The sequence below is a fragment of the Miscanthus floridulus genome, chromosome 1, assembly GCF_019320115.1.
Source record: "Miscanthus floridulus cultivar M001 chromosome 1, ASM1932011v1, whole genome shotgun sequence".
Taxonomy (NCBI): domain Eukaryota; kingdom Viridiplantae; phylum Streptophyta; class Magnoliopsida; order Poales; family Poaceae; genus Miscanthus; species Miscanthus floridulus.
The window spans coordinates 21,264,768-21,335,816 of NC_089580.1; the positions used below are offsets into that span (position 1 = coordinate 21,264,768).

Sequence of the window (71,049 nt, forward strand, 5' to 3'; positions counted from 1 at the left end):
ACCACTCACCACCACCTCCCTCGTCTCTTCGTCTCCACCACGGCACCGCCCGGCCAGTGACACGTGCTGCTGTCCATGCATGCAGCGTAGTCTCGGGCAGCAGTCAAACAATGACGCGCATTCCTTGCTTCGTTGAAATTCACAAGCGAATCTGCATCTTTCTGTGGAGTTGGTAAGCACCGAAGATTTCACCCAACCGACCGAGAAACATACTTGCATTGCAACGCGCATGCTGTGTACTTGTACGTCTCCATCTGTCAAACTTGGCGTACGTCTCACTGCAAGAGACAAGAATAACGCCTTCCAGGCGAGATTCACCGCTCTCCATGCGACCATACCATGCAGGCTGTGCAGCACACACTCGCACCCTACGAAAAGCCGGTCGCGTTCACCATGCGACGTCCGTCCGTACATAAACCACCGACAAGAAGCGCACGTGAAATTGCCTACAAGTACATCGTAGTCTACGTACCTACCATTTCTGACTCTATGTATAACGGCGACTGAGAGAGACGTGTGTTAACTGGGTCTGGGTGCAATCGTCATCGATCAGTGAGCCAGTCATCACTCACCGGCTCCAGCTTCTTCTTCTTTTTTATCTCTGCGAAGGCACAGTCCACGTGTGATGTGTTTTTAATTTTCATTCGAGCCAGCACATTTCGGCGTGCCAAAGTTACGCTGCACTTGCCGCGCGTTGCGGTATGAACTTCTCGCATTCAGTCGCCTCGATCGCTCGCCGCCTCTATAAAAACGCATGTAACACTTCTTCATCGATCTCAATTCAAGAGCTCGAGCTGCCAGGTGAAGCTTCATCACGTACACGGACTGCCTCGCCCACTGCTTCTCGCCGTCTGCTGCCTCCTCCCACTTCAGGTCTCCGAGTGCTCTAGACCATCATCGTCATCGCCGGCGGATCACCTCCACCACCAGCTGCCGCTGCTGCTCGATGCCGAGGCCCGCACCGCTCGGCCGCCGCCCACCTTCAGCACGGAGGTGGCGGGAGACGGGAGGACCGGCGCCGCCGCCGAAGCGGCACCCTCGTCCGCGTCGGCGACGACGCCTGCGCGGGCCGTGGGTGCCGTCGCTTCTTCGCGGCCGCGGCAGACGAGCGACCGAGCGCTGGTGCGAGCGGGGAGGACACCAGAGGTGCTGCTGCTGCGCTCCAAGCTAGCGCGGCGGTTTCTGGCAGGGCAGGCGACAGGCGTGGATGAGGCCGCCAGCGCCGCGGACGGAGCCGCGACGTCCTGTCATTCCAACAACCCGCATATAAACTGCCCACCGGCGTGGAAGCCCTAGCAACCAAGCCGGCTGCTGGCTGCGAATCGCAAGCGCGCGATCCTTTGGAAGAAGACGTCTCGCAATGCTGCACTACCTACAATTATTTCATTTCATTTCATATATGTTTATTAATTTAATTTGCTTATGCACCGAAATAATTAGCCGTAGGCAGCCGTTGGAAGGACAAGCACGTTCTAGACTTCTAGCTAGTGTGTCCGGTAACCATTGGGGCATGCTAAGATATATAGTAGTAAGATAAGATGTAAATATATTAGGATTTGAACAATTGAGTACATGGATATATGTGTATAGTGTACTCAATTGTATAACGTGTGAGAAAGCTTAGAATTTCAACAACGCTATATAGATGTTATGTGTGCACAACGACTTCAACTTCGTTTCTCAGGAACACTATCCATTGCATCACGCGCGACACCAGTCGGCAGTCGGCACGACTAGCTAGCCACTAGCCAGTGTGTGCCGCTGGACTTTTGACATTTCTTCTCCACAACTTCCTGCTTTTAGAATTATGTATAATTTTGGTCAAACCTAAAGATACTTTGACTCTCCAAAAAATTAGAATGACTTATAATTTGGAATGTAGGGAGTGTAGATACTCTCTTCGCTACGGTGAGAAATACTTGACAAGTTCGAGTTTGCAGTCTTATTAGGGGATGTAGACATGTAGTCGATCCACGCAAAACGCATCCATCTCCCACGTTCTAGTCCTTCTACGCTCACGATGCACGTACACTCACCCTTATGAGCACATTCGAAGATTGGCCCGATAAATCCTCGAGATTGACGAAGTCACCATAGGCGCCTCGCTGTCGACGGGAACGTCGTCTAACACTGAAAGAATAAAGCTGTTAAATTCTAAAAAAAACGCTCCCACAGTGCTACTGAGACTCTTATAACCACTAGTCTACAAAGCCTTTGTTGGTATCCTAAGGTTTGCCTAACAAAACCTTGTTAGCCATTCCACTTCTGTGAACATGTTCTACAAGTTTCTTTTAAAATTTTGTTTATATAAATTATATTCTAATAGGGCTTATAATTTTTATTTGCGTATGTTGTGTTTAATGAGCTTCCCCTATAACTGGACCTAAGGGAACTCCACGAAAATTTATCCTGAAAAAGTTTTCTCCATGCTACCAAATATTTAACCACCACCGTCATTGACCTTGTACACTTGCTCATCAATCACCATCTAAAGGTACTAAACTTATATCTTGGAGTAGTATATTCCCTCTATACTAAAAAATAAAGTCATTTTGGACAAGGCTTGGGTCAAACATTAGGAATATAAATCATGAATAACTTTTAAGTTGTTGAGTTTGGAAATGTGAAAACCATATGTATAGATTTGTCTTGAAAAGTACGTTCACAAAAATTTACATACGGAGTATCACTTTTTGATAAATATATTTATAAAAATAAGTAGTTAAAGTTATGCTTTGAAGACCGTGTCGCTATCCAAAACGACTTTATTTCTTTAGTATGGAGGGACCGAGGGAGTATATAACAGTAGTATATACAAAAAGACAACTCATGTACTAAATTACAATACGCATACCGCAAAGTCTTCTCTACCTGCAATAGATAAAAAAGATACTCTCTTTGTCAAGTCATTCTCGCTTCCCGAAAAATCAGCTTTTTTCTAACTTTGACCCATTATATATAAAAGAATATTAATATTTATAATACATAATTTATGTCATTAGATAGGTCGTTTAATAAACTATCATAATAAATTTATTTAGAGACATGTTGCACGTATTTTTTTACAAATATAGTTAAAGTTAAAAAAAAATTAACCTGCACGTATCTATAACGTCGTCTATCATGCGACCGAGGGAGTAGCTCACATGCACACTTTACGGCCACGCGGTTGCCCGGTTTGAACCGTCACATCATTTGCAAATGGGTATATTCAAGTGCGAATCTTCTGACCGTCACATCAGATGATACTTGATCTACCCTACTAATGCACCAAGTTTTCTTCGCTTGGTCCATCTAGAAAAGCGTCCCCCGCTGAGATAGCCATCCTAAATACACCCCAAAAATTATACACATAAAACCAACCACATCCGAATCAACCGTCCAGATCTGTCCTCAATATTCTCTCTCATTACTCACGCACGATCCAACGATCAGCTGATTTTGTATAGTATTCCTCCTCCCCCTCCATGCGTCGCGGGAAAAGGACTATTGACGCGAGAAAAATTGACGCACGAGAAATCCGCGGCTCTTTCCACGCGGAGTCCACCTCCGCTCGATCTCCTGCCTCCGCACCTGCACAAGTCCAGACGGGTCTTTACGACGGTGGCCGCGGCTTCCAAGATGCGGCACCAGTAACGCGAAATCCGCGGGAGCAAGCCGAGCAGGACGCGACCTGGAAGATTGATCTCTCAAGATCAGCGATCCCAGCGGGCTCTCTGAGGGACTCGCAAACAGGAATTGGATTCGCGTCATGCCAGGTCCCTCCTCAGGTCCTACCCCGTTCCCCGTCATGCCAGGTGCTCAGATCGGCGTGGCGCCGCCTCGACGACGCCAGACGCGCAGCCGGACCGCTCCCTGCTCCGTCACGCCAGGCGCTGAGGTCGCGGCTATTGCTCCACGCCAGGCGCTCGTCGATGCTGTCGACGCCGGACGCTGCCGACTCCGGACGCTGTTGACGCTGGACGCCGCAAACGCCAAGTCCATTGAGGTGTGTTGCTTGTGCTCCTAGCCTGATCACCAAAATGTTTCCTCTAGAGTCACCTTGGTAGGATGCAAGTATTATGCCCGCTAACTTCGATCCCTTTCAAAGATTATCATGCGTACATGTGCACTCCCATGACCTTTACTGGATCTGCACCTGCAGTTCTGTTTGCTTTGCACTCAAAGTTTCCCAATCAACAAAATTTGCTTACATCCTGATGTTGAAATTGAAGTTACCTTACCATGTGACAGCAGCCAGCAGCAGCATCCAAATAGGATAGGAATGATTTCCTTATTCTAATATTTAATTGGTTGTCAGTTGTCACTATCATGCATACTCAAAAAGTTATTGGACACAACTACAAAAGTGGTCTGAAATTGCAAAATGTCTTACGAAGGCGGCTTTTCTTACCTGATTACCATTTTCTGCAAGATGGTGTTTGTGTATCTTGGTGCTCTTGAGAATATTGCAAATTGACCTATACTTTTCAGGATATGGCTGCACATTTTGCCTATGACTTTAGAGGCGGGAGAGCTGAACACCTAGCTCTCGCTAAGTACAGGAAAGTTATATATATGGCCAGGGAGGGTATTAAACTCACAGCTAACTAGTGAGGAGCTTCGGAACACAGGACGTTGTGCGTTCACCCCAGAAGAGATTGGGCTGTTTCTGGTAGCCTTTGGCTTTGACAGCAGAACTCAACTCTGTCTTGCTCTCACAAGGTTTGACTCTTCTGTGCACTAACTTAATCTTGCTGGGTAAATCAGAAAGTTTTAACATGCCTCACATATTCAGGTATGTGGTGGAGAAGCCAGGATCTCTAGCTTGCGCAAAATATTTCCATTAATGGAGGATTAAAGGAGCCTTGCATCCAAAGAGGAACTTGCTAATGTTGAAGGGAAGGCTTCAGTTCTAGCAGCTCTTGACTATTATATCAGCATGCATAGCAATATTTCATCGCTGCATCTCCTGGAAAAATACATAATGCTTTGGTAAGTTTCCATGTCCTTTTTATTTTTAGTTTATTCTTTTAATTTGCAGTCGTTGCTAGAACATTTTTTTATCTCAGTTTGCCCATCGGACCTATGGGAACCTCAAGACCATAAGGACAAACATGGCATTACTTGGCTACATGTTTGTGAACAAGAGCATGGAGTGGCCAGTGGCAAGCGGGATCTATCACCTATTCAGGTAACTTGCTTGCTCACCTCCTTTTTTTTATCAACACCTCCTGTTTGATAATATACCAATGTGTGTCCTGTGCTTGTGTTTTAGGCAAAGGCAGACATTAGGTTGCTTTGGAAAAAATAGTTCAATTAGTTTATCAAGAATGATAGCACTGCAACTAGATAGACCTGTTGGAACGGGTAGAACATAGTGGTATAGTACTAGACTTAGCCTCAAATGCATAAAAGCTATGTCTATTTGTTTGTCGGGCTCATGGACAAGATCCCCACCTTCGTCGTCAACCTGTTCGCTGGCAAGGATCACGTAAACAACAACACCTCTTTCTATATCCTGTTTGTTTGTTTTTTCATCAATGTGGGATAATAAGGGGCTACAGAAGACATATGCATAAGAAATGGTACAATTTGTTTATTTGAGTTTAAAGGCAAACCATGCTGCAGAATTCCCTTCATGTGAAATACAGTTATGGCATTCAACTACTTCATTAGTCGAAATGCACACAAAAGGAATCTTTGACTGAAATTGAACAAGTATTTGCAGTGCATATGAATTGAAGGAGACAGACACATAAGTACATGCATGATGCGGGGTTGTAGACGTTGAGCTGAGCCAGAGTGCCAGCTTCTGGTGGTGATTCAGAGGCCGCAAGTCCACAATCCACATGCTGTAGTGCTCAGCTTGGTTAGCAGGGTCGAGGCTGAGAAGCCTGTGAGGCTGTGAGGTTGAAGGAGCTGGAGGTGAACCTGACGAGGTTCTTGTAAGGGCTGATGTCTCTGACACTGGCGTCCTGGCCGTAGTGTTCCTGCTACCCCCTCTCCTCCTTGGCCGCTGCCACTTGGTTAGGCCGGTGTCGATCCTGTAGCTGAAGCTCCCGGCCCCTTCGCCAGGTTGCCATACTTCTCCAGCTCAGTCACCCATCCACGACGACCTGGGTAGCCTGATGAAGATGCAGACGAAATTTCATTATCCTCTGACAGCTTGTTGGGCGGCGAGACCCTGTGGTTGTCCCTCTTTGTAGCGATGACTGTGGGGCTCTTGGTAATGGGCTAGAGGATCACGATCTTCAAACACTGTTTATCAGTTTAAATTATGTGTTTTGGTATTTGATTATTTGTGATGCCATGAGAATAAACTGAATATCAAGAGGGGTACATGATGTCGGGCATCCCAGCAAACAACAGGGGGAGGAATAGCATTGGATGCCTGTTGTGGCTTTTGTCCAGGATAGTTCTGCAGCAGATGAGGGGCACTATCCTCCCTGGGCACAAGTGGGAAGTCATGGTATGCTAGCTAATGACGCTGTTCAAAATAACATTGGAGATGTAATGAGTCCAGATTTTTTGGTAACCTTTGCATTCTTATATGAGAATGTTGTTTGCAGGTTGATCTATTCTTCTACGTAGACCTAGAGGAAGCAAAGGTGCAGGAGGAGGAAGCTGACGTGGCCCCTGAGTTTGCTGCAATCACTGATTATACTGTACTATGACTTCTTAGTTTCGCGGATTGTATACATGCTCAAAGATATTGTGTAAAAGTTGAACTATGGAAAAAAACATTGGTTGTTTTCATGTGCGTCTCTAAAATAAATCCGTTGCGTTAGCACGGACATTATACTAGTACACTGAAGTACTCCGTGGACTGTGGTTCAGGACAATTTCCCAGATGTCGTAGGAGTAGGGTATATTCAAGTGCGAATCTTCTGACTGAGGCCACGCACGAAAAGTTCACCAACCCACCGACGTTGCGCCGCCTATCAGTTTCATCTCTCCCCCAGTCAAACGAAATGTCTCTGCAAATTCGCTCTCGCTCCGGTACCAGTTGCTTTGGTCGTAAGTTTCGATGGAAATGTACTTCCATGCAGCGCTGGCTAGCTCGCACGGCGCGACAGACGTAGCAATATACCAGTGATGCGCCACGTGCAGCGTGTTCCATCGTCATCCATCGATAAAAGTAGCTACACTTGCAGCTATGGCCCTGGATCCATGGGTTATAGCTAGTTTGAGTTAGTTGGAGCTCAACTAGCTTTAAAGTAGCTAAACAGGAGGGTTAGAGTGGGTTATTTGTAATTAGCCCATCCTAAAAAACTATCCCCCAAAGAGGTGATTATTTAGGCTAGTTGAGGCTATTTGAGGTGGGGTCCACTGTTTTCTCTCTACTTTCACCGCACCAATGATTTGGAAAGCACATTTATTATCATTTTAACCCTTTATCCAAACATCTCTTAGGCTATAGTTAGTTCAGGGTTAGTTCTGAGATAGAAACTAACTCTAACCTCTAGCTGTGCTAGAGTATCAAACAGGGCCTATAGCACAAGCGTGGGTGTCTTCAACTTTTGTCTGGTTCTGAAAGCGTGTGATTGGGTCATGAGTAAAAATTTCACCAGGTTTTGTAGCAACTCCATAGACCACACTCTCTCTTTCCCAAATTATCTGTCGCTTTTTTTTTGTTTCCGTGACGCAAGTTTGACTCAATTTGTAAAAAATACGTATAATATTTGTATCTTCAAATAAAATTTATTAAAAAACTAGATTCAAAATTTTTTCCAATAATACCAATTATGTACCATAAATATTAATATTTTTTAATATATATTTTATCAAAGTTGTTTTTTTGGGAAACAAAAACGATATATATTTTGGGAGGGAGGGAGCAGGTACCTTGTGAATGAAGCCATGAAGGAACACCCCTCTAACTTTGGTACTTACCCACGCGTTGCTCTCTTAACCTTCGACGCAAGTCGCACGGCTCTCCGGTCTAGTCAGCTAGCCACGCACTAGTATAAAATGCACACGCCCCCATCGGCCAATGTATGTGCATGCAGTGCATGATTTTTCACTTATGCATATTAAGATCGAGCTCAGTTTAACGACTCTCCACTCTCCAGTAGTCATCGTCGCAGTCAACGGCGGAGCCACATATTAGCCATAGAGGGCTCCGGCCCCTCTTGCTCCGTAAAAAAAATGAGGATATATGCTGCGGATGTGCAAGCTCTGCCATGCTAGCTAATGCAAAGCTGCATGACTATCCGAGCAAATAAGTTAGCCATACAATAGTAGAGATACAATAGTAATAATATGAGTATATCCGTGCCAGTAATAAATAATCACTACTAGAAAACAGACATTTCACCCACTTCGATTTTAGCCTTTAGTCTCGATATTTTTTGCGTTCGGGACTAAAGGACTTTTAGTCCCGGTTCGTAATACCAACTGAGACTAAAAGTCATCTTTAGTCCCGGTTGGTGTCACCAACCCGGAGTAAAAGTTCACCAACTTTTAGTCCCGGTTGGTAACACCAACCGGGACTAAAGGGTGACCTTTTAGTCCCGGTTGGTGTCTTCAGCCGGGACTAAAGGTCTTTTACCCGGGACTAAAGGTCTCCCACGAGTCTATTCAAAAGGAGAGCGCACATGACTCTGTCACAAGTGGTGTGCAGTTGAGTTGGTAATGTACCTACGCGCGAGAAGAGAGGTGTTGGGTTCGAATCTCACGTAGAGCAAGCGAGGCCTTGAGGATTTCCTTTATTTTTTTCTTCCGTGGGTGACCTTTAGTCTCGGTTCCAGACCTGGGACTAAAGGACCTTCCCAACCGGGACTAAAACCAGTTTCTCTAGTAGTGAACAACCGGGACTAAAGGACCTTCCCAACCGGGACTAAAACCAGTTTCTCTAGTAGTGAATACACTTGCAGCAGAACAACTAGCTACTCTCAAGTGGTAGTTCAAAGATGCTACTGTATAATTGTTCCCTCCTTAATTTTGATTCACGCTCCGCCACTGGTCCTAGTGGCACGGAGGCAAGCCGTGCACAACGAACGACACACGGCACACGTCCAACGGTCCACAAGATGATGAAGCTGTCACGCCCCGTGCACGCGACGATGCTGATGCTGCTCCTGCTGCTCGCTTGCCACCGTTTCCAGCTCTCCGACTGCGCCAAACCATCGTCTCCGCGGGAGAAAGCCGCGGTGTTACCCTCTGCTCACCGCCATGACGCCGAGGACGACGCGCACCTGCCCAGCATGGAGACGACGGTCGGAGACGTCGTCGGGAGCTGTCGTGCCACTCGCACGATGTGCACGTAAACTGCCCGCCACCGTCGAAGCGTTAGCAAGGATGTGTTTTGGTTTAAGGACGGGATACAACCATTTATGAATTCTGGGATATTGTCCGTTTGGTTGGATGGATGAAATTACATGTGATGAGAATACCTGATTAATTATATCTACTATTTAAAAATAATAATAACTAATTATACCCTAATAAATATGCATTGACACTAATCTTGTCATTATAATCACTAATAAAAAATAAAATATGTTAATTAGCATTATACTACTCTAATTGTCACACGAAACATGCGCTAATCAACATGTGGATATCCTTATCCGCCAGATTTTTTAGAGCCAGAATATTAGCATCTACCTAGAATATTCCCTGTTGTGGATATCTAGATTCAGCTTGTCCATCCCACCAAACACCCTGTATCTATAGATATCCCATGTCCTATCCATTGATATCCATGAAACCATCCTTTAAGCATTAGACATCTTTTTAACCTTGCTCAGTGTGTAGGAACGTAGGAAGATACGTTTCACTTTTCTCATAGGAATTTGAGCTCTCGCTGGTTCAGGTTACAGTAGGAGGAAATAAGAAGTATGGTAAGATGAATGAAGGCAGAAATATAGGACATATGCTCTATTGCACAACATATATTTGCTTTCTATTCGACAAGAAAGACAAGGAAAAGATAATGGATATGGAACACAGGGCCTGTTCGCTTGAACTTATCAGCCAGCTTATCAGCTAGAATCTACAGTATTTTTCTCTTACGACAAAATAGCTTCTGCCGGCACCAGTCGAACAGGCCGGTCCTAGCACTATTGGAAATTGAAGCTCTCTCGGTTCAAACATATGACTATATTATGGAAGTCTTAAGCAAGATGTCTTTCAACCTAATTCGCATTTTAGGCCTATTCCACTTGACTCACGACTGCTCAGAAACTAGTTCGTAGGTTTTGCTTCAACAACTCGCTCTTTTAAGTCGCTACTCTCACACGGAATCCCAAGTTCGGGGCCTTCGTTCTTGTGAAGACATACCACTTTAGTCACTTTAGCTATTAAACTGCCAAATAAACTGACTAAAAAGAGTAGCTAAAAGTGGGCTAAAGCGCCCAACGGACAAGGGCTGCCCCTCATTATTATTGGTCCTCCACCCTGATTTAGGCATTTATTATGGGTAGTTTGGTCTTTGTTGAACTGCTTTAATGGCCTTTAGTCACTTTTAATCACTATAACCAAATAGGGGTGACTAAAGTTTTGTCATTGATTTTAGTAGCTAAATTTTAGTCATGGGAAATCGAACATGGCCGATGCCGAAATAGCAAGGCCTGGCTTCCTGTTGCTAGCGCCTACTAGCACCGAGTAGGGCTAGACAAAATAATCACGGCTCGCCAACTCGCTCGATTCGTGGTCAGTTCAGCTCTGCTCGACTCGGCTCGTTTTAACTTTTTCACGAGTTGAGTTGGAAGTCTAGCTCGCTATTTTAACGAGCCAGCTTGAGCCAGCTCGCGAGCTGAGGCCTATCAGCCCACGACCATGAATTCAGAAGATGATGATGCTGACCTAGAAGTGTACACCTATTCTATTAGTATGTAATCCTTATTTTCAACTGTTTCATATGAATTTTAATTTTATAATGGTTGTGGTACTTAAATGTTGATTTTATGGATTGTTTTGCAGAGAGAAGATGATGATGCTGACATTGAATCTGTGGATTTTTCTAAGTTTGTGGTGGTAAGCAATTAGTTAGTATGCTGGAACTGCATGATCATGGATGGACCAATTATGTTGCATGGTTGATATTTTTGATGAATATGATATATATTAATCATGTATGGTTGCATAATAGTGAACATCACCTTCTGAAATTAATGTAGCATAAATATTATAAACATGTGTGTCTTATTATTTTTTTGTAGTAGCTCGCGAGCTAAACGAGCCAGCTCGAGCTTGGTAACGAGCCGAGCCAAGCTCTGGTTCGTTAGCCTAACAAGCCAACTCGAGCTGAACCGAGCCGAGTCGAGCTGGCTCGATATCCAGCCCTACACGGAAGCGCTAGGGAGTACTCCCTCCACCCTAATTGTATAAAAAATAAAAATATTATTTCTTCAGGAGTAAAAAAATACAAATTTGACTAAATATATACAAAGAAGCACTAATACTTATAAATATGTAAGAAATATTACTAGATTAGTTATGAAATAGATTTTCATGATAAATTTATTTGTGTTAATACTGTTTTTTATAAACTTAGTCAAATTTAAAATTGTTAGATTTGTCTGATATTTTTTTTTAGGAATAGAGGGAGCAATGACCAAGCTATTTTCTTGCATGTAGACTCTTTAGGTCTCTTTTGGAAGCTAGGGAGAGCAAAACCTAGGGATGGAAAATTCCTATTAAGAACTAGAATGATAATTAGAATGATATCCTCATGGATTACCCACCTAAAAAAAAGTCCATGATCCTGGAGAGATTGGAGTTTTCAAATTAGGCCTTAATGTTCTGATCTTCTCAATCACTACTGCATTGTACGGTCATGCCTCACGCCACCTTGGGTTTCCTTTCAATCTTCATAAAAGTTCATTTCGTCCGACAATGTGGTTGTTTTGCATCGCGCCATCGCGGAGACGAGATGGCAGATTTCCATACCGAGCTGGAACGTGGACCGCCCGGCACACGGGCGACACAGCAAGCCAACGGCGATACGTCTCCACGGTCCACATCACGGCCACGCCCCCGACTCCAGAACCGACTCATCAACGAGGCTGCCGCAAAAAAAGCCCGAGCGGCCGCGTGAACCAAACCCAGACCATTTGAGCAAGTGCGTTTGAGGGCAGCAAGGGTAGTCCCAACGCGACGTCGATGGCCCTGTCCGCCCTAATCAGCACCCTCCTCGCCGCCGTCGTTTGGTGCGCCGCTTACCTCGCCGCCGCCATCTCCTCCGCCTTCTGATTCCCCGCTTCTCCACCCCCAACATCTCCTCCTGTAGCACGCCCCACCTCCAGCTCTTTTAGGTCCTACTACACTCGCAACCCCTCCGGCCGACTCGCTTCGATCCGCCGCCCTCGCGCCGCCATGGGATACGCGCAGCTCGTCATCGGCCCCTCTGGAAGCGGCAAGGTACCGGTCCCCTTCCACCCCGACTCCCGGACCTCTCCCCCTCGCGCTTACCTTTGGGAAACGGGATGCTTTGCTCGCCCGCTGGCGCTAGTCAGAGTTGGGAACGACTCAGTTCGATTAGGGTTCTGATGGTGTCCCCTCCGATATCATGTTTCTGTTCCTGCTTGTTTCGATCGGGTATACTTGGTTTCGTATTCGTAGTAACCTGGTAGGGTTTCTTGCCACACTGGGGGTTTAGGGTCTGATTAAGGAGGAGTTGATGATAGCTTGCTCTAATTGGTCACTTGTGGTGTGTTTGCAGTCAACTTATTGCTCCAGTTTGTACGACCATTGCCAGACTGTGGGCAGGACAATTCATATTGTCAATCTCGATCCAGCTGCTGAGCACTTCGACTATCCTGTAGATATGGGTAATTTTTCTGCTTATGTGTTACAATGTAAAGCTCTTACCTACAGTAAAGTATTGTTCTCACTTACTTTTTATTGCCTTGCATTTTGGCAGATATCAGAGAGCTGATTTCATTGGATGATGTTATGGAGGAGATTGGGCTGGGGCCAAATGGCGGTCTCATCTACTGCATGGAGTATCCTGCTATTTAAGCATTATTTTTGTTTATTTTATAGCCAAAGCTATTTAGTTGATTAGTTCTGAACTAATGGCCGTGTTGCTGGTGCATTTTTACACTTATTGCTTGTTAATGGGTTGGAGATGCAAAACCAGGCTGTTAGGTGCTGAAACTGGATTTGCGTTACCTTTTATTTGCACTTGGTTCACTAATACAGAAACGGGTTTTACTTTTGGTTGGGAAACCCCCTCAGTCCCGGTTTCCCAACCGGGAGCTCGAATCCGGAACTAAAGGGCACCTCTTTTAGTCCCGGTTTCTCGCCCGGGACGTAAGACCAACCGGGACTAAAGTGGCCTCCGGTTTGGCCACGTGGGGCGACCCTTTAGTCCTGGTTGGTATTACCAACTGGGACTAAATGTTTTCTTTTTTTTATTTTTTTTATTTTTATTTTCAATTGATGATTCGTTTTGATTTTCGAATACGCATTCTACGCTGCTAGTAATATACGTATTGTACACGTTTATAATGTTCGAACATTTTATAGAAACTAAAGTATGAAACTAACGTATATATTACATGCATATACATATATTGTACGTTATTTTATGTACATATAATATGTGTGTGTGTGTCTATATATATATATATATATATATATATATATATATATATATATATATATATATATATATATATTACAAATAAAGCTTGTATTGTATATTCTATCATATCCTTGGGATAACAAATTCACTCCATCTGGTTTGGCTTCCATGTTTCGTTGGCGTCATTGTAGAACTCGCCGGCGGGGTTGAGGATCTGGTCATTAAGAAATCCTACTATGGTCTCTTGAATTGCTTTCAGTTGGTCACGTCGTATGACTTTTTCCTTCAATCATAGAGTCTTCAATAAAAGTTAAAGGAAAAATATTAATATGTATATATATATATATATATATATATATATATAGAGAGAGAGAGAGAGGCTATTCAGTAGCCGGCTACAAAATAAGTTATTCTATAGCCACCTCCATTTACTATAATTTTATATACTAATTTACCATAATGTCAATACATATTTACGATAGTTGGGTTACTATAACACATGGAAATATTTACCATAACGTTATATTAAACCACTTAGTAAGGAGTTACTATAATCTCGTAAATTAACATAGTAATTATAGTAACTCAAAGTGGCTATAGAATAAGTTATTCTGTAGCCAGGGTAGTAGTTATATATATATATATATATATATATATATATATATATATATATATATATATATATATATATATATATATATATGTGTGTGTGTGTGTGTGTGTGTGTGTGTGTGTCTATGTGTGTGTACGATTACATCCAGTGGCGCTTTGCAATATTTCATGTGGTGTTCCTTAATGAAACTTTTCCAAACACTACGCCCAATAAAATAAAAAATTAATTTGGCCTTTAATAATTGTTGCATTTAAGAGATTGGGGTATATATAGTTGCTAGAGAGACTAAATTACCCTTGGATAATATCTATCATGTCTTGGTACTTTGTTTGCTCTTTTCTTAACGAGTCTAAGATGCTCAACCGACTATTAGCCATATCGATGACCATCAATATCCAGTGATTGTTGCATATGTTTTTATACACAAATATGATCGACATTAACTAGAGTCAACATATATATATGGGAGATAGCTTAGCTAGTAAGCAAATAATTGAACAAATGTCCATATGATTGACATTAATTATTTAACACTCACTTGAAGTTGTAGGGGAAGAGTATGTCCTTGCTTTGTTGGTTCACTAAGAACCTCATGAGATTTTTCTCGAGTTCAGCTTTCTATTGAGGCGGGGTTAGGGTGTTTGAATACGACATTTGGATCAACGAAACCAACATCATTATCCTTTCACTTTCTGAGTTTTGTCATCTCATATCTGTATATATAAAAATATAGTGTGAGGATATATAATTTATATATATACATGTAGCTTTATATATATACACTTTAATAGTAGAAAATAATCACACTTATAGACAATAGCAGCTAATGAGACTTTTGTCGAGAGAGTCCAGGTGGCATAGTTGGTGTAATTCTACAAACTCGACATATATAACGTCATCGCCATGGAAGTAATGTTGGTTTCTAACTCTGACAGGAACAAAGGCATCTCCTTGTTCACACGCCGCCATGTACCACTTGTTTAGCAGGTACATTTGTGTACCCAGTTCACCTAAGGGCTCAGGGTTGTATAGACTCTTTCCATGTTCAAATTTCTTACAAGGATCCACTTTTGGAGCAGATGGTCCTTCAACGAGCACTTGGGCAAGGTCCAAACCAATTTTCTCGTAAAACCGAGTCAGCTCCTCAAAATCGACGTCTAAGTCTAAGTTCGAACCATATTCATTACAAACGACAAGAGGGGGGACTGATTGTTGCGATTGTTGTCCGAGTTGTGCAACACCTTTTCCTGGTCTAGTCTTTTTCTACGCCGCCTCAAACGACTTGGTGAGAGAGCGGTCATAGTCCGATTTTGGCAGGGTGTTTTGAGATTCCCACTTTTTTTGGTCCACCTTCTTTCTTAGAAGATCTGGAGGTAGGTAGAAGTACGGTTTCTCCGGGTTCTCCCTCGCTTCTCGTTGCTTTTTCACTTTTTCAAAGAAACTGTCCACATCTTTTTGTACTGCAGCATTTAATTCCTTTTCACTTTTCTCGTAAGATAGTTTTTGGAGAATAACTAGATTAGATGAGGCTTTCTTCTTTGCTGGCTGGTGGGCCAACGGCTTCATTTGCGGGGCGGACCTCTTAGGAGCTGGCTTCTTCTTAGTCATCAAGAGAGGCGGGGAAGCCGTTGGAGACCTCCTTGGAGGCGTTGGAGACCTCCTTAGAGGTGGCGGCGGTGGCGGCGTTGCCACCTGATTGCCCGGAGCACTATGATGATCTGAAGATTAAATAATTGGACTTAGGTTGGCGGAGACCCTGCTGTGTGAGTAGAAAAAAGAATAATTAGGTATAAGAAATTATTATTTTTAATCATGCATGTCAATAGAAAATTAGTGAAAAAAAATTCGTTCACTTTTGTCCGCACCTATTGTCTGGCAATTAAGGAAGCGGCGGTGGACTAAAGACCCCGAGAATAATGATGTAGCGCAGTATGAATGTCTTCTCTGCTTCTCCTAGAGTCTTCTCTCTATCACCTCCTGGAATGTCAAGAGTCAGATCACTAAAACCTTTGTTAACTCTATCCACTAAGACACTAACATATCCAGGTGGCATTATTGCCCCATGGATTCTTGGTGTCTTGGTAGGATCTAGAGGAGAAAAAACACCGAGAGCCACCATGATTGTGGCATTCTCTTTTGAAATATGTAGCTCACATGATGTAAACGGTGCAGTGATGTCATCCACGGGAAAACGTAGCATTGCGTCATCTTGATTTGGCAACTCCGTGGAAGCGCGGCTGCTTTTCAACTGATCAGGGGGGCTAATATTAATGTTGATTCCTGGATCTGATGCCTATCTTTGAGCACTCATTGCTATTTGCACTTGCTTTATGATTTCGTCCTGCATTCTAGCTTGCATGTTTTTTTCGCGCTCCTATGCTTGAAGCAACGCCTCCCGTGACTCACGAACATATTCCTCCAACCTGTTGATCCGCGCTGCTTCCTTATCCTTCCTTCTCTGTCGGCTTCTATAGGTATCTCTGTCGTTAGGGAAACCATGCTCCCAAGAACTGTTCTGTCCTAAACCTCTCATTCGGCCACTGTGTTCAGTAGTCCCGATGGCATACGTCAGTTCATCCTTCTCTCTATTGGGTCTGAACGCATCAATAGCTTTAGCTTATAGAGCACAAGAAAAATCTTTGTGTTGCTCTTTCGAGTTTTGGGCCATGAACCAGTTTCCCAGTCTCTAGGTCCAGTCTTCCCCCCATGAGCGAAAAAACAATTCTTCGCGCGTTTGGGCCAATTGAGTAATTCTGGTGTGATACCCTTGGCAAGAATGTCCGCTTCCATTTTTTCCCATTTGGGAATGGCAGTCGCATAGCCACCAGATCCCATGCCATGGTGGTATACCTTCTATCGAGCATTCTCTTAGTTCCTTCTCACCCATTCCTCGCCCTCTTTCGATGTCTTATACTGTACAAAATCATTCCAGTAGAGCCTCAACTTCGCGAGTGGGCCCCTAGTGTTGAAATTGGGCGTTAGGTTCTTCTTGACGTATTTCATGTATAGGGATTTCTTCCAAGTCTAGAATTGTGTGGCCATCTTTTTCATAGCCCACTTTTGAACTAGCTCCTTCAATTCATCATCGTTGATATCATCATAATCATCCGCTTGCAACGTAAAATATTGAAGGATATCATCCCAAATTAAATTCTTATCAAGATCTGAAACAAAACTAACATGAGGCTCGTTGATCTTTTGCTTTCGTTCATGGGCACTGATCAGAAGTCTGTCCCTTATAAGGTACTCACAGTGTTGCACGAATTTCCTTGCATGTGGATCAAGTGGTTCGCCTGTCTCGATATTGAATTCTGATATTATGTAGCGCCCCTCTAATGGCTTTTTCGGGCCTCAAATATTTTTGCTTTTCGCCGTTGTGGTCGTCGATCCAGAGGGCTATGTATAAAAAAAGAATAAATAAATATCATGTGTACACATAATAGATGATAGATATTCAAATATATATACCTCGTCAGTATTTTCTTACACAATATTTTCTTGGTTATGTTCAAGAGCCAGGTATTGACTCCCGTCATCTACATTCTGCTGGTCACCATCGGCAAATTGAGTGCCGGTGTTGATAATATTCATCATTTCTTCATCCATGTTGTCTCTCGGGGCAGCCATCTAACTTTTACTCCACTAGATATATCTATAAAAAATAAAACATGTTTAAATAAATAAATATCCATACTAGTTGACCTTGCTTACGTGATCATCTCGACGAGCATTTCTCCACCGGACGGCACCGTACTTGGCCAAGGAAGAGCTCCGATTCTACGAGGAAGGGAACACGGTCTTCCACGATCGTTGCCGCTCTCCCTCATAGAATCAAAGCTCCTCCTTGACGTCCGCTACTGCTCGACAGAGAACATGCTAGCCGAGATGAACACGGTCTGCAAGTTCAACTAGTATGGATTTTCTACAATTTTCTAACTATTTTCTAAGTTTTTCATTTCATGGAAAAATTAATTCTAAAAAATAAAAGGCATGATTTCTAAGTATTTCATTTCATGGAAAAAATAATTCTAAGTGACCTGCTTGATATCGGCGAGCTCGTGGGAGTTTAGGTTGCCGAGGATAGTAACATTTGTAGATGACATTTGTAGATCTGAAGTTATCAAATATCCATCAAATTATAGCTCAAAAACATGTTTCAATAAATAACCATCCGTACTAGTTGATCTTGCTTACGTGATCATCTCGACGAGCATTTCTCCACCGGACGGCACCGTACTTAGCCAAGGAAGAGCTCCGATTCTACGAGAAAGGGAACACGGTCTTCCACGACCGTTGCCGCTCTCCCTCGTAGAATCAAAGCTCCTCCTTGACATCCGTTACCGCTTGGCAGAGAACATGCTAGCTGAGATGAACACGGTCCGCAAGTTCAACTAGTACGGATTTTCTATAATTTTCTAACTATTTTCTAAGTTTTTCATTTCATGAAAAAATTAATTCTAAGATCACGTAAGCCGTCGCTTGGTCGATCCGATCCGACGGGGTTTCACCAGCGCTGAGCATCGTTTAGGTTGCCTTATTTGATGGTTCATTCATGATCGATTCAAGCTACTGACAGGTGCATACAAGAGATCAAAAAATAGCATAATCATGTCCATTATTTTGGTTGACGTAACATGACACAAATGTAACATGACACAAATGCTATTGACAGGCACATACAAGAGAAAATAGCATAATCTTTTCCTTGGTTTCCAAAACATATCAGCAGCCAAAACTTGTGAACAAACAACATCTTTCCTTGGTTTCCATTTATACCTAGCTGCAGTGAGGCAGCGCGGGGAAAGCTCGGGCGTGCTCCGGTTGTCCAGCGAAGAAAAAAAGATTGACACTTACTAAACAAACACAATTACATGAGCTTAATTTCTTGTCACTTCCTAAGGTATGTAAAATCTCAACATGAACTGATCTTTATCCTTTATGTTTTGAGGGGATGTATGCTGATTTTTTTTTTCAAAACCTTACTGTCAGGACATTGTATCACGGATTATAGCAGGCAAAACACTGATGGAAGCTGTCCGAATGAGTTCGGTATGCAGCACGTCGAGAAAAGCCTGGATTTACCATCCTAATCTTGAATTTGATATTTTCTCCATATTTGGGACAACATGAAAATAATAACTATAGCTTCCCATGTCATCTTTTTAACAATTAGAATTCATCTCACCGGTGAGGCAGCGCGCGCGGGGAAGGCTCGGGCGAGCTTCGGTGAGGCAGCACGGGGAAGGCTCAGCCGCGCTCCGGTGAGGCAGCGCGCGCAGGGAAGGCTCGGGCGAGCTCCGGTGAGGCAGCGCGGGGAAGGCTCGGCCGTGCTCCGATGAGGCAGCGCGCACGGTGAAGGCTTGGACGAGCTTCGGTGAGGCAGCATGGGGAAGGCTCGGCGCGCTCCGGTGAGCACGAGCGAGGTGGGGGCCGGGGACGAGGACGGCGTGTGCTCCAGCGAGGACGAGCGAGGCGCGCTGGCCGGCCGGAGAAGAAGCGCGCGTGCGCATGGGGCCAGTGACAGCGTGCGCGCGTGACGAGGCGAGGCTAGGGTGGTCGCCTAGGGGCGGTGGCGCTGCTGGATCGATCTGGTGGAGAAGATGAGGCGACGGCGTGGCGGAGACAGAGAGGAAGAGAACTAGGGCGTGGTTTATAAAGGGAGACCTTTAGTCCCGGTTGTAGATACCAACCGGGACTCAAGATTCTTTAGTCCCGAGCAATGGTTAGAACCGGGACTAAAGGTCTGAGCTTTAGTCCCGGGTGTAGCCACGACCCGGGAGTACAGGGCATTTTGGCGGGCCACGAAAACTGCAGCTCCACCTTTAGTCCTGGGTGGTTGATCCACCCGGGAGTAAAGGGGGGCTGCAGTTGGCTTTCTCCAATTTCCATAAGTTTTTTCCTTTTTTATATATTTATTTTATATAAATATGCAGAGAGTTATTAATTGCCTAATAAATAAAATATTATCCAAAAAATTATTAAAAAATTCTTGGACTTGGTTTTGCATTATTATACACAACAAAAAATTGTAAACTAAACTCTTTTGTTTTACTGTATAAATATTTGACATAGTGTAAATAATAATTACAATTTGCACCATGCAAAAATATACTACTTAATTAAAATCATTAAAACTATTGCTTTTCGACAGGAAATTAGTTTTCACATCTTATTAACGTTCATCATTTAGTTTTTCATCACACATTCTCTACGGGAAATCCACCGTCTAGCAGAAAATTCATTTAAACCGTAGAAAATATAAAAACACGACAAAAAAAATCTGAAGTCACAATTATTACATAATAGGTCTAATACATCACTATATATATATCAAGCGGGTACAGTAGTGAACTTCTTCTTAACATATATCCCTTGGTTATGATCGCACCGTAACCATGGAGTGTCCTCTTCATTTAGCTGGATGCTTGGGTCTTTGTTCACTGTGAAGGGTGGAATTCGGTCATCCTTTTCATAATCTTCTGATATGTCTGACTTGTCTTTAATTTCGACGATGTTTCTTCTCCCTGAAAGATCTATGTGGCGCTTTGGCACATTGATTGGGTCATTGTTGTTTTTCTCTCTCTTTGGTTTTGTAGACATGTCCTTGACATAGAACACCTGATTCACATCCTTAGTAAGGATGAATGGTTTGTCTTTGTACCCAATATTATTGAGGTCCACGGTTGTCATTCCATACTTGTTGTCGACTGCTACCCCGCCTCCAGTCGCCTTTACCCATTGACACTTGAACAAAGGTACCTTAAAAGTAGGTGCATAGTTTAGTTCCCATATCTCCTCTATGCGGCCATAATATGTTTGCTTATTTCCATTAGGGTAGGTGGCATCTATGCGGACACCACTGTTTTGGTTGGTGCTCCTTTTATCTTGGGCTAGTGTGTAAAATGTATTCCCATTTATCTCGTACCCCTTGTATGTGAGGATATGCCACGATGGCTGCCTAGCCAATAAATAAAGTTGCTCATCAATACTCTCATCACCCTGACATTCTTTTCGCAACCAGTCGCTGAAAGTTTCCATGTGCTGACGCGTAATCAAAGCTTCAGACTTCCCTGGAAACTCAGATCGGAGCAACTCTTTATGTGTCTCGATATACGGATCCACCAAAGAGGAGTTTTGCAGAGCTGTGTAGTGTGTTTTATTAAAATAATTGTCCTGCATACCAATATATGGTTTCTTCCCTAGTGTCCCCTTTCCACTTAGTCTCCCTCGTGTCGTGATTCAGGAACACCAATCAGGTCAAGGTCAGGAATAAAGTCAACACAAAACTCAATGACCTCCTCTGTTCCATAGCCCTTGGCGATGCTTCCTTCTGGTCGAGCACGATTGTGAACATATTTCTTTGGGACTCCCATAAACCTCTCAAAGGGGAACATGTTGTGCAGGAACACAGGCCCGAGAATGCTAATCTTCTTGACCAGGTGAACTAGGAGGTGTGTCATGATATTAAAGAAGGAAGGAGGGAACACCAACTCAAAGCTGACAAGACATTGAACCACATTATTCTGTAGTTTAGCTAGATCCATTGGATCGATTGCCTTCTGAGAAATTGCATTGAGGAATGCACATAGCTTCACGGTGGCTAGACGTACATTTGGAGGTAGAATTCCTCTTAATGCAACGGGAAGCAATTATGTCATGAGCACGTGGCAGTCATGGGACTTTAAGTTTAGGAATTTCTTCTCTGGCACATTTATTATACCCTTTATATTCGAGGAGAATCCAGATGGTACCTTGATGCTTGCTAGGCATTCAAACATGCTTTCCTTCTCTTCTTTGCTAAGAGTGTAGCTAGCAGGACTTAAGTAATGGCGTTCATCATCTATCTTCTCTGAATGCAGGTTGTCTCGTTCTTTCAAACACCACAGGTCCTGTCGTGCTTCAAGTGTGTCCTTAGGCTTCCCATACACACCCATGAAGCCTAGCAGGTTCACACAAAGATTCTTCGTTAGGTGCATCACGTCGATCACGCTACGGACCTCTAGGACTTGCTAATAGGATAGCTCCCAAAATGTAGACTTCTTCTTCCACATGGGTGTATGACCGTCAGCATCGTTTGGTATAGGTTCGCTACCATGTGCCTTTCCAAATACTACTTTCATATCCTTGACCATATTGAGTACATCCTCACCAGTTCGGTTGCCTGGCTTGGTCTGGTGGTTTGTCTTATCTTTAAAATGCTTGCCTTTCTTTCTTAGGAGTGATTCGCAGGAAGAAATCGACGATGGCCAAGGTACACGACCTTTCGATATTTTTTCAAGAATATAACTTTAATGTCTTCGAAATAGTGCATGCGTGCATTATATCCCTTGTTTGATTGTCCTGAAAGATTACTTAGAGCAGGCTAATCATTGATTGTTACAAACAACAATGCTCGTAGGTCAAAGTGCTCCTGTTTGTGCTCATCCCACACACGCACACCTGGTCTGTTCCACAAAAGTAGAAGTTCTTCAACTAGTGGCCTCAGGTACACATTGATGTCGTTGTCAGGTTGTCTTGGGCCTTGGATGAGCACTGGCATCATAATAAACTTACGCTTCATGCATAAGTAGGGAGGAAGGTTGTAGATACATAGAGTAACAGGCCAAGTGCTATGACTACTGCTCTGCTCCCCGAAAGGATTCATACCATTCGTACTTAAAGTAAACCTTAAGTTTCTTGCGTCATTTGTAAACTCCGGAAATTCTCTATCAATTGCTCTCCACTGGGACCCATCAGCAGGGTGTCTCAACATATTATCTACCTTACGGTCTTCTTTATGCCATCGCAACAACTTTGTATGGTCTTTGTTTCTGAACAGATGTTTCAAGCGTGGTATTATAGGAGCATACCACATAATCTTGGCAGGAATTTTCTTCGTGGGACGTTTGCCCCCATCATCATCAGGGTCATCTCGCCTGATCTTATACCGTGATGCATGACATACCGGGTATGTATCTAACTTCTCGTACTCCTCGCCATGGTAGAGGATGCAGTCATTAGGACATGCATGTATCTTCTGGATTTCTAATCCTAAAGGGCAGACTACCTGTTTTGCTTCGTACGTAGTGGCGGATAATTCGTTATCCTTAGGAAGCATCTTCTTTTGGATTTTCAATAACTCCCCAAATCCCTTGTCAGATACACCATTCTTTGCCTTCCATTGCAGCAATTCCAGTGTGGTACCCAACCTTTTCTGCCCCGTATCACAAGTTGGGTATAGCAATTTCTTGTGATCCTCTAGCATGCGCTCAAACTTGATCTTCTCCTTTTCACTTTCGCATTCTCTTTGTACGTCATGAATGGCCTGACCAAGATCATCAGCGGGCTCATCTTCTGCCCCTACCTCTTCTTCAGCTTCCCCCATTGCAGTATCATTGAAGGCCCCATATTCAGCAATAATGTCATCATTGTCCCATTGTTCTTCTTCTCCTTCTTCCATTACAACCCTGGTTTCTCCGTGCTTCGTCCAACAGATATAGTTTGGCATGAAACCCGACTTCAACAAGTGTGAATGAAGACTCCTTGAGCTAGCATATTCCTTTAAATTCTTACATATGGCACATGGGCAACACATGAAACCACCGCGTTTGTTTGCCTCGGCCACACGTAAGAAAGAATGCACGCCCTCAATGAACTCTTGGGAGCGGCGATCAGCATTGTACATCTAATGCCGGCTCATCTGCATTACATGACATACATACCATATTAAAACCTAGAACATAATTACTTAATTATACGACATGCATGTCACCACACAAGGTATTAATTTATGAAAGTCTCGCTATAATGTAGACAATCCCAACTACCACTAAAAAAACTAAAGCTAAAATGCACTTCAGCAGCATAAGGATTTCGCGACCAATCCCAACTAAAACAGACAGATCATGCGTTTGTTCAACATCTGTGGGCTTCTTCCGCAGGATCACTGCCTCATCAGCAGCCGCCGTAGCCGCCTGTGCAAGAGAGTTTTGCACGTGTTCAACATACTCTTCCTCCCAGTACCAGCCTAAACATCCAGTGCCATCCCACTGAAATTAAAACAAAAAATTAGAACTTTAATCACAATCATCATGAAAATAAGTATAAATTAACCATAATCATTAAATACGACAAAATAACTCACATTACGATCCGGACACTTGTAGAAGATACGACCCTTGTTGGGACACTCCTTCCTCACCCGGTACTCCATCACAATCTTCTCCTCACACTTGCCGCATGCAATGAGAGGAAGGTCCGGCCTCAGTCGCTTTGTAACCCGATGAGAGGCTGAGGACCCAGAAGCAGTTGCCATCTACTCTCTATACTCATTTTTAATATAATATAAATTTCTCATTTTATAAACAAATAAAATAAAAAAAACTCTAAAATTCTCTATATCTCTAAAGCATGAAGTGTGCTATGCATGCTAGAAATGAAAGCTCGATACTAGTTTTGAATAACTACTTTAACCTTCCTTCATCCAAATATGCAAACTTTAAAGTGATTTTGAGCTTAAATGGCTTACAAATAAAAAAATCTACCATAAAAAACCCACATATATCTAGTCCACAAAATAAAATAAGCTACTGATGAAACATGAGAGTATAAAGTTGGTAACCTTTAGAACCAAAGAATCGATGGAGGAATGGAAGAAATCTTGTGATCACCGGTGATGAGGAAGAAGAGAGGCCGGCGATGAAGCAAGAACACTGAGCTCGAAGTGGCACGGGCTCGGGGAGGAACAAGGGGTATATAGGAGGGGACCTTTAGTCCCGGTTGTAGACAGAAACCGGGACTAAAGGTCCCTTTCTAGTCCTGGACGGAGCCTCCAGCCGGGAGTAAAAGTGAACCTTTAGTCCCGGTTGGTAGCTTCAACCGGGACTAAAGGTCCCCTCCAGCAAAAGCCTGACGCAGTAGCCGTTGGGCAGGGACCTTTAGTCCTGGTTGGAGCTACCAACCGGGACTAAAGGTTTCTCTAATCCTGGGCGCGAAAAATACCGGGACTACAACCAAATTTTAAAGTGGATCAAAGGTCATTTCTCTACTAGTGGTTATTGCTCTGTGAGACTAATATTTTGAGTTTCAACATTTATTGCATATTTTTTAAGGCCGCCGTTCATTTGTTTGACCATTAGACACAAGCCCTGTAGATTGTGGCCATGCAATCATTGAATGTTCACTGATATGACAGAGAATGTTGCAGGACGGATTGGCTAAAATCAAGAACTAATCTAGCTAACTTATGACAATGTAATTCATGATGATATTGTTCCCTATGTTCATGGAGTTTGTTTTGCTAGGATTTTATGCTTTCAATTTCTGTTTCCTTAACAAAACCTCAGGCACCTAGAAGACAGCTTGGATGATTGGTTTGATGAACAGCTGGAGAACTACTTGGATGATGACTATCTTGTGTTTGATTGCCCTGGTATATTCTCAATTCATCTTTGCAATGCATTTGTGCTGTTAATTATTAATGAGATTATGAGGTGTGAAGGATTTTAGTTTTTGAATAAGATATTGATCCCTTTGTTATTTGACATGGTCCGTTTATTTTTTTATGTTTGCTCCCATAATGCTTAATGTGAAGGATTTTAGTTTTTGCACTTGATGAATATTAGTCTTTTTTATTTTAAGCTCCAGTGTATGTTTGATCCATGTTCTTCACTGAGCTTACTCTGTCACTTCTAAACTTCTGATTTAGGTGTGTACAATGTTCAAAAGGCGCTCCTAGGCGCTCGCCTGGGCGCACTTATGCGCTAGGCGCCGGGGTGCCGCCTCGCCTAACAGGAGACCAAGGATGTGTGCGATCTAGAGGAGCTACAAGTTGTTGAAGCATTTAGACAAGCACTACCCTTGGATGAGTTGTTGCCTGCAAGACATGATAACTATCATATAATGCTGAGCTATATATATCCAGCTAAATCTGATCTGTAGATTTATGAAAGCAAGGAAATTTGATATCGACAAAGCAAATCAAATGTGGATTGATATGCTTTAGTGGGGGAGGGAGTATGGCACTGATGCGATTGTGGAGGTTAGTGGCCGAGTAATTTGTTGGGTTAATTTGTTGCATCTCCAGACTCTACCAAATGTTTGTCGTCAATCCTTGTAAAAAAATGCTCAGTGAATTGCCGAAATTCCTTGGTGGCACTTGTACCTGTCTAGAATACAGAGGCTGCCTTAAGGCTGAAAAGGTTCCATGGCGTTAGTTTTATGATTTTTTAGTTTTCTGCTTTATTTTAATTTTATGATTTATTTTTTTAGACGCCACTGTAGTTTTAGCACGGGGAGAACTCCAGGGCCTACTTAAGCAAATAATAAGTTAGATGGTTGAGGTGAGACATGACTTATTATGCCTTGTTATGCTTACTGGATTATATGCAATGTCATATAACTGCGTGTATGAAAAAATATCTGGTTGTTATCCCAGAAATGAAGCCGTGGCGTTAGCACGGGCACTATACTAGTCAGACTAAAAGGACGTAAGTACATTTTGGAAACAAAAAAAAATCTATTTTTCGGATAGGTAGGGAGGGGTGAACGAAAAAATAAGATTAAATTTTTTGGGTATAAAAGATAAAGATATATTATAGATATGAATATAAATCCACATCCACATCCTCATGACTGGGAGGCGGTAGGGAATTCTTTTCCCATTTTCCTACTGATTCCTTCCATCATATCCGCATGCTTCTATGATTGAGGGGATGGTCACGGAATCCATCTTTTTGCCGCGTGCAATCGAGTTCTTGTATCTCTCAGGTCCTTGCTATGCGATGCCTGCGCATGTTCGGATTTGTTTGGACTCAGTGAAGCACATCAGCAACGTATAGACATGGGACATATTTTTCCTATTTGGATTAAGATTTCTATTCACTCGAAATGGGAGAGATCTAATTGGATAAGGATTCCTAGTTATATAAAGAGAAGGGATATAGACGGTTTTCCACAAAGTTAGTTAAGAGATGGCCGGACCAAAAAATAGGTGGAGAGAAATTTTACATCTTTATTATTATTTGTAGATATAGATATAGATCTATTTATTATTACTCCTGCTTGGTCTATGTATCTATACATAGAAGATACGTGTTTCAGTCTCTCCCTCCCACCATTTGACTTTCAAAGTTGTACCATTTTTTTACGATTAAACAGTACAACACTCACAACACACGTATACTCACCTCTATAAACGACTCTATTCCAAATTGTAAGTCTATTTTGATTTTTCATATATCTAGATATAAAATAAGAACTATAAATATAGAAAAGCAAAGTCTCGTTTGTCACAACTTTTTTTTTAAACTCTACGACAACTCTACTGGTGAAGCTAAAGCTATTCTGATGATCTGTTTGGCAAAATAGCTTCTTATGGTAGATAAAACGGTTAAAATAACCATAATGCCCTCTTTTCCCCTCCTCTCCTATTTCTTCTTCTTCTTCCTTATTCGCTTGGGTGTTATTTTTAGCTTCATCCCACTTCAATCCCATATGAGAGTAGATTTCCAGAAGCTTCACCTGTCATATGTGAAGCTGTTTGCAAAAGATCTCTGTTTGACATAAAACACAACTCTATACAGCTCATAAAGCTCGATGATGAAGCTGTGCCACACAAGTCTCAAGTCTTATAATTTGAAACTGAGGGAGCATGTGCAAAATAGATAAATATATAGTTACTAATATTGATTATTCAGTGAAAAGTTTTACATGCAACACTACATCCTCCAACAATAGAGCTTGCTTGTTTCTAGGCCATAGGATGCCACTCTGTGCTGTGGCGCCACAGTTGAGGTGGAGAAAATGACCGCCACAGACAGTGCCGGCCCTAGGGGTAGGGCACGAGGTGCGGAGGAGGGTCCCAAGCCTAGGTATACAAATCCTCAGGTCCTATAGTTCATTAGGTATTAGCAAACTAATGAGAAGAGAGACATAGAACTGGTCAGGAGGCCTAAAAAGACAACATCGGTATTTCTTTCCTAATTTCTTTTCCCCACGGCTCTCGGGTAGAGAGGAGGCGGGGAGTCACGCTGCACACAGCACACTATGATCGTGAGTTCGCGATGTGCGCCTTACACACGCGGAGCTGGCGAGCCTCGCCGCCGCGAAGAGCTAGACTACCGGAGACACGGACACGGCGCACGAGGACGGCGACTAGGCAGGGCTCCACGACGACGACATCTTGATTCTTGGCTTCTTATGAATTGCGATCACCGATCAGCTGTTTAGGCCCAAGGGCCCCGTTCGACTTGCTGAATCTTGGATGAAACTGGCTGAAAATACTGTTCTGGCTGAATTGTTGTGAGAGGAAAACACTGTTCCGGCTGAAAAAACAAGCCGAATACGGGGTAAGCCGAACGGGGCCAATGTATTTTTTCCTTTTTATTTTTAATCCAAATTAATTATTTGTATAATATTTCAGACTTCTAATACTTTGTACCCATATAGTCATATTTTTCTTCTCATTTAGGTGTTAGAATTTTAGAATGTTACCTAAAAAACATTTGTCATGGGTGTGAAAAGAAAATGAATATATTGTTCCTCAATAATTATCATACATCTACAAATATATTGCTTAATCTATATTGTTCCTTGATAATTATCAGACATGTTAAATTAAAAATATGTTATTGAATTTGTTTTCGTTTTGAAAGTAAAATTAGCGCCTATATATTATAAGATTTTATACATGGTCAAGAGGGACCGTTACAACGAAATCGCCAGAGGACCCTTAAAATCCTAGGACCGGCACTGGCCACAGATGTGGCGAAAAATCACATTGCAAATGAACTGAGACTCTTGTGGCTCATCCCGTCATCCGTCCATGCGGCTTGACTGCGTGAGCGGCATAGGCTGGCATGCATATGCATGCCACGACGGCAAAGTCAACTCATACTGTCAGTACTCACGTGGAGCTAGCACCACGTGTCGTCAACCGTGTTGACAGAAGCACAAGTCAAACAAACCGAAGCGCACCCTGAAGAAAGCGTCCCACACGTGCGGACCAGCGAAGCAAGTCGCTCGTGTGCCGATCGCTGGCATTGTGCGCGCGCCTTCGAATAATAGCCAGCCAGCCCACGCGCAGATGCAGGTCGATCTCGACCGAGATATTGGGACGCGTACTATATCTTCCATTTGTCAAACTTTGGCGTTTCAACACTCTCACTGCAGAGGAAAGGAATCCATCTGCACTCACGCGTCCATGCACCAGCACCACCACTCGGCGCTCGCATTACGAAAAACGTTGCCACGCGGTGTGTGGTGCGCACGCGCGTCCGTACATTACCACCGCCGGCGAGAAGCAAGCGTGAAATTACCTGCAAGTAGTACAAGCTGTCTAAACGGACGGCATTTCTGATTTTGTAAGGACGACCCGGAGCCGTTTTGTCGGGCGACGTCGCCACGAGCAGGGGACAAACGATGCCTGAAAGTCTGTACAGGAAACTGCACGGTCGGCCATCCCCACGCTCACCAGTTTTTTTACAACTTCCCTGCTCACTCAGTGTTCAGTGCTAGGCGGCTAGGCGCTAGCAACTGGAAGGCCAGGCCTTGGTGTTCCGGTCTCGGTCACCACCACCTCCCTCGTCTTCTTCTCTGCCAAGGCACCGCCCAGTGACACGTACGTGCGGCTGCCCATGCATGCAGCGTAGGAGTATAGTCTCAGGGCGGCAGTCAAACAATGCAGCGCATGCCTTGCTTCGTTGAAATTCACAAGCGAATCTGCATCTTTCTGCAGTGGAGTTGGTAAGCACCGAAGATTTCACCCAACCGGCCGAGAAAGACACTTGAAACGCGCATCTTGATCTGTCAAATTTGGCGTACTTACGTTTCAGTCTCACTGCAAGAATTTAACGCCTTGTGGACGAAATTCGCCGCTCTCCACGACATGCAGGATGTCGCATTCGCCGTGCGCCCGCGCGCGTGCATGCGGTGTGCGGTACTTACATAAACCGCCGACAAAGAAGCGCACGTGAAATTGCCGGCAAGTACTAATAACATCATACACCCTGTTCGTTTAGCTACGATACAGTGTTTTTTGTCATAATAAAACAACATCAGTCGGTTTATAGTCTACCATTTCTGATTCTATAATATAATGGCGACTGTGAGACCTGTTGCCTGTTGGTGGGCGGCGCTAGCGATAGCGATACGGACGGCGAAGGCAGCGTCCACGTGCATGTGATGTGTTCGTAGTTTCCATTCGAGCACATTTCGGCGCGCCAAAGTTACGACGCACTTGCCTTGCAATGCCTCCTCGCGTTGCAAATTGCAGTACGAACTTCGCGAGTTCGCATGCACATGCAGTCGCGTGCCTCCCAGTGTCCCTATAAAAAAACGCATGTTATTAGACTTCACCTATCTCGATCTCTTCAACAGCTCGAGCTGCCAGGTGAATAAGCTTTCTCACGCACAGAGCAGAGCAGCGCACGCAAGATGGCACGCCCCGTACACGGACTGCTTCGCCCACTGCTCCTCGCCGTCTGCTGCCTCCTCCTACTTCAGGTCTCCGAGTGCTCTAGACCACCATCGCCATCGCCGGCGGACGATCACCTCGACGACGCGCTGCACCACCAGCTGCTGCTGCTCGATGCCGAGGTGGCCCGCACCGCCGGGCCGCCCACCTGCAGCACGGAGGTGGCGGGAGACGGGAGGACCGGCGCCGCCGCCGCCGCCGCCGCGGCACTCTCGTCTGCGCCGGCGACGACGACGCCAGGGCGGGCCGTGCCTGCCGTCGTCGCTTCTTCGCGGCCGCGGCAGACGAGCGACCGAGCGCTGGTGCCAGCGGGGATGCTGCTGCGCTCCAAGCTAGCGCGGCGGTTTCTGGCAGGGGTAGGCGTGGTGGATGGGGCGTCGTGCCACTCCAACAGCCCGCACATAAACTGCCCACCGGCGGGAAAGCCCTAGCAACCAAGCCGGCTGCTGGCTGCGGTCTGCGAATCGCAAGCGCGCGATCCTTCGGTTGAAGACGTCTCGACGATGCTGCACTACTATACAGTTATTTCACTTCATATATGTTTAGTTAATTTTGCTTATTATTATATGCACCGAAATAATTAGCCGTAATGTGTAGATGGATATGTGTATATAATGTGTAATAAAGCCTTAGAATTTCAACAACAACGTACGGTAGCTGTTATGTGTGCACAACTTCAACTTCGTTTCGCATCCATTGCATCACGCGCGACACACCAGTCGATCGGCAGTCGATTGGCGCGACTAGCCAGCCACTAGCCAGTGTGCGCCGCTGGACTTTTGACATTTCTTCTCCACAACTTTCTATTTTTGGTTTCCTTATTTATGTACTCTCTGCAGTCACAAATACTTATTGACACGCTCAATTTTTTGCACGGTCTTAGGGGATATAGAGTTCTATAAACAAGTACTCGTTCCACGCAAAACGCCTCTATCTCCCACGTTCGCATCCTAGTTAAGCTTACCTCTGCCAAGAGGAATGGCGACTTTTGGAAGTGTACTATCCTAGGTTCCCTGGCAAAATCTTGTTAGGCATTCCATGAATTCAATTTTGTTTCTTTAACGCTAGAGCTAATTAAAGATCATGCTTGAAACATATTCCAAATTAAAATTGTTGTGACATAAATTATACCACGCTGGAAGGGAATTACCTATGTGAAACTTCTCCATGTTCTTGGTGGGAACAAAAGTTTGAATGGTCTCTTTTCACGATAAAATAGTGGGGCCGGGCAGCGTGGAGAAATCTTTTTTGGGGATAAAGTTTCGTGGAGTTCCCTTAGGTTAGGTCGAGTTCTAGGGGAAGCTCATTAAAACACAACATATACTACGCCAAAAAAAAAATCTAGAAACCCTATTAGCTAGAACACAATTTTTTATAAACATTTTTTCTAAAAAAACTTGTTAAAATAGAGGTTGACTTATACATATGCAGGTTCACGGACCATCCACTTGTGTTCCTACACTATTCATTAATCACCACGTCATTTACCTTGTATTCTGGCCCCATCAATCACCATCTAAAGGCACTAATAAACTTATACTCCCTGTCTCTAAATAAATGAATTTTAGCTAAGGTGACTAAGGCCTTGTTTAGTTCGCGAAATTTGGATTTTGGGGCTACTGTAGCATCTTCGTTTTTATTTGGTAAATAGTGTCCAAACATTGACTAATTAGGCTTAAAACGTTCGTCTCGCAATTTCCCACCAAACTGTGCAATTAGTTTTTCTTTTCGTCTACATTTAATGCTCCATGCACGAGCCGCAAACATTCGATGTGACAGGTACTGTAGCAACTTTTTGGATTTTGGGGTGGAACTAAACAAGGGCTAAAGTTTAGTAGCTAAACTTTACCGTTAAACAAAAAAGGCCCTGAGTCTCGGTCACCACTCACCACCACCTCCCTCGTCTCTTCGTCTACACCACGGCACCGGCCGGCCAGTGACACGTGCTGCTGTCCATGCATGCAGCGTAGTCTCGGGCAGCAGTCAAACAATGACGCGCATTCCTTGCTTCGTTGAAATTCACAAGCGAATCTGCATCTTTCTGTGGAGTTGGCAAGCACCGAAGATTTCACCCAACCGACCGAGAAACATGGCTGTGTTTAGTTTGCGAATTTTGGGAATTTGGCTATGGTAGCACTTTCGTTTTTATTTGGCAATTAATGTTCAATCATGGATTAATTAGGCTCAAAACGTTCGTCTCGCAATTTTCAACCAAACTGTGCAATTAATTTTTTTCGTCTACATTTAATGCTCCATACACGTATCGCAAGATTCGATGTGATGGCTACTGTAGCACTTTTTGGAAATTTGGTTGGGAACTGAACAAGCACTACTTGCATTGCAACGCGCATGCTGTGTACTAGTAGTGTATAATGTACGTCTCCATCTGTCAAACTTGGCGTACGTCTCACTGCAAGAGACAAGAATAACGCCTTCCAGGCGAGATTCACCGCTCTCCATGCGACCATACCATGCAGGATGTGCAGCACACGCTCGCGCCCTACGAAAAGCCGGTCGCGTTCACCACGCGGTGTACGGAACTACACACGCGTCGTCCGTCCGTACATAAACCACCGACAAGAAGCGCACGTGAAATTGCCTGCAAGTACATCGTAGTCTACGTACCTACCATTGCTGATTCTATGGGCCAGTTTGGATGCCAAAATTTTTGGCAAAATGCTACGGTAGCGTTTTCGTTGTTATTTGACAATTAGTGTCTAATCATAATCTAATTAGGCTTAAAAGATTCGTCTCGTGGATTTCATCTAAACTGTGTAATTAGTTTTATTTTTTATTTATATTTAATGCTTCATGCATGCGTCCAAAGATTCGATGTGACGGGGAATCTTGAAAAATTTGGCGTTTTGGGGTGCAACTAAACAGGGCGAGGAGCACACACCTGTAATACCTTTCGGGCTCTGCAGCGCCCGGAAGGGTCTAAAGCACCTGTCCCGCCGTTCCCTGGCAGTACTTTTCCTGCCAGGGCGCAGGGTATGGTCCTTGGAGCCATGGTTGACCCGAACGTCTTGTCTTGCCCTGTACCCATCATCACGAGGGAACGGGGAGAATTTGTCAGGTAAGATGAAACCAGTCTTTAGCCCTCAACCCTCGAGCGAAACCGAGCCCGCCCCAAAGGCGTCGGGCGAGACGGAGACTAGCCCTGAGCCCTCGGGCGAGGCAGAGCTATCTCAAAGGCGTCGGGCGAGGCGGAGTCTATCCCTCAGCCCTCGGGCGAGACCGAGCCCGCCCCAAACGCATCGGGCGAGACAGAGACTAGCCCTGAGCCCTCGGGCGAGGCAGAGCTATCTCAAAGGCGTCGGGCGAGACGGAACCAAAACTCCTGTCATTCGAGCAAGAGATGTTACGGCGCCCTTATTCGTCCAGAAGTTTTTAACGCTCGGTGGTTATTGGTTTCACCTTCTGGGGTACCCCGGTATTAGGTCCCCGACAAGTTTACTATGATACTTCATACACCTTAAAGTTCATAGAACGAAAAGAAGTTTTTTTTAGGCCCTTATCCTCAATACGCCTAGCATTGAGTGGGCTAGATATTTACCTTATCAACTAGCAAATCAATAGGGGTTCTATTTGATTAAGCACCTGAATTGGCACCTGAATCGGAATGAACCGATTGTTTGTCAGGCTACTGTTCTCCTATTCTTTCGAATCCATGAAGTAAGACATTGATTTTGCAATAAGGTCAATTATGTTCATTGCATAATAAGTTTCCTTGAAAAGCATTGGCGCACGTGTAAGCGAGTTGCTCTACCGAACTGAGCTATAGCCCTTGTCAGAGATATCTTAACATATAGATAATTTCTTGTCAAGATGAATATTCTCTAATGCCAGAGGATATCCCTTTGATCCGTTTACTATATAACATAAACATACCAATAACGGAGCGGTATTGCTTATAAAAAGGATTCAGCCAGGGCGCAGGGTATGGTCCTTGGAGCCATGGTTGACCCGAACGTCTTGTCTTGCCCTGTACCCATCATCACGAGGGAACGGGGAGAATTTGTCAGGTAAGATGAAACCAGTCTTTAGCCCTCAGCCCTCGAGCGAAACCGAGCCCGCCCCAAAGGCGTCGGGCGAGACGGAGACTAGCCCTGAGCCCTCGGGCGAGGCAGAGCTATCTCAAAGGCGTCGGGCGAGGCGGAGTCTATCCCTCAGCCCTCGGGCGAGACCGAGCCCGCCCCAAACGCATCGGGCGAGACAGAGACTAGCCCTGAGCCCTCGGGCGAGGCAGAGCTATCTCAAAGGCGTCGGGCGAGATGGAACCAAAACTCCTGTCATTCGAGCAAGAGATGTTACGGCGCCCTTATTCGTCCAGAAGTTTTTAACGCTCGGTGGTTATTGGTTTCACCTTCTGGGGTACCCCGGTATTAGGTCCCCGACAAGTTTACTATGATACTTCATACACCTTAAAGTTCATAGAACGAAAAGAAGTTTTTTTTAGGCCCTTATCCTCAATACGCCTAGCATTGAGTGGGCTAGATATTTACCTTATCAACTAGCAAATCAATAGGGGTTCTATTTGATTAAGCACCTGAATTGGCACCTGAATCGGAATGAACCGATTGTTTGTCAGGCTACTGTTCTCCTATTCTTTCGAATCCATGAAGTAAGACATTGATTTTGCAATAAGGTCAATTATGTTCATTGCATAATAAGTTTCCTTGAAAAGCATTGGCGCACGTGTAAGCGAGTTGCTCTACCGAACTGAGCTATAGCCCTTGTCAGAGATATCTTAACATATAGATAATTTCTTGTCAAGATGAATATTCTCTAATGCCAGAGGATATCCCTTTGATCCGTTTACTATATAACATAAACATACCAATAACGGAGCGGTATTGCTTATAAAAAGGATTCAGCCAGGGCGCAGGGTATGGTCCTTGGAGCCATGGTTGACCCGAACGTCTTGTCTTGCCCTGTACCCATCATCACGAGGGAACGGGGAGAATTTGTCAGGTAAGATGAAACCAGTCTTTAGCCCTCAGCCCTCGAGCGAAACCGAGCCCGCCCCAAAGGCGTCGGGCGAGACGGAGACTAGCCCTGAGCCCTCGGGCGAGGCAGAGCTATCTCAAAGGCGTCGGGCGAGGCGGAGTCTATCCCTCAGCCCTCGGGCGAGACCGAGCCCGCCCCAAACGCATCGGGCGAGACAGAGACTAGCCCTGAGCCCTCGGGCGAGGCAGAGCTATCTCAAAGGCGTCGGGCGAGACGGAACCAAAACTCCTGTCATTCGAGCAAGAGATGTTACGGCGCCCTTATTCGTCCAGAAGTTTTTAACGCTCGGTGGTTATTGGTTTCACCTTCTGGGGTACCCCGGTATTAGGTCCCCGACAAGTTTACTATGATACTTCATACACCTTAAAGTTCATAGAACGAAAAGAAGTTTTTTTTAGGCCCTTATCCTCAATACGCCTAGCATTGAGTGGGCTAGATATTTACCTTATCAACTAGCAAATCAATAGGGGTTCTATTTGATTAAGCACCTGAATTGGCACCTGAATCGGAATGAACCGATTGTTTGTCAGGCTACTGTTCTCCTATTCTTTCGAATCCATGAAGTAAGACATTGATTTTGCAATAAGGTCAATTATGTTCATTGCATAATAAGTTTCCTTGAAAAGCATTGGCGCACGTGTAAGCGAGTTGCTCTACCGAACTGAGCTATAGCCCTTGTCAGAGATATCTTAACATATAGATAATTTCTTGTCAAGATGAATATTCTCTAATGCCAGAGGATATCCCTTTGATCCGTTTACTATATAACATAAACATACCAATAACGGAGCGGTATTGCTTATAAAAAGGATTCAATCTATAATAGATTCTTTGACAGGCTTTGGTCGAGCAACCGATAAAGATACATTTCTTTCACGGCTACTGCCTACATAACTAGTCTTCCTCTTTTCCAGGAAGAAAGTCTCAGACCATATGTAGTTCTCTTTTGTTAGACCAGTTCCTTTCGGTGCTGAGTTCCTTGCTGCCCCAAAACTGAAGTGGCTTCTTCACTCCAGCACAGAAGTATTCTGGAAAAAGGGGCGCATTCAGAAGGAAGTTCCACTTCCTGTTTTAGGTTCTTTTATTTTATAGTTTGAAGTTCTCCTTGAGTTTCTTTTATAGTAGGAAGTTCTCCAAAAGTATGAAAGGCTGGAGGGCTTTGTACCAACCATTCTAGTGTGGTTGGATTCTACTCAATAGCCCAAGGACTTTCCGCACATCTTTTGTTCTTTCCACTGCTTGAAGTGATTGCGACAACTACGAAGAAACAACGAATCCCAACTACGGATATATAAGAACCAAAACTGCTCAGAGCATTCCATCCGGCGTAAGCATCTGGATAATCTGGAATGCGACGTGGCATACCCGAAAGCCCTAAGAAATGCATTGGAAAGAAGGTCAGATTAACCCCAAAAAAAGTGATCCAAAAATGGATTTGGTCTAAAGTTTCAGGATATGTCCGACCAAAGATATTACCCACCCAATAGTAAAATCCAGCAAATAAAGCAAAAAATGCTCTCATAGAAAGTACATAATGGAAATGTGCAACCACATAATAAGTATCCAGGGGTAAACAAAAAAGGCCCTGAGTCTCGGTCACCACTCACCACCACCTCCCTCGTCTCTTCTTCTCCACCACGGCACCGCCCGGCCAGTGACACGTGCGGCTGTCCATGAATGCAGCGTAGTCCCGGGCAGCAGTCAAACAATGAAGCGCATTCCTTGCTTCGTTGAAATTCACAAGCGAATCTGCATCTTTCTGTGGAGTTGGTAAGCACCGAAGATTTCACCCAACCGACCGAGAAACATATATACTTGCATTGCAACGCGCATGCTGTGTACTAGTAGTGTATAATGTACGTCTCCATCTGTCAAACTTGGCGTACGTCTCACTGCAAGAGACAAGAATAACGCCTTCCAGGCGAGATTCACCGCTCTCCATGCGACCATACCATGCAGGCTGTGCAGCACACACTCGCACCCTACGAAAAGCCGGTCGCGTTCACCATGCGGTGTACGGAACTACACACGCGTCGTCCGTCCGTACATAAACCACCGACAAGAAGCGCACGTGAAATTGCCTGCAAGTACATCGTGTAGTCTACGTACCTACCATTTCTGATTCTATGTATAACGGCGACTGAGAGAGACGTGTGTTATTAACTGGGTCAGGGCGCAATCGTCATCACTCACCGGCTCCAGCTTCTTCTTCTTTTTATCTCTGCGAAGGCACAGTCCACGAGTGATGTGTTTTTTATTTTCATTCGAGCCAGCACATTTCGGCATGCCAAAGTTACGCTGCACTTGCCGCGCGTTGCGATATGAACTTCTCGCATTCAGTCGCCTCGATCGCTCGCCGCCTCTATAAAAACGCATGTAACACTTCATCGATCTCAATTCAAGAGCTAGTTCGAGCTGCCAGGTGAAGCTTCATCACGCACAGAACAGAGCAGAGCAGCGCAGCGCACGCAAGATGGCACGCCCCGTACACGGACTGCTTCGCCCACTGCTCCTCGCCGTCTGCTGCCTCCTCCCACTTCAGGTCTCCGAGTGCTCTAGACCATCATCGTCATCGCCGGCGGATCACCTCCACCACCAGCTGCCGCTGCTGCTCGATGCCGAGGCCCGCACCGCTCGGCCGCCCACCTTCAGCACGGAGGTGGCGGGAGACGGGAGGACCGGCGCCGCCGCCGCCGCGGCACCCTCGTCCGCGTCGGCGACGACGCCTGCGCGGGCCGTGGGTGCCGTCGCTTCTTCGCGGCCTCGGCAGACGAGCGACCGAGCGCTGGTGCGAGCGGGGAGGACACCAGAGGTGCTGCTGCTGCGCTCCAAGCTAGCGCGGCGGTTTCTGGCAGGGCAGGCGACAGGCGTGGATGAGGCCGCCAGCGCCGCGGACGGAGCCGCGACGTCTGTCATTCCAACAACCCGCATATAAACTGCCCACCGGCGTGGAAGCCCTAGCAACCAAGCCGGCTGCTGGCTGCGAATCGCAAGCGCGCGATCCTTTGGATGAAGACGTCTCGCAATGCTGCACTACCTACAATTATTTCATTTCATTTCATATATGTTTATTAATTTAATTTGCTTATGCACCGAAATAATTAGCCGTAGGCAGCCGTTGGAAGGACAAGCACGTTCTAGACTTCTAGCTAGTGTGTCCGGTAACCATTGGGGCATGCTAAGATAGTAGTAAGATAAGATGTAAATATATTAGGATTTGAACAATTGAGTACATGGATATATGTGTATAGTGTACTCAATTGTATAACGTGTGAGAAAGCTTAGAATTTCAACAACGCTATATAGATGTTATGTGTGCACAACGACTTCAACTTCGTTTCTCAGGAACACTATCCATTGCATCACGCGCGACACCAGTCGGCAGTCGGCACGACTAGCTAGCCACTAGCCAGTGTGTGCCGCTGGACTTTTGACATTTCTTCTCCACAACTTCCTGCTTTTAGAATTATGTATAATTTTGGTCAAACCTAAAGATACTTTGACTCTCCAAAAAATTAGAATGACTTATAATTTGGAATGTAAGGAGTGTAGATACTCTCTTCGCTACGGTGAGAAATACTTGACAAGTTCGAGTTTGCAGTCTTATTAGGGGATGTAGACATGTAGTCGATCCACGCAAAACGCATCCATCTCCCACGTTCTAGTCCTTCTACGCTCACGATGCACGTACACTCACCCTTATGAGCACATTCGAAGACTGGCCCGATAAATCCTCGAGATTGACGAAGTCACCATAGGCGCCTCGCTGTCGACGGGAACGTCGTCTAACACTGAAAGAATAAAGCTGTTAAATTCTAAAAAAAACGCTCCCACAGTGCTACTGAGACTCTTATAACCACTAGTCTACAAAGCCTTTGTTGGTATCCTAAGGTTTGCCTAACAAAACCTTGTTAGCCATTCCACTTCTGTGAACATGTTCTACAAGTTTCTTTTAAAATTTTGTTTATATAAATTATGTTCTAATAGGGCTTATAATTTTTATTTGCGTATGTTGTGTTTAATGAGCTTCCCCTATAACTGGACCTAAGGGAACTCCACGAAAATTTATCCTGAAAAAGTTTTCTCCATGCTACCAAATATTTAACCACCACCGTCATTCACCTTGTACACTTGCTCATCAATCACCGTCTAAAGGTACTAAACTTATATCTTGGAGTAGTATATTCCCTCTATACTAAAAAATAAAGTCATTTTGGATAAGGCTTGGGTCAAACATTGGGAATATAAATCATGAATAACTTTTAAGTTGTTGAGTTTAGAAATGTGAAAACCATATGTATAGATTTGTCTTGAAAAGTACGTTCACAAAAATTTACATACGGAGTATCACTTTTTGATAAATATATTTATAAAAATAAGTAGTTAAAGTTATGCTTTGAAGACCGTGTCGCTATCCAAAACGACTTTATTTTTTTAGTATGGAGGGACCGAGGGAGTATATAACAGTAGTATATACAAAAAGACAACTCATGTACTAAATTACAATACGCATACCGCAAAGTCTTCTCTACCTGCAATAGATAAAAAAGATACTCTCTTTGTCAAGTCATTCTCGCTTCCCGAAAAATCAGCTTTTTTCTAACTTTGACCCATTATATATAAAAGAATATTAATATTTATAATACATAATTTATGTCATTAGATAGGTCGTTTAATAAACTATCATAATAAATTTATTTAGAGACATGTTGCACGTATTTTTTTACAAATATAGTTAAAGTTAAAAAAAAATTAACCTGCACGTATCTATAACGTCGTCTATCATGCGACCGAGGGAGTAGCTCACATGCACACTTTACGGCCACGCGGTTGCCCGGTTTGAACCGTCACATCATTTGCAAATGGGTATATTCAAGTGCGAATCTTCTGACCGTCACATCAGATGATACTTGATCTACTGCACCAAGTTTTCTTCGCTTGGTCCATCCAAAAAAGCGTCCCCCGCTGAGATAGCCATCCTAAATACACCCCAAAAATTGTACACATAAAACCAACCACATCCGAATCAACCGCTCAGATCTGTCCTCAATATTCTCTCTCATTACTCACGCACGATCCAACGATCAGCTGATTTTGTATAGTATTCCTCCTCCCCCTCCATGCGTCGCGGGAAAAGGACTATTGACGCGAGAAAAATTGACGCACGAGAAATCCGTGGCTCTTTCCACGCGGAGTCCACCTCCGCTCGATCTCCTGCCTCCGCACCTGCACAAGTCCAGACGGGTCTTTACGACGGTGGCCGCGGCTTCCAAGATGCGGCACCAGTAACGCGAAATCCGCGGGAGCAGGCCGAGCAGGACGCGACCTGGAAGATTGATCTCTCAAGATCAGCGATCCCAGCGGGCTCTCTGAGGGACTCGCAAACAGGAATTGGATTCGCGTCATGCCAGGTCCCTCCTCAGGTCCTACCCCGTTCCCCGTCATGCCAGGTGCTCAGATCGGCGTGGCGCCGCCTCGACGACGCCAGACGCGCAGCCGGACCGCTCCCTGCTCCGTCACGCCAGGCGCTGAGGTCGCGGCTATTGCTCCACGCCAGGCGCTCGTCGATGCTGTCGACGCCGGACGCTGCCGACTCCGGACGCTGTTGACGCTGGACGCCGCAAACGCCAAGTCCATTGAGGTGTGTTGCTTGTGCTCCTAGCCTGATCACCAAAATGTTTCCTCTAGAGTCACCTTGGTAGGATGCAAGTATTATGCCCGCTAACTTCGATCCCTTTCAAAGATTATCATGCGTACATGTGCACTCCCATGACCTTTACTGGATCTGCACCTGCAGTTCTGTTTGCTTTGCACTCAAAGTTTCCCAATCAACAAAATTTGCTTACATCCTGATGTTGAAATTGAAGTTACCTTACCATGTGACAGCAGCCAGCAGCAGCATCCAAATAGGATAGGAATGATTTCCTTATTCTAATATTTAATTGGTTGTCAGTTGTCACTATCATGCATACTCAAAAAGTTATTGGACACAACTACAAAAGTGGTCTGAAATTGCAAAATGTCTTACGAAGGCGGCTTTTCTTACCTGATTACCATTTTCTGCAAGATGGTGTTTGTGTATCTTGGTGCTCTTGAGAATATTGCAAATTGACCTATACTTTTCAGGATATGGCTGCACATTTTGCCTATGACTTTAGAGGCGGGAGAGCTGAACACCTAGCTCTCGCTAAGTACAGGAAAGTTATATATATGGCCAGGGAGGGTATTAAACTCACAGCTAACTAGTGAGGAGCTTCGGAACACAGGACGTTGTGCGTTCACCCCAGAAGAGATTGGGCTGTTTCTGGTAGCCTTTGGCTTTGACAGCAGAACTCAACTCTGTCTTGCTCTCACAAGGTTTGACTCTTCTGTGCACTAACTTAATCTTGCTGGGTAAATCAGAAAGTTTTAACATGCCTCACATATTCAGGTATGTGGTGGAGAAGCCAGGATCTCTAGCTTGCGCAAAATATTTCCATTAATGGAGGATTAAAGGAGCCTTGCATCCAAAGAGGAACTTGCTAATGTTGAAGGGAAGGCTTCAGTTCTAGCAGCTCTTGACTATTATATCAGCATGCATAGCAATATTTCATCGCTGCATCTCCTGGAAAAATACATAATGCTTTGGTAAGTTTCCATGTCCTTTTTATTTTTAGTTTATTCTTTTAATTTGCAGTCGTTGCTAGAACATTTTTTTATCTCAGTTTGCCCATCGGACCTATGGGAACCTCAAGACCATAAGGACAAACATGGCATTACTTGGCTACATGTTTGTGAACAAGAGCATGGAGTGGCCAGTGGCAAGCGGGATCTATCACCTATTCAGGTAACTTGCTTGCTCACCTCCTTTTTTTTATCAACACCTCCTGTTTGATAATATACCAATGTGTGTCCTGTGCTTGTGTTTTAGGCAAAGGCAGACATTAGGTTGCTTTGGAAAAAATAGTTCAATTAGTTTATCAAGAATGATAGCACTGCAACTAGATAGACCTGTTGGAACGGGTAGAACATAGTGGTATAGTACTAGACTTAGCCTCAAATGCATAAAAGCTATGTCTATTTGTTTGTCGGGCTCATGGACAAGATCCCCACCTTCGTCGTCAACCTGTTCGCTGGCAAGGATCACGTAAACAACAACACCTCTTTCTATATCCTGTTTGTTTGTTTTTTCATCAATGTGGGATAATAAGGGGCTACAGAAGACATATGCATAAGAAATGGTACAATTTGTTTATTTGAGTTTAAAGGCAAACCATGCTGCAGAATTCCCTTCATGTGAAATACAGTTATGGCATTCAACTACTTCATTAGTCGAAATGCACACAAAAGGAATCTTTGACTGAAATTGAACAAGTATTTGCAGTGCATATGAATTGAAGGAGACAGACACATAAGTACATGCATGATGCGGGGTTGTAGACGTTGAGCTGAGCCAGAGTGCCAGCTTCTGGTGGTGATTCAGAGGCCGCAAGTCCACAATCCACATGCTGTAGTGCTCAGCTTGGTTAGCAGGGTCGAGGCTGAGAAGCCTGTGAGGCTGTGAGGTTGAAGGAGCTGGAGGTGAACCTGACGAGGTTCTTGTAAGGGCTGATGTCTCTGACACTGGCGTCCTGGCCGTAGTGTTCCTGCTACCCCCTCTCCTCCTTGGCCGCTGCCACTTGGTTAGGCCGGTGTCGATCCTGTAGCTGAAGCTCCCGGCCCCTTCGCCAGGTTGCCATACTTCTCCAGCTCAGTCACCCATCCACGACGACCTGGGTAGCCTGATGAAGATGCAGACGAAATTTCATTATCCTCTGACAGCTTGTTGGGCGGCGAGACCCTGTGGTTGTCCCTCTTTGTAGCGATGACTGTGGGGCTCTTGGTAATGGGCTAGAGGATCACGATCTTCAAACACTGTTTATCAGTTTAAATTATGTGTTTTGGTATTTGATTATTTGTGATGCCATGAGAATAAACTGAATATCAAGAGGGGTACATGATGTCGGGCATCCCAGCAAACAACAGGGGGAGGAATAGCATTGGATGCCTGTTGTGGCTTTTGTCCAGGATAGTTCTGCAGCAGATGAGGGGCACTATCCTCCCTGGGCACAAGTGGGAAGTCATGGTATGCTAGCTAATGACGCTGTTCAAAATAACATTGGAGATGTAATGAGTTCAGATTTTTTGGTAACCTTTGCATTCTTATATGAGAATGTTGTTTGCAGGTTGATCTATTCTTCTACGTAGACCTAGAGGAAGCAAAGGTGCAGGAGGAGGAAGCTGACGTGGCCCCTGAGTTTGCTGCAATCACTGATTATACTGTACTATGACTTCTTAGTTTCGCGGATTGTATACATGCTCAAAGATATTGTGTAAAAGTTGAACTATGGAAAAAAACATTGGTTGTTTTCATGTGCGTCTCTAAAATAAATCCGTTGCGTTAGCACGGACATTATACTAGTACACTGAAGTACTCCGTGGACTGTGGTTCAGGACAATTTCCCAGATGTCGTAGGAGTAGGGTATATTCAAGTGCGAATCTTCTGACTGAGGCCACGCACGAAAAGTTCACCAACCCACCGACGTTGCGCCGCCTATCAGTTTCATCTCTCCCCCAGTCAAACGAAATGTCTCTGCAAATTCGCTCTCGCTCCGGTACCAGTTGCTTTGGTCGTAAGTTTCGATGGAAATGTACTTCCATGCAGCGCTGGCTAGCTCGCACGGCGCGACAGACGTAGCAATATACCAGTGATGCGCCACGTGCAGCGTGTTCCATCGTCATCCATCGATAAAAGTAGCTACACTTGCAGCTATGGCCCTGGATCCATGGGTTATAGCTAGTTTGAGTTAGTTGGAGCTCAACTAGCTTTAAAGTAGCTAAACAGGAGGGTTAGAGTGGGTTATTTGTAATTAGCCCATCCTAAAAAACTATCCCCCAAAGAGGTGATTATTTAGGCTAGTTGAGGCTATTTGAGGTGGGGTCCACTGTTTTCTCTCTACTTTCACCGCACCAATGATTTGGAAAGCACATTTATTATCATTTTAACCCTTTATCCAAACATCTCTTAGGCTATAGTTAGTTCAGGGTTAGTTCTGAGATAGAAACTAACTCTAACCTCTAGCTGTGCTAGAGTATCAAACAGGGCCTATAGCACAAGCGTGGGTGTCTTCAACTTTTGTCTGGTTCTGAAAGCGTGTGATTGGGTCATGAGTAAAAATTTCACCAGGTTTTGTAGCAACTCCATAGACCACACTCTCTCTTTCCCAAATTATCTGTCGCTTTTTTTTTTTGTTTCCGTGACGCAAGTTTGACTCAATTTGTAAAAAATACGTATAATATTTGTATCTTCAAATAAAATTTATTAAAAAACTAGATTCAAATTTTTTTCCAATAATACCAATTATGTACCATAAATATTAATATTTTTTAATATATATTTTATCAAAATTGTTTTTTTGGGAAACAAAAACGATATATATTTTGGGAGGGAGGGAGCAGGTACCTTGTGAATGAAGCCATGAAGGAACACCCCTCTAACTTTGGTACTTACCCACGCGTTGCTCTCTTAACCTTCGACGCAAGTCGCACGGCTCTCCGGTCTAGTCAGCTAGCCACGCACTAGTATAAAATGCACACGCCCCCATCGGCCAATGTATGTGCATGCAGTGCATGATTTTTCACTTATGCATATTAAGATCGAGCTCAGTTTAACGACTCTCCACTCTCCAGTAGTCATCGTCGCAGTCAACGGCGGAGCCACATATTAGCCATAGAGGGCTCCGGCCCCTCTTGCTCCGTAAAAAAAATGAGGATATATGCTGCGGATGTGCAAGGGCTCCGCCATACTAGCTAATGCAAAGCTGCATGACTATCCGAGCAAACAAGTTAGCCATACAATAGTAGAGATACAATAGTAATAATATGAGTATATCCGTGCCAGTAATAAATAATCACTACTAGAAAACAGACATTTCACCCACTTCGATTTTAGCCTTTAGTCTCGATATTTTTTGCGTTCGGGACTAAAGGACTTTTAGTCCCGGTTCGTAATACCAACTGAGACTAAAAGTCATCTTTAGTCCTGGTTGGTGTCATCAACCCGGAGTAAAAGTTCACCAACTTTTAGTCCCGGTTGGTAACACCAACCGGGACTAAAGGGTGACCTTTTAGTCCCGGTTGGTGTCTTCAGCCGGGACTAAAGGTCTTTTACCTGGGACTAAAGGTCTCCCACGAGTCTATTCAAAAGGAGAGCGCACATGACTCTGTCACAAGTGGTGTGCAGTTGAGTTGGTAATGTACCTACACGCGAGGAGAGAGGTGTTGGGTTCGAATCTCACGTAGAGCAAGCGAGGCCTTGAGGATTTCCTTTATTTTTTTCTTCCGTGGGTGACCTTTAGTCCCGGTTCCAGACCTGGGACTAAAGGACCTTCCCAACCGGGACTAAAACCAGTTTCTCTAGTAGTGAACAACCGGGACTAAAACCAGTTTCTCTAGTAGTGAATACACTTGCAGCAGAACAACTAGCTACTCTCAAGTGGTAGTTCAAAGATGCTACTGTATAATTGTTCCCTCCTTAACTTTGATTCACGCTCCGCCACTGGTCCTAGTGGCACGGAGGCAAGCCGTGCACAACGAACGACACACGGCACACGTCCAACGGTCCACAAGATGATGAAGCTGTCACGCCCCGTGCACGCGACGATGCTGATGCTGCTCCTGCTGCTCGCTTGCCACCGTTTCCAGCTCTCCGACTGCGCCAAACCATCGTCTCCGCGGGAGAAAGCCGCGGTGTTACCCTCTGCTCACCGCCATGACGCCGAGGACGACGCGCACCTGCCCAGCATGGAGACGACGGTCGGAGACGTCGTCGGGAGCTCGAGGACGACCAACGATGCTGCTGGCCTCGCGGCACCGGCACCATCGTCGGACGCGACACCTGTGCAGGGCAAGGAGGAGGAAGGCGTTGGGTCGGGGCCGTGGCAGCAGCAGAGGACCGGAGCTATCCGGACTGCGCTGCTGCCGCGCTCGAGGTTGCCGAGGCGGTTTCTAGCTTGCCGCTGCATCAGGAGTGGAGTCAGGCACGGACGGAGCCGGGCTGTCGTGCCACTCGCACGATGTGCACGTAAACTGCCCGCCACCGTCGAAGCGTTAGCAAGGATGTGTTTTGGTTTAAGGACGGGATACAACCATTTATGAATTCTGGGATATTGTCCGTTTGGTTGGATGGATGAAATTACATGTGATGAGAATACCTGATTAATTATATCTACTATTTAAAAATAATAATAACTAATTATACCCTAATAAATATGCATTGACACTAATCTTGTCATTATAATCACTAATAAAAAATAAAATATGTTAATTAGCATTATACTACTCTAATTGTCACACGAAACATGCGCTGATCAATATGTGGATATCCTTATCCGCCAGATTTTTTAGAGCCAGAATATTAGCATCTACCTAGAATATTCCCTGTTGTGGATATCTAGATTGAGCTTGTCCATCCCACCAAACACCCTGTATCTATAGATATCCCATGTCCTATCCATTGATATCCATGAAACCATCCTTTAAGCATTAGACATCTTTTTAACCTTGCTCAGTGTGTAGGAACGTAGGAAGATACGTTTCACTTTTCTCATAGGAATTTGAGCTCTGGCTGGTTCAGGTTACAGTAGGAGGAAATAAGAAGTATGGTAAGATGAATGAAGGCAGAAATATAGGACATATGCTCTATTGCACAACATATATTTGCTTTCTATTCGACAAGAAAGACAAGGAAAAGATAATGGATATGGAACACAGGGCCTGTTCGTTTGAACTTATCAGCCAGCTTATCAGCTAGAATCTACAGTATTTTTCTCTTACGACAAAATAGCTTCTGCCGGCACCAGTCGAACAGGCCGGTCCTAGCACTATTGGAAATTGAAGCTCTCTCGGTTCAAACATATGACTATATTATGGAAGTCTTAAGCAAGATGTCTTTCAACCTGATTCGCATTTTAGGCCTATTCCACTTGACTCACGACTGCTCAGAAACTAGTTCGTAGGTTTTGCTTCAACAACTCGCTCTTTTAAGTCGCTACTCTCACACGGAATCCCAAGTTCGGGGCCTTCGTTCTTGTGAAGACATACCACTTTAGTCACTTTAGCTATTAAACTGCCAAATAAACTGACTAAAAAGAGTAGCTAAAAGTGGGCTAAAGCGCCCAACGGACAAGGGCTGCCCCTCATTATTATTGGTCCTCCACCCTGATTTAGGCATTTATTATGGGTAGTTTGGTCTTTGTTGAACTGCTTTAATGGCCTTTAGTCACTTTTAATCACTATAACCAAATAGGGGTGACTAAAGTTTTGTCATTGATTTTAGTAGCTAAATTTTAGTCATGGGAAATCAAACATGGCCGATGCCGAAATAGCAAGGCCTGGCTTCCTGTTGCTAGCGCCTACTAGCACCGAGTAGGGCTAGACAAAATAATCACGGCTCGCCAACTCGCTCGATTCGTGGTCGGTTCAGCTCTGCTCGACTCGGCTCGTTTTAACTTTTTCACGAGTTGAGTTGGAAGTCTAGCTCGCTATTTTAACGAGCCAGCTTGAGCCAGCTCGCGAGCTGAGGCCTATCAGCCCACGACCATGAATTCAGAAGATGATGACGCTGACCTAGAAGTGTACACCTATTCTATTAGTATGTAATCCTTATTTTCAACTGTTTCATATGAATTTTAATTTTATAATGGTTGTGGTACTTAAATGTTGATTTTATGGATTGTTTTGCAGAGAGAAGATGATGATGCTGACATTGAATCTGTGGATTTTTCTAAGTTTGTGGTGGTAAGCAATTAGTTAGTATGCTGGAACTGCATGATCATGGATGGACCAATTATGTTGCATGGTTGATATTTTTGATGAATCTGATATATATTAATCATGTATGGTTGCATAATAGTGAACATCACCTTCTGAAATTAATGTAGCATAAATATTATAAACATGTGTGTCTTATTATTTTTTTGTAGTAGCTCGCGAGCTAAACGAGCCAGCTCGAGCTTGGTAACGAGCCGAGCCAAGCTCTGGTTCGTTAGCCTAACACGCCAACTCAAGCTGAACCGAGCCGAGTCGAGCTGGCTCGATATCCAGCCCTACACGGAAGCGCTAGGGAGTACTCCCTCCACCCTAATTGTATAAAAAATAAAAATATTATTTCTTCAGGAGTAAAAAAATACAAATTTGACTAAATATATACAAAGAAGCACTAATACTTATAAATATGTAAGAAATATTACTAGATTAGTTATGAAATAGATTTTCATGATAAATTTATTTGTGTTAATACTGTTTTTTATAAACTTAGTCAAATTTAAAATTGTTAGATTTGTCTGATATTTTTTTTAGGAATAGAGGGAGCAATGACCAAGCTATTTTCTTGCATGTAGACTCTTTAGGTCTCTTTTGAAAGCTAGGGAGAGCAAAACCTAGGGATGGAAAATTCCTATTAAGAACTAGAATGATAATTAGAATGATATCCTCATGGATTACCCACCTAAAAAAAAGTCCATGATCCTGGAGGTATTGGAGTTTTCAAATTAGGCCTTAATGTTCTGATCTTCTCAATCACTACTGCATTGTACGGTCATGCCTCACGCCACCTTGGGTTTCCTTTCAATCTTCATAAAAGTTCATTTCGTCCGACAATGTGGTTGTTTTGCATCGCGCCATCGCGGAGACGAGATGGCAGATTTCCATACCGAGCTGGAACGTGGACCGCCCGGCACACGGGCGACACAGCAAGCCAACGGCGATACGTCTCCACGGTCCACATCACGGCCACGCCCCCGACTCCAGAACCGACTCATCAACGAGGCTGCCGCAAAAAAAGCCCGAGCGGCCGCGTGAACCAAACCCAGACCATTTGAGCAAGTGCGTTTGAGGGCAGCAAGGGTAGTCCCAACGCGACGTCGATGGCCCTGTCCGCCCTAATCAGCACCCTCCTCGCCGCCGTCGTTTGGTGCGCCGCTTACCTCGCCGCCGCCATCTCCTCCGACTTCTGATTCCCCGCTCCACCCCCAACATCTCCTCCTGTAGCACGCCCCACCTCCAGCTCTTTTAGGTCCTACTACACTCGCAACCCCTCCGGCCGACTCGCTTCGATCCGCCGCCCTCGCGCCGCCATGGGATACGCGCAGCTCGTCATCGGCCCCGCTGGAAGCGGCAAGGTACCGGTCCCCTTCCACCCCGACTCCCGGACCTCTCCCCCTCGCGCTTACCTTTGGGAAACGGGATGCTTTGCTCGCTCGCTGGCGCTAGTCAGAGTTGGGAACGACTCAGTTCGATTAGGGTTCTGATGGTGTCCCCTCCGATATCATGTTTCTGTTCCTGCTTGTTTCGATCGGGTATACTTGGTTTCGTATTCGTAGTGACCTGGTAGGGGTTCTTGCCACACTGGGGGTTTAGGGTCTGATTAAGGAGGAGTTGATGATAGCTTGCTCTAATTGGTCACTTGTGGTGTGTTTGCAGTCAACTTATTGCTCCAGTTTGTACGACCATTGCCAGACTGTGGGCAGGACAATTCATATTGTCAATCTCGATCCAGCTGCTGAGCACTTCGACTATCCTGTAGATATGGGTAATTTTTCTGCTTATGTGTTACAATGTAAAGCTCTTACCCACAGTAAAGTATTGTTCTCACTTACTTTTTATTGCCTTGCATTTTGGCAGATATCAGAGAGCTGATTTCATTGGATGATGTTATGGAGGAGATTGGGCTGGGGCCAAATGGCGGTCTCATCTACTGCATGGAGTATCCTGTTATTTAAGCATTATTTTTGTTTATTTTATAGGCTGCCAAAGCTATTTAGTTGATTAGTTCTGAACTAATGGCCTTGTTGCTGGTGCATTTTTACACTTATTGCTTGTTAGTGGGTTGGAGATGCAAAACCAGGCTGTTAGGTGCTGAAACTGGATTTGCGTTACCTTTTATTTGCACTTGGTTGTTGCTCTGTGAGACTGATATTTTGAGTTTCAACATTTATTGCATTTTTTTTAAGGCCACCGTTCATTTGTTTGACCATTAGACATAAGCCCTGTAGATTGTGGCCATGCAATCATTGGATGTTCACTGATATGACAGAGAATGTTGCAGGACGGATTGGCTAAAATCAAGAACTAATCTAGCTAACTTATGACAATGTAATTCATGATGATATTGTTCCTTATGTTCATGGAGTTTGTTTTGCTAGGATTTTATGCTTTCAATTTCTGTTTCCTTAACAAAACCTCAGGCACCTAGAAGACAGCTTGGATGATTGGTTTGATGAACAGCTGGAGAACTACTTGGATGATGACTATCTTGTGTTTGATTGCCCTGGTATATTCTCAATTCATCTTTGCATGCTTTGATTGTTTCTTAATAGTTGCACGGTTTCATCTCATTTACTATTCTTACCACTTACATTAATGTGACAAAACAGGCAATCATCAGTCTTTTTTTACTGATTGTGCATTATACTTGTCCATCAATTATACACAAATACCATTTTGGGTTTACCTCTGGTTTGTTTAGCAATTCTAGTGTATATGTCTTTCTAATAACAATTCTATACATGAAAAACTACATATTTATATGGTCGACATCACATGTATCGGTTAATAATTTTCTGCATCTTGCTTTTCCAGGCCAGATTGAACTCTTCACGCATGTTCCAGTTCTGCGGAACTTTGTTGAGCACCTGAAACGAAAAAATTTCAATGTTTGCGCTGTTTACCTTCTTGATTCACAGGTTTGAATCATGAATAGAAATTTTCTTGGCAATGAAGATATATTAAACAAAAACACATGCCTGATTTCAGTTCTGTTTTCATGGTCCAGTTTGTCAGTGATGTAACGAAATACATCAGTGGTTGCATGGCTTCTCTATCAGCTATGATTCAGCTTGAACTTCCTCATATCAACATCCTTTCAAAGATGGATCTGGTCTCCAACAAAAAAGAAGTAGAAGAGTATGCCCTTTTTTTTTTCTTTCATCCCTTGCATAGTTCCAAAGGTTTGAATTTCCTTGTCTGTATTAATGTTCCAATGTCTCTAGGTACCTGGACCCGAATGCACAGGTTCTTCTTTCACAGCTGAATCGGCAGATGGCACCCCGATTTGGCAAGTTGAACAAGTGTTTAGCTGAACTGGTAGACCTACTATGACTTCATGCAAGCATTTACCTTAAAATATTTTTATCAGAGTTCTTTAGTGATGCCGTTTGAAGGGCGGGCCTAGTGCAAACGGTAGAGTGTTACCGCCTGTGACCGGAAGGTCCCGGGTTCGAGTCGCGGTCTCCTCTCATTGCACAGGCAAGGGTAAGGCTTGCCACTGACACCCTTCCCCAGACCCCACACAGAGCGGGAGCTCTCTGCACTGGGTACGCCCTTTCTCTAGTGATGCCGTGCACCCCAATTGTTGGATTTGTGCATTTAAATTTATCCTTTGGATATAAATTGATAGCCAAGTTAAGATATGCTAAAAGTATAGCTTGAGCCTAATGTTCCTTCAATGTGGTACTGCCATGGAACAGATCGTCTTCCTTGTTGCTTACGTCCTATAAGCCAGATACAGTTACAACAGCTTTAGTGTGTTTGAACATTTAATATTTGAGTTCTATGGTGCATGTAACTTGTTGTCCAATGGACCACGGGCAGTTCACCTTTGTTTTGTTTATTTATGGATGGGATGGGAAGTGGAAGTATTCTATTACCGATTCTTGGCTGTGGTGAGGTCTTCTGGAGTAGATCAAATCTGTTTAATGCTCTGATTGCAAACACTGCCAAATCTGGGGATATCTTAGAAAATTCAGATTGTGCTGTATTTTCACATGGATTTCTACCAGTTTAATTTTTTAATCTAGTAAATAGTAATATATACTATATTTGAATGCTTTACTTTTACTGAGTCCATATGCGCTCCAGTGGAAGCCTCATGAGTTATGATTGTCTGAAAGTGTATTGCATTAGCCATTTGAAGTAGTTTTCTTTTTATGATGTATTCATTTGCATGCTTGTTTAATTATTTTGTATATACTAACGTGCTATATTCTTGTCATTTTTACAGTACCTTGTTTTGGTGCTATCAACCTGCGATATTAATCTCAATTCCATCATGTAGGTTGATGATTACAGCATGGTTAATTTCCTACCACTTGATTTGAGAAAGGAAAGCAGGTAAAACTGTTTTTTGTAATGTTAACAATATCTATTACATGGTTAAGTTTATGGTTCTTAGTGTATTGCGCAAAACTCCTGTAAACTATACTATGATCGATGTAGCCTTTTGTCACTGGATCCCTTGGCATAGTACTCTGCTATTATGCCTACAAATGCACATTTCATATACCACATTTAACCTGGAAGACGTACTTCCATCTTGACACCTCATTTCTGATGCAGTAGCAGTGTAGCACACTAGGCACCACTAATGTGTTACTATTGTGTATTCTGCTGCTATTACAATATCATGCTTGATTTGACCCTAGATCTTGCCCTGGGAATAAAAAGAAGTCTAAATCTGGCAACTTTATGAAAGACCTTAACAGGATATGCGTTATTTTAATGAAAAGGAAGGGGACTTTAGCTAGCTTGAAATGAATTGGTATCACCGATTCGATCTTCCTTGCTGGCTGTTATATTTCTTTTGACATGGTATTTGTGGATATGCAAAATTTCAATTCTTTTATCATGCTATATTTGAGTTTGTTCTGTTCTCATATAGTCATATCCCTGAATGGCCCTGTTTCTGCAGCATACAATATGTGCTGTCGTACATCGACACCTGTATCCAGTACGGGGAAGATGCAGATGTGAAGGTCAGGGACTTTGAGCCCATCGAGGACGAAGACTAGTAATTGCCTCATTGGATGCCGAAGGAGCTGCAAACTAGTTGGTAGTAGTGTAGTGGCCTTTGGGAATATATGTATGGCGCAGGCTGCAGGCATGCAAAAAAATGTCATAGGATGCTGATGACATCTAAATGGTCTATGTAAGTTCGAAACTAAAGCAGAGCACTCATATCTGCAAGTTCCAGTAAAATTGACGCCTTGATGGTCCTGTTCTCTCTCATCACTCCTTGGTTTATCAAAATCGATTCAATGGGTGCTGTATTTGTAGTGCTACTAGAAACCTAGCAACGGTGAGCTTGATGCCAAATCGATTGTGTAGTTTATGGGCTGGGCTGGACTAAGTTCGTTGAGCTGGCTCGGTAGTTGGTTGAAAAAACGTTTTTTTTTTCTGAACTCGTTTTTTTTTATAAAAAAAAGTTCTGATTGCAGCTCATTAAGCTCGCTTTGAAGTTCTCTCTAATTTAGGAGATCATGATAAATAAGAGTGTCAATTTCAAAGAAAGATAAAAAAAAGTGAAGTTGGCTCGTGAGACTGATAGATAAGATTATGTTAATTTTAAAGAAAACTTAAAAAAAATGCTGTTGGCTCATAATCCACCTCTGTTTATGGGCCTTCGGGCATACTGCTCTCGTTGCAACAGTGAGACGCTGCAGGGCTCTTTTGAGCTGTTCGAAGCTTCTACCAGAATGGGTAGTTCACTTATCTCGCGTCGGATATATTATCAACATGCATACCAAGATGGTTCTGGTGGTGCTTGACCGCGCAGAAGCATCGATAAATTGAGATAGCACGATAAGCATTCTCCACGTTGCTTGGGAAATCAGTAGCGAGTGCACGAATCAAAGGCACCCGAGGACGAGTAAGAGTAAATTTAACAATAATGCTACCATTAAGACGTCTTACGTCTGAAAAGCCGGACGTCTCGCCCCATTCGCGCAGCTCACCTTTAAAAAAAAATCAAATCCTCATGGAAGCTCGTCTCCCCATTCCACGCTCGTGCGTCGCAGCTTCACAGCGCCGTGCGGCCGTCCAACCGTCCCAATCCGCCGTGGTTCTGCCTCCATCCCGCCCCACCGTCCACTCTGGCGCGCTGCCACCGCCCGCCATCCCCCGCGGCGCCCCATCCCTGCAGCACCTCCGTCCCCCGTGGAGATGAGGAATCCTCCGCGTAAGGTACGCTGCCAGCCATCCCATCGACTGCAGCTACCGCTGGACCCAGTCACCGACGCCTCGCCCTCCGTCTCCAAGCTCCATGCGCGTGCTCGGCGAGTGCAGCAGCGCCTCCATCCCCTGCCGCACCGCCATGCTCCGTCCTTCGCCGTGCCCAGGAGAGGGGGAGCGTCGTTGGCCAGGCCCAGGCCAGACGTTGGCGCAACTGGCTGCTGCCAGGCCGCGCCACCATCCTCGGCTGCGGGCTGGCCGAAACCGGCCATCCCCCGCTTTGCGCTGCGTCGTATGGAAGAAGGGTGAAAAACATATTGCAAGCGTCTGTTTCAAATATTTCAGGGGTATGTTGCAAGTGTTTCATACGGATGTTGCAAAAGTAGATCGTGATGTTGCACATGTTGTAATAGCTGTATACATATGTTGCAATCTCATGTTCTCAATGTTTCATCTGTTTTTTTTACGAATGTTGCAAGTGTGTTTATCTGGATGTTGCATATGTTTTCACATATATGATGCAAGTGTTTTTATCAGGATCTTGCGTATGTTTTTGCAATGGTTTCAAGTGTATTTCAGGTGTTTTTGCAAGTGTTTCAGACGTATTTTTCAAATGTTTTATTTGTTTCTAATCGTATGTTGCAATTGTTGCATATAGATGTTTCAAAATTAGATCAAATGTTACATCTCCCTCATCGTCTTTTGACCGTCTCATCTTGGTGTTAGGCGCGGGAAGACGGAGACAGTCCCCACTGGCGCAAGACATGGGCGGGCAAGCGCGGAACGCAAGACGGGAGGGCGGCGGCGCGGGCGCTAGCCACGTCCTAAATTTAATCTTATATATGCAAGAAAAAGGACAAGCGATGACATGCAAATCCATGGATAACAGGATGGGGTACTCAGCGTGTCATTGACAACCATCATCAGGATATGGACTCAAGATCTGGGCCCTCACCGACTAGCGAAAACCAGGCAGTTCTCAATTTCAAAATTTTAAATTCAATACATTTATTACAATAATAATGTATTGATGTTCAAACACATTGATTCCATCAGAAGAGAATCGTCAAATGGAAATGGGGCCACACAACCAGTAAGGTAAATTTTTCTCAAGTGCGGCTCTACAATATTTGTTGTCTAGAAAAGTTCTGCATTTGTTGTGGGCGCCCTGATAGCCGGTACCTCGGTGAATGGGGCGTGGTTGTATGCTGCCTGCCAGACAATTTGAAAGGGTTGGTTATAGCAAGTGCACGAAATCGAAGGCACTGGACAAGTAAGATTAAATTTAATCTTATTGAAAGCAAAAAGGGCAGGGATGACATGCTGATCCACGGACCACGGATGGGGTATTCACTGTGTCACTGAACCAGTATATGGAATCAGATCTGGGGCCTTCCGACTAGTGAAAACCAGACAGTTCTCCATTTTCAAATTTTCAATTCGGATACATTTATTACAAGATAATGTATTTGATGGTCAAAACACATTTATTCTGCCAAAAAGGGGTCATCAAATGGGGCAATACAACCACCAATTAATCCATATACTCGTAACAGCTGGTGCCTCGGTGACTACATCCTTGCAGCAGGAAGCTGCCCTGCAAAATCATAATGTTTGGAAAAAATGAACTAGTAAGCATGATATGGGAAGATGCACCTAACAGAACACTGGAAACGAGCAAGAAAGGTCATAGTACAACAGATGCAACAAAACATTTCGATACCAGAGCATAAAGTGCTCAGTAAGTGCAAATAAGCTTTAAAATCATACACAAAGTTGCCAAGTTAAGTTATAATAAAAGCTTAAGTGTATTAGGCATTTTGAACTAATTTATGGTTTTGCTAACTTGTAACTGTGACGGCCAGGCTAACTGGGTCACCGAATCTATTTGAATAGTTCCATCCAATACACGGCTTCTCTACAGCATCCAAAGGTTCAAAAAGTGTACTTAAAAAAGAATAAGGTTCTTCTTTGACAGAATAAAAGGGCGTACCCAGTGCAGAGAGCTCCCGCTCTGTGCAGGGTCTGGGGAAGGGTGTCGGTGGCAAGCCTTACCCTCGCCTGTACAATGCGAGGAGACCACGACTCGAACCTGGGACCTTCCGGTCACATGCGGTAAGACTACCGCTTGCACCAGGCCTTAAAAAAGAATAATGTTCTTCTTTGACAGAATACTGGCAGGAAAGAATAAGGTTCTATTAAATGGAACTTGACATGTTAATAGCATTCTCCGTTCTATAACAACCTCTGGTCGAAATGAAACAGTGCACTTCACAAAAAAAAACCACAGGTAGTTAAGGTTCTACTAAAATTGAATTCCGAGTGCCACAAACAGAAGTGGAAAGCAGCTGATAAGATTGATTTACCTGCACTATGAGCACCATTCTCTAGCATTCTGGAACATTCGCAGCCAAGGGCTGGGGCCACTCTTCTCAACCTGCCATTCCTTAGGATACCATGGATATTGCCACATCATGAAGCAACGCTCTGGATGCGGCATCATAGCCAGGTGCCTCCCATCAGGTGAGCAAAGGGCTGCTATACCTAGTGGAGAACCATTAGGATTGAAGGGATAAGTCTCAGTAATATTGTTATAATCATCACAATACCGCACAGGAGCCAGATTAGACTTCACAACAGTAGCTAGAATATTTTCATCTGGGAAGAAAGCTCTTCCCTCGCCATGAGCACTCCAAACACCCAAGGTGGAACCTTCCATCCCTTTGAACATAATAGCAGGAGAATCGCCAATGGACACACTGGTAAACCGGCACTCAAAACGACCAGATTCATTGTGAATAAACCTCGGCTGGGACAAATCACCACCTGTACCAAGAGAACCTCCAACACCTGACCCTGGCACCCAGCCAAGAAGAGCCATAAGCTGACAACCATTGCATACTCCAAGGCTAAACGTGTCTGGCCTGTGGTAGAAGTCCTGGAATTGCTGAATGAGGGGTTGGTTAAACCTGATTGATGCAGCCCAGCCTTTCGCTGAATCCAGCACATCTGCATAGCTGAAACCACCAACAAACGCAATCCCTCGGAACTCCTTGAGAGAAGACTTCCCAGCCAAGAGGTCTGACATAGTAATATCCCATGGTTCAAATCCAGCAGCGTGGAATGCAGCAGCCATTTCCCTGTCCCCATTGCTCCCTTCTTCACGAATGATGGCAACCTTTGGTTTCGAGGAAGCAGTCAACAGTTTCCCATCTGTGAATTTGGGGGTAAAAGACAGAGACCATGATGGTGATGTCCTGCATTTTAGTCCTTCTTTCTCAAGTTTGACACAAGATTTCAGACGTTGTAACTCCTCAAGCTGGAAGCTCGTTTCCTCCCACAGATCCCTGAGATCCGAAGTTTTTTCCTTGAGATGCAGATTGCCATCAACAAAAACTTCTATTTCTGGTAAGCTAGTAACTTCTCCAATAACATTAGCAGAAATGCCTGCTATTTCAAGCTTTTGCTTCACGATGTTGAGATATTTCGAGTGTACTTCAATAATGAGGCCAAGCTCCTCTGCAAAAAGTCCTTCAATAAGGCTCCTATCTTCTAAGTCTATGTCGAGCTTAAAACCACAGTTACCAGCAAATGCCATCTCAAGAACACTCACAATAAGGCCACCATCGCTTATGTCATGGCCTGCTGAAATAAGACGTTCACTGAGCAATTCCTGAATGGCCTCAAATACCTTCTTCAAGTACAGAACATCATCAATGTCCGGGCAGTCATTTCCAATTTGATCAAATGCTTGTGCAAGAGCAGAACCACCGAGACGGCGATTTCCTTTAGCAAGATCAATATGCAGAAGAATTCCATCCTTGCCGAGCTTCAAATCAGGGGTTACTGTCAATGTTATATCAGGACATGTCACGTAAGTACTGATGACCAGATTTCCAGGAGCCTTGACGACTTCACCATCACACTGAGCTGCCATGGAAAGACTGTCCTTTCCCCCATCTATTGCAATACCAAGTTCAATCATGCAGTCAGCCAATGCAACAGCTGCATCATACATATCTGCACCTTCGCCATCAAGCTTTGCAGCGTACATCCAATTCCCGCTTGCTTTGACATCAGCAAGTGATGTAACCTTAGCCCAAACAAGATTAGTCAAGGCCTCCCCAACAGCAAGTCTGGCCATGGCCTTAGGATTAAGCAAACCCTTTATTGGTTGTTCTCCAATGCTGCAAGCACCACCTGTTAGGTCTGTGTACGTCTGTGCAATCACAGCCACATCAGCAAGCGGGAGTTGGAGAGGCCCAACTGTCTGCTGTTGTGCAACAAGACCTGTCACACACCTATCAACCTTAGTGGTCAAGAAACGTTTTGAACACACGGATGGGAGCCTTAATACTCGCTTCAGAGCATCTAGTAGTGTCACCCCAGGTGCAATGTCTAAAGGCTCTGTGACTTGAGAAACACGCCTGAACTCGAAGGTCTTCTGAGGCATATCTCCTAAAACCTTTTCAAGCTCAAGTTCTTCAACAGGGGTTGGAGGAGGGAGGCCATTCAGCTTGGAATGCTCCACAGCAGCGCTATCAATCAACACAATTTTTCCACAGCCATCAATTTTCCCAATGACAGCCATTGAAACTCTTTCCCTCTCACAAAGCGATTCTAACAGGCTTCTGCTCTCAGGTTTCACAAGTAGTGCATCCTGTTCCTGGTACTCAGCACCCCATATCTCCAAGACCGACAATGTATGATCACCAACAACAATTGAACGGATATCAATTTCAGCTCCCTTGGGATATATTATTTCCTTCACAACATTACAATTTCCTCCTGCACCCTGATCATGAATGCTGATGATAGGATTGCTCTGTCCCATTTCTGCACATGCCCTGACTACACGATACAATTTCTGTGCCATCTCAGCATCTCCACGCTGTACTGCGTTGAAATCAAGCTCTGCATCGTTCTGGCCACTAACCATACTCGAGGCAGCACCACCGCCCATACCAATTCTGTACGCTGGACCACCAATCTTCACAACTAGCATGCCAATTTCTGGGTCACCCTTTGATATGTGTGCATGGTCAATTTGGCCTATAGCTCCACTGAACATTATAGGCTTCAACCATTCACGCCGCTCCCCATTTAGCAACCTCATCCCAAATGTTCTGGTATATCCCTGAATTAGAGGCTCACCGAACTTGTTCCCATAGTCAGATGCACCATCACTAGCATCAACAAGAATTTGCAATGGAGAGGCCAGATTCACTGGGTAAGAAAATGAAGGGTCCTCCCAGGGTGCATTTGAATTGTCAATTCGAAGATTACCAACACAGTAACCAGCAGTGGAAGCAACAACAAAAGAACCCTTCCCAGTGGCATGTGTGTCCCTTATACGGCCACCTGCACCCGTCTCAGCTCCAGGGTATGGTGCAACAGCGCATGGAAAGTTATGGGTTTCTGCTGTGAATAAAATATCTAGCTCACGCATGATAATGGATAATGGTGAAGTGAAACCCGGAATTGTTGGGCGCAGCTGATTTACTGGGAATCCTTTTATTGCACTTGAGTTATCCTTGAATCCGATGACAGAGTTATTGTGGTTGGCTTTCAGGGGACTCTTCACTAACTGGAACAAAGTGGTTGGCATGGTCTCTCCGTCTATTACAAGCTTTCCATTAAAAAACCAATGTCTGCTATGTTCGCTATTGGATTGTGCAATATCAAAAAGTTCCACGGTAGTTGGATTGCGTTTAATATCATCTCTGAAGAGGTGTGTATAGTAGTCAATATCCTGTTTGTCAAAAGCAAGTCCCATCTTCACATTTATTTCTTCCAATGCTTCTTCTCCCCTTTCAATGACTGGAACAACACGGACAGGTTCAGGAACTACGTCTGATTGAAATGATGTGAGCTTGTTGGGATAAATGCACTCTGTCATTCTATCATGAACCAATGCAGCGAATTCTTTGAGCTGACTTTCATCAAGTGGATCACTACCAGGCTCAAGGCGCAAAAGGTATCTTCTTGATCTCTCTAGTCGTGTCACTTCTACTAATGAGAGAGATTTACAAATTGAGACAGCATTGGTCGAGAATGCTGTTGAAAATGTCATCCGGGGACCAACCTCAACAATGACAGTACAAGAATTTCTAGATACTTCATCCTCCAGAAAGCTCCTAGTTTGCAACTTCTCAGGTTCATAAGTTTCTGCTAAGAGCCAATGAAGTGTTGAAAGCTTCTCAGGAGTGAGTGGATTGTCCAATTGAATGTTGAAGCACTGCTCAGTCAGTATATCAACAATATTAGCAGAAACCTTTGCCTTCACTTTCCTGAGCAGCTCCATGGTTTCACTTTCTTGAAGAAATGGTATACGGTACAAGTGAATAATTCCAACATCCAACGCAGTATCAGGTTTCTCAACTAATGGACTGTCAAACCCCTTGGATGCCACGGCCCCAGGAGATGACGACAATCGGATATTACGAGTCATAACTCTTTGTAGACGTGGCCAACAAATATGCTGTTGATGGAAGCAGTGTTGAGTCATTCGCAATCTTCTTGATCCAAGACTTCTCGCAGGAATTAAACCGCATCTTTTTCCCTATGTAGAGAACAAACATAAGAACAAGCTAATGCCAGCCAAAAATAAATTGTGTTATTTCATAGACTCTACCATATTTCCAGGAAAGCCTTCAGTCCGTAACAGATTGCTTGCCGTCATTTGGCCAGGTGATGCCATCCCAAACCAAAGGATTTTTATTTTTTATTTCTTGTCAAAAGAGAATGGGAGATCTGCATATCAATTGGGAACCAGGGTTATGTTGAATCAAGCGTGAAATTATAGAAGGGATGCAAAGATATAAGTGTACAAGAGATATGAGCATGCCGAAGCAAAGAAGATAAAACAATCATGACAGGAGATCATTTCTTTTGAACAAGTTCCTCAATTTATTTGTGACCCCAAAGATTACGGTGCCATCATTTCAAATGTCAGGAAGGTAGTGCTACTAATAAACTCATGCAAAACAGTTCCTCAAGTGAAAAATGTAGAGACATGATTAAAGAAAACTATTTCTACAGGCTCACCACGTTAGTGTGCTTCTATAGGTAAGTTCAAACTTCAAAGACTAGGACACTCTTAGCCTGAACACATTAACATCAAAGCACATTACACCATTGATTATTATTGCAAATAGTGACAAAAACTCTGCCTACTAATCAAAAGAAACTCTCTCTCCATTATTCATGTGATGCTACAACCTGTCTTCTGAATTGTTGTAAAATACAATTGCTATAGTAAACAGCACTGTTAAACCCTGAACCAAATTTACCAGCTAGTACAAGTACGCTGTGTACACCCAATACACATGCAAGCTGTCAAACATAGATGTTTCTAGATATACTGCATATATTATTGGTACCATATATTAGTAGCATAACAAAAGTGACTAGAGTTGTCTCACGAGTGACGACAGCGACATGTACATGGTTCAAAATATCTCGGTTTCAACTGCCAGGACGTCGGAACTCGGAACCAGTGGACACTAACCTCAGTACTTTTATCACTCCAAGCTGCTTTGATCAGTAGCCGAACCTCAAAAAAATAAAGTACTAGTAAACTAGACTTAGCTGCTACTAGTAGATAGTTACTCAGTACTCACCAAGTTGAAAAAAAAATCCGAAACAATGAAACGAACTCGAATGATCATAGAAGGACGTATTGGATTTGGATTCGATGGCTCTAGGCACAAAATAAACTCTCAGAAACAGTCGACCCAGAAAATATATGGAGATAGGGTTCCTTACCAACGAAAGACGCAGGAATCAACGAGCCAGTCGAGCCAGACGGGAAAAAGGACGAGTAGGACAACAGCACCGTGAAATGAACTCCTCGGAGGCGCGGACGGAACGCTCCACTCCGCTCCGCTCGGGCGCAGGCCGGGAGTGTTCCCCGGCGGCGCGCCGAATACGAGACAAGCTTGCGGGGAAGCAGGAGACGGAGAACTGGAGAAGCAGCCGCCGCCGCTGCGAGCGCGAGAGAAAAGGGGAGGAGAAAAAGGGAAGTCAAGATGCCTTCCGCACTCACGCACCACAACGCAATGTTATTGAGGTTACTGGGCCGGTCCTAACCAGCGTGGCCGCCGCCTGTCGGCCCATCGCAATGTTGTTGGGCCGCGTATTATAAGGGAATGAGCTGGAGCGCGTGGAGAGCGGGCCCGGCCGTTGCTTCAGTCACTGAGCTTTGACCTTTCCGCCGGCCCGGCCTACGATTGCAGTCACCTGATTTTTTTTCCACGGTGTTGATGATTCCATGAAAACTCTTGGTAAGACCACGTCCACCGCCGCGACTCAAAATAGAAGACTCATTTATTCTTTAGGTAGTGCTACAGGTAAATGATTCAATACTTTTTTTTTGTCTTCTCCTGATCCAAAAGACAACCCTTTCTATAAATGGGTCCTCAGGAGAGAGGATACTTAGATTTAGATTATGCCTCTCCTGTCATCCAAAATAGGTCTTCTATATATAGGTATCATGTTAAAAACTATAGATATTATGTTAGAGACCCATTTTAGGTTTCGATTCCGCAACGGGTCTCCTGTTGCGTACGCTGTGTCTCTCTGAGGTGCAGGCGAGGAGGACACTGCAGCACTGTGGGCGTTCAAGAGCAAGGGCAATGGAACAACCGCGAAACGGCCCCGGATCATACAAACTACTATAACCCGAGAAAGCTTCACGCGTACTTCACCGAGGATCTCGGGAAAATGGCACCCTATTTCCTGCGGACTACTGCCGTGATGCATGAACGTGTTTTCCCCTCACCGGCCGCGCTTATATATGCACATGCATGATGCATCCTCCGGCTTAGTTCATTGCGAACAAGCCAAGGAAGGAGCCCAAGCCCAACCAAAAAGATCTAGCTAGAGATCATCACTTCCCCGACGAGTCGGTGTCTGCTGGTACTCCTACGTTGCTGTGCCCATTGGCATGGGTGTCCACGCTACACCGTCGTGTTCGATGCACACGCGCAGGTTGCTGCTGGTCATGGCGCTCGTGACCTTCTTGGCGATCACGGCGACACAGGGTGCGAGGCTGGGACCACTGGCGGGGCCGCTCGGGCTCGGGGGCGCGGGCGCGACGAGGACGAGGAGGTCGGTGGTGGACGCCACCACGCAGCGCAGGCCATCGTGCTGCACCCATGATCGCAACACGGAGGCGGGGGGCAGCTCGTGCTGCCCACCGACGACGCTGATGAGGCCAACCCCATGATAGCACTCGATCGAGATGCCAAACGCACAACCATCTGTCTCCCAGATGTTCTGTAAAACTACTAGCACTACCTGGTATACAGTAACTTGCTCGTCCGTCTCTTGATCCATTTGTATTTGTATTTGGTTGGTTTCAGTGTCATTAACAGGTTTGTTTGCATATATTGGTTCCAGCGTACTGGAGTATCAATTTGCACGAAAACTCCATTCGATGAGTAACAAAGAGCCTTACTACAGCATAGGAGTACTAAATGGGTTGTGAAAAGTCGTACACGTGCCTGTAATTTCAATTCAAAGAAGGTTTCTCCCGTTGTCGTGCAAATTCAATCTACCTTTAAGAATGAGTGAATGAATTCAGCGTTGTTACTTGTAGTTGTAGCACAATGTGGTTGTCTAATAAACCTAAACTACTCCAATATATCATGTCTCATGGGGAATTATCGTTTTTGTGTATGTTTGGGATTGAAGGGCTAGCAATTGTGACAATAAAATGGAATCGTTTGTTTCGCCGGATAGATAGAATTAATCCACCGGAATACGCGTAAAATTCACACATTATACAAGTGGAACAGATTTGGTTAATTTTATAGGAATCACAATTGCATGGGCTATAAAAATTTATTCGTTTCAAAAAAAAAAGGCACACGGTTTTCTTAAGAACATGCTACGTGAGCCTGAGATGGCATGACAAAAAGAGACTATCAAGATTTTGGTTATGTTCTGCACTACTTCAGCAGTACTTTTTAGCGAGTCAATATTATTTTTCTCTCACAACATTTCAGTATTAATATCAGCATAACTCAAATTTCAGCGAAACTACGAGGGGGCTTTTAAATTCCGAGAGCCACCCTATAGAATCAGAAATTGGAAAATTCTCTTTCCCAGAATAGCAGGATGACAGACCCCATTCTCGTGTCATCATCACTCATCACCGTCTTCTCAAAATGCCAAAGAAATCCTTTAAATAAAACCATTATTACAAAAAAAAACGATTTAGAAGCACATAATAAACGCGACCGGAAAAGGGTAGTATTCTTCTCTGCGCCCGTTACTCCTCCCCCGCCTCCGCTCCTCGCCGCCGCGCGGCGCGGCGACGCCCGATCCTAAGGTTCGCGAGGGGGCTCCCGTCGCCTCCTCGCCGTGCGCCGCACCGTCCCCCGCCACCGACGCCGCCGCTTCCCATGTCGCTCCGATCCGGCGGCCGCCAGCTATCCTTCGAGCTCCTCGCGGGCGACCTCACCGCCGACGACGCGGACGACATCTCCCCGCGCTCCCTGCCGGACACCACTTCAGATGGCCAGCGCCGGCGCAGGAGGCGGTCCAAGCGCAAGCGTGGGTTCCGGAGCCCCCCGATCGACGAGGCGGCCTCGGAGGGGGAGCAGCAGCCGCGCGTGGAGGGCGGCGGCGACTCGGCCGCGGCGTTCAGGGTCCCGGATCTGAGGTCGACTGCGGAGACGGTGTGCGAGGGCTCGGACGCCAAAATGTCTGCTGCGAGCTGCGTAACCTATGTTGGCGTGGAGCTGAGGCAGAGGAGCGTCTCCGGGGCCGGGAGGGTGTTGGCGGCGTCCGCGGATGATGGCACCAGCAGCTGCGGCAGCAGCACGCGGGAGAGCGCATCAGCTGCTGCGGCGGCGGTGGCGGATGTGGCGGCCATGGCGTGGCGGCCTGAGGCGAATGGGGGCATGAAGAAGAAGCTGGAGAAGGAGTCGTCGCTGGATTGGGAGAAGTACATGAAGGATAATAGCAACATTCTCGGAGGTTCAGATCTCACTGTTCACTGTATGCTTTTTATTGTGATAATTTGATGGTCCTTTCACCACTCCTCGTTCTAGACAACACATTGTAAGGAATTTCTTAGACGATTTCGCTTCATTTCTGTGATATGAACAAAGTAGAACATGATGCTGCCTGTGAAGTTTGTTGCATCCTAGAATTAGAGCATTAGGCTGGAAAGACGGTCACAGTCTGAAATACTAATTGCTGGTCCATTCTTGGTGGATTTTCATATCTGACTAAATCTGGGAGATCTGATCCAAAACAGAATAATTATTTTAGTGGACCAATTTTCATTGCACTAGTAGATTCAAATTCAATTCTAATTTAGTAGCGTGCTATTGTATATTGAGTCAACAAGCCCTATATATGCATATTCACACCTCTATAAACCATTTGCTGTTGCAGAAGTTGAGCGCCTTGACAATTCACCATTCAGATATTTCCTTGGGGAACTATATGGTGGCAATTCACTAAGAAGCACAATTGCAGTGGGCAATGAGAAGAAGCGACAGCGGGTGTACAACACTATGTTTCATGTCCCATGGAGATGTGAGCGGGTATGCATCTGCACTTCTAATGGCAATACTTGTGGTACACCTCATGCATGTGATTTGAACTTTCGAGTATTGATGCTGTTCTAGCTTATTATCTTGCTTGATGTCAGGCATTGCAGGAAAATGGATCCAATATGCAAGAGTTATTCACAATTTGACATTTTTTAAATAATTAATTTTGCATGTTGATGAAACCAATAACTCACCATGTACTTTTGACTGAACATTCATGAATGAATTTGTTATGATAGGCCGCACATATCAACGGAAGACCAGCGGCTGAGAAGGAAGCCTAGGCTAAAATAAGTTATAGTTTGTTAGCATGCGAGTGATTTTAGGAGATTTGGTTATTGCCTTGTAAACACTCGGTCTATATGGCCTAACTTGCGATTAAGGATTGGTTAGCCTGGGATTGAGATTCATTCTCCCCTGGGCCCCCGGGCATCACTGTTCACCGTCATCTTTGTGTCGACCTCGCCCCAAACCCTCGACTGCAGCACGGCGCCGTCGCGCCGCCGCCCTACCAAGCCACGGCTCGCCTTCTCCCCTCCATACTTCCTCCGCAGTAAGGTGCGCCGTACCAACCTGGTATCAGAGATGTCCTCTGGTTCTGGGACTCCGTCGGTGTCCGTGACCTCCTCCACCACTGTTCCGCCCACCTCCGGCGCACCCGCACCGGCGGCCACATCCGCTGCCCTTGTGCCAGCCATACCACCAAACGTCTCCCTCCCACCTCCCCCGCCCGCCTCCTCTGATGTCATCGCTGCTGCCCTCTACGGCCTCCAGCAGCAGCTGCACCTCCAGTTCGGCGCCATCAACGCGCGACTCGCTGCTCTCGAGGGCCACACACCCTCGCCGCCACCCGCGTTGCTCCCGTTCGGCCTTCCCGCATACGGCGGCGTGCCTCCGCTGCCGGCACCTACTTCCGGCGGTGTGCCACTCCTCACGGCGTCCGGCGTCGTCACGTCGGCACCACCCGCGGCGCCACAGATTTTTCCATCTGTGCCTCCACCCATGCCCATGTTCTCCTCCTCTGTGCCGCCCTCCACCACCACCACCACCACCATACCCTCGGGACCCATCCCGATCACACAGATCAACTTCCCACATTCACCCTCCCCGCTGCCACCATTGTCATCCATCATGCAGGCCCCGGTGGACTCCTCTGCCAGGCACAGCCCTCCACCGCAAACCCACATCCCACCGGCACCGGAGGGCCACACCGTGCCGCGTTACCAAAAACTTTCGTTTCCGACTTATGACGGCGAAGTGGAGCCGCTGGGGTGGTTGAATAGGTGTGAGAAGTTCTTCCGTGCCCAGCGAACTCCGGATATCGACCGCGTCTGGTACGCGTCCTACCACATGAAAGGCACGGCGCAACAGTGGTACCTCGTGCTTGAGCGCGATGCCGGCGAGCCCACTTGGAACGAGTTCAAGATCCTCTGCCATAACAGGTTCAGGCCGCCAATCAGCACCAACCATTTGGCGGACTTGGCGCGTCTGCCGTTCACCTCGACGGTCGAAGAGTACCTGAAGGCGTTCCAGGCGCGCCTCGCTCACGCTGGTCCCCTGGCGCCCCTTCAGCGGGCCCAGCTCTTCATGGGCGGACTGCCTGAGGCCCTTCGCGTCGACGTGGAGCTCCACGAGCCCCAGGATCTCCAGCGGGCGTTGCGTCTGGCCAGGGCGTACGAGCGCCGGAACGCACCGGCGACACTCGCGCTCCCCGCACCACCCCCCCGACCACCACGCCGTGCGCTTCCAGCGCCTGGAGCCGGCCAGCCCGCGCCACATGCGGCGCCGACGTCGTCGTCCACGACACCGCGTCTATTCAAAAAGCTCACACCTGACGAGATGGCTGCTCGCCGCAAGCAGGGGCTGTGTTACAATTGCGACGAACCTTATGTGCGCGGCCATAAGTGCACGCGGCTGTTCTTCCTGGAGGCGGCTGACTACACGGTGGACGAGCCGGACGACGTCGACGACACCCAGGCGCCCACCGACGCCACGGCCGTGGCGCCCACGACGTACGACCCCGATGCCCCCTTGATCTCCTTATCGGCGATCACGGGCGTCCGCACGGAGGACACGATGCAATTGCGCGTGCAAGTTGGCGCGCACGAGTTCACGACGTTGCTCGACAGTGGGTCTACCCACAACTTCATCAGCTCAGCGGCGGCGCGCCGCATCGGCCTTCACTTCAAGGAAGCGGGGGGCGCCCATGTCGTCGTGGCGAACGGCGACCGTGTCGCTTGCCGGGGCCTCGCCCGCGACGTCGCCCTCCGGATCGGCAACGAGCACTTCGCGGTGGATTGTTTTTCCATCCCTCTGGACTGCTACGACATGGTCTTGGGGATCGCCTGGCTGCGTACCCTGGGGCCCGTCCTCTGGGACTTTGACGAACTCCGCATGGAGTTCACACGCCACGGCCGCTGGGTGCTGTGGAAGGGCATCGGCTCGACGCGCACCGCCACTCCGCCGACGGGACGCCTTCATTCCGGCCGCCTCTACTCTGCCAAAGGCACCGAGCCGGCCCTGCTCGAGCGGCTGCTGGACGCGTATGCGGACGTGTTCGCCGCGCCCACGGGCCTCCCTCCGGCGCGGCCCTGTGACCACCGAATCCACCTCAAGCCGGCCACAGAGCCCGTTGCCGTTCGACCATACCGATACCCCCAATTGCAGAAGGATGAATTGGAGAAACAGTGCGAGGACATGCTGCAGCAGGGCATCATTAGGCCCAGTACATCGCCATTTTCCGTACCGGTACTCCTCGTCAAGAAGCAGGACAGTACATGGCGCTTTTGCGTTGACTACCGGGCGCTCAATGCAGCGACAGCGAAGGACAAATTCCCCATCCCGGTGGTGGAGGAGCTCCTCGACGAACTCCATGGCGCGAAGCTCTTCACCAAGCTTGACCTCCGATCGAGGTATCATCAAGTTCGTGTGCACCCCGAGGACGTGGCCAAGACGGCGTTCCGCACTCACCATGGCCATTTCGAGTTCTTGGTCATGCCATTCGGCCTCTCCAACGCGCCATCGACATTTCAAGCACTAATGAATTTTGTGCTCAAGCCTTTCCTTCGCAGGGGCGTCCTTGTGTTCTTCGACGACATCCTCGTCTACAGCGCTTCCTGGACCGAGCACCTGCAGCTGCTTCGAGCGGTCCTCAGCGTCCTCCGCGAGCATCGTCTCCACATTAAGCGCTCAAAATGCTCCTTCGCCACGCCATCGGTCCAGTACCTCGGCCATGTCATCACGGCGGACGGCGTGGCCATGGACAGTACCAAGGTGGCGGTTGTGCAGTCCTGGCCGCAACCACGGTCGGTCCGAGGCCTGCGCGGCTTTCTCGGCCTCGCCGGGTACTACCGGCGGTTCATCAATAACTACGGCTCCATCGCGGCGCCGTTGACACAGCTGCTGCGCAAGGAGGCTTTCTCTTGGACCGAAGCCGCTACGACGGCGTTCGCAGACCTCAAAGCTGCGCTATCCACTGCGCCCGTGTTGCACCTGCCCGATTTCTCCACGGAGTTCGTCGTCGATTGCGATGCGTCGGGGTCCGGCTTCGGGGCAGTCTTGCACCAGGGAGCCGGCCCCATCGCGTTCTTCAGCAGGCCCTTCGCCGCGCGTCACCTGCAGGCCGCGGCTTATGAGCGCGAGCTCATCGGCCTTGCGTAAGCAGTCCGCCATTGGCGCCCCTATCTTTGGGGTCGCGCCTTTGTGGTGCGGACAGATCACTATGCATTGAAGTTTATGCTGGATCAAAGGTTGTCAACGATCCCGCAACACCATTGGGTTAGCAAGTTGATGGGATTCGATTTTCGGGTGGAGTATCGCTCGGGCCGCCTGAACGTCGTCGCGGACGCGCTCTCGCGCAGAGACGGCGACGCACCGCTCCTGGCCCCCCCTCGCGCTGGCGGATCAGCATGCGCGGGAGGCTTCCCTGCCGGCGTTCCAGCTCTTCGACGACCTCCGGCGCGAGATCGACGCCTCGCCCGAGCTCCACACGCGCCGCGACGCCATGGCGGCTGGTGACCACGGCGCCGATTGGCGCGTCCACGACGGCCTGCTGCTACGCGACGGCCGCGTGTTCGTGCTAGCGTCGTCAACGGTCCTGGACGACGTACTGCACCTGGCCCACACGGGGGGCCACGAAGGCATCCAGAAGACGCTGCAGCGCCTCCGCTCAGAGTTCTACGTCGACCACGATCGGCGTGTCGTCCGCGAGTTCGTTCGCTCGTGCGCGACATGCCAACGCAACAAAACGGAGGCGCTGCACCCGGCGGGTCTCCTCCAGCCCCTCCCTGTGCCGTCGCGCATATGGGCGGACATCTCCATGGACTTCGTGGAGGCCCTTCCTAAGGTACATGGCAAAAGTGTCCTCACAGTGGTTGACAGGTTCTCGAAGTTCGCCCACTTCATTCCCTTGGGCCACCCGTACACGGCGTCGTCCGTGGCCCAAGCTTTCTTCGCGGAAGTGGTGCGCCTGCATGGGTTCCCGGAGTCAATTGTGAGTGACCGGGACCCGGTCTTCACGGGCCATGTGTGGCGGGACCTGTTCCGCCAAGCTGGCGTGAAGTTGCGCATGAGCACGGCATTCCATCCGCAAACGGATGGACAGTCTGAGGCAGTGAACAAGACCATCGCCATGTATCTTCGCTGCCTCACCGGCGATCGTCCCCGCGACTGGCTGGAGTGGCTTCCGTGGGCCGAGTACTGCTACAACACTTCATACCACTCGGCCCTCCGGACGTCGCCCTTCACCGTGGTCTATGGCCGCGAGCCGCCAGAGCTGCTGCCCCACGCGCCGGGACGCCCGCGTACAGACGCCGTCGATACGCTGTTCGCAGACCGCGACGAGTTCCTGGCCGAGGTGCGTTC

At 45.7% G+C, this 71,049-nt stretch overlaps 4 protein-coding genes and 2 long non-coding RNA genes across 8 annotated transcripts in view; 5 read left to right on the top strand and 1 right to left on the bottom strand.

The window, feature by feature from the left end:
- The first annotated feature begins 3,714 nt into the window (after nt 1-3,714).
- LOC136475498 (uncharacterized) lies at nt 3,715-5,175 on the top strand. Its single transcript, XR_010763198.1, has 4 exons — nt 3,715-3,988; nt 4,474-4,704; nt 4,778-4,974; nt 5,052-5,175. It is a non-coding gene; the product is annotated as an uncharacterized lncRNA (long non-coding RNA).
- A 6,850-nt stretch (nt 5,176-12,025) lies between these two features.
- Nucleotides 12,026-25,889, top strand: LOC136475505 (uncharacterized). The gene is made up of 5 exons (XM_066472983.1): nt 12,026-12,348; nt 12,650-12,758; nt 12,851-12,932; nt 25,454-25,539; nt 25,816-25,889. Exons 1-5 carry the CDS (start codon nt 12,304-12,306, stop codon nt 25,872-25,874), a joined length of 381 nt encoding a protein of 126 aa, XP_066329080.1. The 5' UTR covers nt 12,026-12,303; the 3' UTR covers nt 25,875-25,889.
- Nucleotides 25,890-40,849: 14,960 nt separating this feature from the next.
- Nucleotides 40,850-42,420, top strand: LOC136475513 (uncharacterized). Its single transcript, XR_010763200.1, has 4 exons — nt 40,850-41,233; nt 41,719-41,949; nt 42,023-42,219; nt 42,297-42,420. It is a non-coding gene; the product is annotated as an uncharacterized lncRNA (long non-coding RNA).
- A 7,035-nt stretch (nt 42,421-49,455) lies between these two features.
- LOC136475517 (GPN-loop GTPase 3-like) lies at nt 49,456-53,662 on the top strand. The gene is made up of 9 exons (XM_066473003.1): nt 49,456-49,791; nt 50,093-50,201; nt 50,294-50,375; nt 50,857-50,942; nt 51,251-51,354; nt 51,444-51,574; nt 51,661-51,754; nt 52,725-52,780; nt 53,358-53,662. The coding sequence occupies exons 1-9, from the start codon at nt 49,747-49,749 to the stop codon at nt 53,455-53,457; spliced, it is 807 nt and encodes a 268-aa protein (XP_066329100.1). The 5' UTR covers nt 49,456-49,746; the 3' UTR covers nt 53,458-53,662.
- A 2,352-nt stretch (nt 53,663-56,014) lies between these two features.
- Nucleotides 56,015-62,640, bottom strand: LOC136453542 (probable phosphoribosylformylglycinamidine synthase, chloroplastic/mitochondrial). Of its 3 annotated transcripts, XM_066454195.1 has the most exons (5): nt 62,384-62,640; nt 61,664-61,720; nt 61,251-61,369; nt 56,983-61,178; nt 56,015-56,213 (listed from the first exon to the last, which is right to left on the bottom strand). In XM_066454195.1, exons 3-4 carry the CDS (start codon nt 61,314-61,316, stop codon nt 56,988-56,990), a joined length of 4,257 nt encoding a protein of 1,418 aa, XP_066310292.1. In that variant the 5' UTR covers nt 61,317-61,369; nt 61,664-61,720; nt 62,384-62,640; the 3' UTR covers nt 56,015-56,213; nt 56,983-56,987. The 3 variants fall into 3 exon arrangements, with proteins under 3 accessions (XP_066310292.1, XP_066310227.1, XP_066310353.1); XM_066454130.1 differs by lacking the exon at nt 61,664-61,720; XM_066454256.1 differs by lacking the exons at nt 61,664-61,720; nt 62,384-62,640 and adding an exon at nt 62,239-62,299.
- A 2,221-nt stretch (nt 62,641-64,861) lies between these two features.
- The window catches only part of LOC136475524 (protein POLLEN DEFECTIVE IN GUIDANCE 1-like), an 11,473-nt gene continuing 5,285 nt past the window's right edge, over nt 64,862-71,049 (top strand). Inside the window, exons 1-2 of the mRNA XM_066473014.1 lie at nt 64,862-65,602; nt 66,026-66,177. Of these exons, the coding sequence (XP_066329111.1) occupies nt 65,026-65,602; nt 66,026-66,177 (729 nt within the window). The 5' untranslated portion in view covers nt 64,862-65,025. The remainder of the gene's footprint in view (nt 65,603-66,025; nt 66,178-71,049) is intronic.

Coding starts and splice junctions, on each gene's coding strand:
- LOC136475517 (XM_066473003.1), top strand. CDS start 49,747: ATGGGATACGCGCAGCTCGTCATCGGCCCCGCTGGAAGCGGCAAG. Junction 50,202..50,293: donor CGACTATCCTGTAGATATGG/GTAATTTTTCTG, acceptor GCATTTTGGCAG/ATATCAGAGAGCTGATTTCA. Junction 50,943..51,250: donor TCTTGTGTTTGATTGCCCTG/GTATATTCTCAA, acceptor TTGCTTTTCCAG/GCCAGATTGAACTCTTCACG.
- LOC136475505 (XM_066472983.1), top strand. CDS start 12,304: ATGGGATACGCGCAGCTCGTCATCGGCCCCTCTGGAAGCGGCAAG. Junction 12,349..12,649: donor GCCCCTCTGGAAGCGGCAAG/GTACCGGTCCCC, acceptor GTGTGTTTGCAG/TCAACTTATTGCTCCAGTTT. Junction 25,540..25,815: donor TCTTGTGTTTGATTGCCCTG/GTATATTCTCAA, acceptor CTTCTGATTTAG/GTGTGTACAATGTTCAAAAG.
- LOC136453542 (XM_066454130.1), bottom strand. CDS start 61,316: ATGGCATCACCTGGCCAAATGACGGCAAGCAATCTGTTACGGACTGAA. Junction 61,179..61,250: donor AAGGCTTTCCTGGAAATATG/GTAGAGTCTATG, acceptor TTCTCTACATAG/GGAAAAAGATGCGGTTTAAT.